Source organism: Macaca nemestrina, chromosome 11 (assembly GCF_043159975.1).
Source record: "Macaca nemestrina isolate mMacNem1 chromosome 11, mMacNem.hap1, whole genome shotgun sequence".
In the NCBI taxonomy this organism is placed as follows: Eukaryota; Metazoa; Chordata; class Mammalia; order Primates; family Cercopithecidae; genus Macaca; species Macaca nemestrina.
Window position 1 is genome coordinate 92,026,993 of NC_092135.1, and position 72,089 is coordinate 92,099,081.

General features: G+C 35.3%; 1 pseudogene; it reads right to left on the reverse strand.

The window, feature by feature from the left end:
- Window positions 1-38,132: 38,132 nt before the first annotated feature.
- Window positions 38,133-39,175, reverse strand: LOC105468292 (glutamine synthetase pseudogene; annotated as a pseudogene).
- Window positions 39,176-72,089: the final 32,914 nt, after the last annotated feature.

Consider the following 72,089-nt stretch of genomic DNA (forward strand, 5'->3'; position numbering starts at 1 on the left):
TTACAGTGATCTGAGATCCTGTTTTGATCAAATATTTTAAACCGTTGACATATTTGACAGGCTTCCCAAAATCAAATTTCAGAATGAAAATTAAGTCTTTTTGACTTCAAAGCAAATTTTGGGATGTTCCAGGGGGCTTCTGAAACATAAAAAAGAGAGATAGTAAACATACTTATCTAACATGTTAAATTATATTAGAAACATTATAAAATTTAAAAATTATCCTTTTTTGAGTTATATTTGTATGGATATGCTGTTAATTTCTGTTTCAAAATTGCATGAAGTTCCTAAAAATTTTGATATGTCTTGGTATATATTATCTGTCATAATTATAGTTATACTGAATTATTGTAGGCCACAGAAATAACCAAATTTTCTTGTCAATTGCATTATTAACCATGGTCATTGTAAGTGTTTTTCTCTACAATTAATTGCTTAATTCTGATGCTTTTTCTGAAATCTCTTTACAAGCAATTATAATCCTAATGTGTTATGTCTTCAAGAAGTTTCAGGGAAAGGGTGGAAATGTCTCTGACAAGTACAGGTTTCTAACAACCTTGATATCATACCACTGGACTGAATAAGAATTCCTAGAAATCTATTAAAGAGAATGACTGGTTTATAAAACTACTAATCCAAGCATTTCAATAATTAATTAAATGCCAAGGAAATACTTTATGAGATTTTCATGCTAAATCAGCCAGTACTAAAATATTCAGATATGCAATTTTAATGATTTCCATAATCCAAGTCAAATTACATATGATAGCCCATTTAATAAACAGTGCTATGCAGCTGAATTGCATGAAAAATAATATTTAAGAGGATATGAATCCAATATTATTTGTGGATTTTTGGGACCCCAAATGGCCACCTGTTCTTCCTGAATTCTTAAAGTGCTTAAAGCTTCTATTATTAAAATCTCTGTACTCCATGACTCATCATGGAAATGAAAAAATAATCCCAATTATTTTTTTAAAAAGTGGTGTGGAGACTGTTCTAAAATTGCTAAAATTGTTTATAACCAATATTTGGTTTGTCAAACCCATAATCCTCAAAAGAAAATAAAAACTTCTGGTAGATATATGCTATCTGATGGGCCATTTAAACATTTACAGAGGAATTTCATTCAATTGCCACTGCCAATGCATATTTTCAGGTTATATAGAAGCTGTCTTATGCAAGAATGCAGGGGTCTGTCCCACAGACCCTGACCCAAGGACGGATGAATAAAGTACACTGACACACAGATATTCTGCCTTGGCAGTTTGGCAGAGCTTCCAAGTCGCTTACAGACTACAAGCAGAATGCTGTAAACAGTTGTGACTATGGCCTCCACCAGCTAGTAAACATTAATTGACAAAGGCTTGAGTCAACACCACTAGAGGGTAATTGACACTGTGGACTTCCTGAGTAGAAAGCAATTAAGTGCCCCAGTAAATCAAAGGTCAGTCTTAGGACCACATGAGTAAACAAGCTAGTTAGATAAACTCAGCACATCCCTTTTTTTCTCTAATTTATTTAACTAAGGGGACAAGGCTGCCTTCAGCCAAGTTTATTATTGGAGCTTATGCAAACCCGCCAGGCCTTCCAAGAAGGTTTGCATCTTATCATTTTCCCAACCATCCTGACTGAACCCCCACACAAGAAGGCTGAGGCTAAAATAGCTGAAAGTTAGTAGAAAGTGAGCCTGCCTCATTGCACATTCCTGGAGAAATCTCAAGCTATAGAGGTACTTGTTTCACTGAACAACTTGTAAAACAGTTAAGTTATTATAGCTGTAATAACATTAGACAAAGCAATCTGCATCAACTGGATTCCATTGGTTGAAGGTATTACAGATTTACGACAGTCAACTCCGTTTCCAGTGAAAAACATAAGTTTACCACTTTTGGAATAATCACGGCAATATATATGCTGCTAATATTGGAACTTCAGGTATCTCCTGCTCTCCTAAACTGATATGACTAAGTGCTACAAGGCTTTAATGCATCATGCCAAATTGTGTTTTCACCAGATGAAGAAAGATTTTAATGATTCACTAACTGAGGACAATCAAACTCTTCATGATCTAGAACCCAAAATTTGGGTCTTCTGGAAATGCCATCAGAAAAAGACATCCCCCTGCCACTCACACTTCAGCAACACTTTCATACTTCAAACCTTGAATCCGCATCTCAAACTCAAAAGGGCCTCTCCAGGTGTTCGGAACTGCACACCTATCGGAGACCTTAAGCTAAATCTAACCAGGGAAATTCCTCCCTACAAGCAGATGACATCCTAGATATGGGCAGCTCTATCAAAATGATAGATCAAGACTTCTCTGGTATTAACACTAACCTCTCTTAATTTTTCATTACTTATCCTTGGTGGGATAATCCCATAATTATAATTTCACAATCACTAGTTACTGTGATTAGCTGAATGTGGCGTTCCATCTGTCATGCCAAACTCATATCTTTACATTTTCTATGGGATCTTTTAGTTCACCCAATGGATAACTTTAGCAATATCTCTAAAGTAACCATTGTTCAAATTCTGTTTGTGGTAAGATTTATAAACCCACTTATTCTCACTCCTGTTTGAATTTAACCCTGTAATGGAACACAAAAAACAGGGCCAAAAAGAACATAATAAAAAAAAGTTTTCACCAAAAGCCCATACAGAGTTTCTTGTGAATTATTTTATATGTCATGCTACTGTAGTGTTCTTTAAACCTATAATAACTCCACATTAGATGCTTGGTTAGAAACTGCTAATTTTAACATCCTAAATAATGTATAAACAGTAGAACTGGAAAAGGGGCCTTGTGTATACCCATGGGGTATACATTTTGTTGTTGTTGTTTTGAGACGGAGTCTCGCTCTGTCGCCCAGACTGGAGTGCAGTGGCTCCATCTTGGCTCATGCAACCTCTGCCTCCTGGGTTCAAGCAATTCTTCTGCCTAGCTGGGACTACAGGCATGTGCCACCACACCCAGCTAATTTTTGTATTTTTAGTAGAGACAGGATTTCACAATATTGGCCAGGCTGGTCTTGAACTCCAGACCTCGTGATCCACATTCATGGAGGATTTTGTATTCTACGTTATACATGGGAAAACTTATGCATTGATGGGTGGAAGATGAAGGGCCAATATGGGCTAGGAATTTTAATGGTGACTGTGTTGTTCCATTATCAATGAAAAACAGAAAACTAGTCCCCTCCTTTTCACCTACATATTGGTTAAGAAGAGGCCTTCACTCTTTTGGATTGGCATTATTTGCTAGGTCTCTTTGTTCAATGGTTTGGAGTAAATGTAAACGAGACGATGATTAGAAATGTGTACCTAATAATAGGCTCTATAGTAGATTCTACTGCAAAGGCTATGTTTGCACAACAAATTTATTTAAATTATCTTGCTCAAGTTAGATAATACAATTGCTCTAGGTTACTAACTCCATGAAAAAGAAAGAATCTGTGTAGTTGCTGATACTTCTGGTTGCACACAGATGACTACATTGGCTATTATAAGTGTGATAGGGAATTAGTTCCAGAGAGTTAATGAATGGGTTGTTTGTTTAAAATATATAGACTTTTAATCTGGCTCATTCTTTGATGTGTTTTAGTTGGTTTAGTTCATGGGGACCTTGGTTAAGGAGCATACTTAAAATACTTGGTATTACCCTCCTAATATAGGAGTACTCTGTTTTCTCTCAGAAACAGAGAGAATGTTTAAATGTTTGCATGAAGCCATCTTTAGAATATTGAATGGTCTCTGTCTGATTGATAAAACAAAAACTTAAATAAGTAATTATGAGGACACTGTAACCTATGAGTGACGTGTTGAGACTGGAAACACAAAAGGATGATGATTGAGTAGCACAAATGCTCTAAGTTTTGGTTACATTATCACTTTAGTGAGACTCTAACCAAAAAAGAGGAACTGTTTAACAAAATAATGGCAGACCATTGTTTTAGAGTTAGGTACTCTGCTAGGCCCCCAACAGATGAGACCAAACCAAAATGGAATAATTCATACTAAGTTTCATAATCAACCTGAAACTTTAAGGAGGCAGATAGATCCTAAACAGATCAGATAATTTTGTTCCTCCTGAAAACAGAAGATTCTAACATAATGAGGGAGTCTCCTTTATTTTGCGCCTTACCAAAAAAAAAAAAAAAAAAAAAAAAAAAATCTGAAGCAACCCGATGTTAGTCAATCAGCAATCAGGTTTTTGTTTTTTTTTGTTGTTCTTTTTTCTTGTTCCCACCTTTCAAAACACACTGTTCTGCTGTGTTATAGTGGGATTTGAGACCAAGTGAGTCCATTTAAAATGATGGCAGAGTGATGTCAATGTGTAAATTTTTGGTCAACCTCAAAAAGGATACTATTGTTAAATTAAGTTTGCCCTGAAGCTGCCTCCCATTTTAAGGTTAAGCTAACGATTTCTCTATAAATAATGAACTGTGACCCAACTTGATGTGTAAATAGACTGTAAATTACTGATGTGGTCTGACTGTGACCTGACCCAAATCTAATCTTGAATTCCCAAGTGTTGTGGGAGGGGCCTGGTAGGAGGTAATTGAATCATGGAGGCAAATCTTTCCCACAGTGTTTTTGTGATAGTGAATAAGTCTCACAAGATCTGATGGCTTTAAAAAGGGGAGTTTCCTTGCACAAGCTCTCTCTTTGCCTGCCGCTATCCACGTAAGATGTTACTTGCTCCTCCTTGCCTTCCACCATGATTGTGAAGCCTCTCCAGCTATGTGGAACTGTGAGTCCATTAAACCTTTTTCTTTTGTGAATTGCCCAATCTTGGGTATGTCTTTATCAGCAGCGTGGAAACAGACTGATACACCTACTCTTGTATTATAACAAGTAGCTGAGTCTCAAACAATCACAGCGGTAGAACTTTAGTCAACCACAGGCAGCCAACTGTTCAAAACAGGTTCAAAGAAGGCAAATGTCCAGCAGTAACCAAGCCAGCTGTTTGTATACTTCACTGCCATTTTTTGTAAGTCACTTTCGTCTTCTATCTGTAAATGTTATCCAACCATGTGGTAGTCCTGGAGTCATTCTGAATCTGTTCAGGTTGTAGGGCCTGCCTAATTCACAAATTATTCTTTGCTCAATTAAACTCTGTTAAATTTAATTCATCTAAAATTTCTATTTTAATAGAACTAATATATGGTATATATTTGAGAGTTAATATATAGTATTATTTGGGGAGATCTTACACCATCTTTAAGAATTTTATTACTACTCATAAGAGGGAAAATATTTAATGTCCAGAAAATGTTCTGCAGGCCTTGAAAGAATTTAACTGTAGATTTAATTAGGTATTCTTGTTTTATGCTTTAACAATGACTTCAACATCTCCTTTATAGATGTGTTACCTTTTTAATTATTGGTTTAATATTTACCAATTATTTAAAATTTAATATTTAAGATATATAGTAAGAATCATTTCTTCTCTATGTTTTATTTCTAATGGCCCAATGAGTTTTGTATATATTTAATTCCATTTTACAGTGAAGAAATTCAGACACAACACATTTTGCAATTTTCTCGAATTCCTGTAGCTTGGTGAATGACAGTCAAGATTCAAACAAAAGCAGTTTGAATTCTTAATCATAATGCATACTGTCTCAATGAGGTCAGGGATTATATGTATTTTTCTTACTTTCTCTATGTGTATTTTGTCTAGAACAGTGCCTAAAGTAATAGCCATTGATGATTAAATGACTGATGTTCTTTAAAGTGATCCAAAATATAGTTCAGATACAAAGAAATGTCATAAGCTATTTTCTTGTTAATAGCTTTGTTAATGCCAATTTTAATATATATTTACCCTTTTAATCAAAACTAATTTATTGAAATTTAATTTCTTAAATAGCTTTTAGACCTATAGAACAACAAAGTTTTTTGTTAAATCCTGGGAAATACATAGCGACACAGAAGAATTTGTCCCTGAGAAACAAAAAGAGACACAGAAGAATTTCAAGTTCAGTCTCACTTTTAGCAGAGCAGTGCAAGTCTATGTGCCAGAGTAAAGATATGTTGTACAAAGGGTCTGTTTTAAGGCCACCTGAATCTTTGAAGGGAAATGTTAATTTTGAAAAAGTAAGCAGCATTATCAAGAGAACTCAGACAAAACTGCAGTTTTACAAATAAACTTGTTTTCTTTACTTTGTATCTCTTTGTTTTTTGCAGCTAGGGTAATTGTAGGCACAATAATCTAGTCAAGAGCACCGATGTCAATTTCGGGAAGTCCAAGTTCCCCATGACTCACTCATTCATAATTTAGAAGTGAGATTTTAGGCGAATTGAGTTAAAAACACTGGGTCAAAGTTCATTGAGATTGATAACCTGCTCCCTAACTGAAATTTTTCCCTTCTCTGAACAAGTTTTTCTTGGATAATCACAACTAAATAAGAAATATATAAACACATATCTCTCTAAGGACCATAATAATAAAGAGCTCACCTGTAGGCCAAAATTTACATGGCTAAGAATCATAATGTTTTCTTAAAAAATGAACAAACAAACAAAAAACTGGATTAGACTGATACTTTCTCTACATTTAGATATTCTTTTCTATGTTATTTTACTCTTTACACCAATTATATTTATAGAAACTTTACTCAAAATTACAAAACTTTACTCAAAATTATTACAATAATTTACAATTATTTTTTATTTTATTTTTTATTTTTGACCCAGAGTCTTGCTCAGTCACCCAGACTGGAGTGCAGTGGTGCGATCTTGGCTCACTGCAACCTCCACTTCCCAGGCTCAATCCATTCTCCAGCCTCAACTTCCCGAGTAGCTAGGATTACACATGCCCACCACCATGCCCAGCTAATTTTTGTATTTTTAGTAGAGACAGGGTTTCAACATGTTGACCAGGCTGGTCTTGAATTCCTGACTTCAGGTGATCTGCTTACCTTGGCCTTCCAAAGTGCTGGGATTACAGGTGTGAACCACCATGCCTGGCCAAATTACACTAATATTTCATGTTCCCTGTGGAGCGGGCTATTTTGAGCAAAATGAGAAAGCTCAATATCAGACAGTATTTCAAATGAATCTACCTACTGCCAGCTTTCAGTAAAGCCTATGAGAGTGTTTTTCTGTCAGTCCTAGTGGTTGGCTATGGCTTTGTTGATAGGCTTTGAGTAATGTCAGAAAAGGTTACCATTTCCCACAAATTATTTTTCAAAACTGCTCTCTGACTCCTGAAATCCATACTATATATTTGGATACATAACTAGCATACAAATCTAGTGGTTAGTCATTAAGTGTTAAGTTAATAAATCAGGCAAATATTGTATAACAGGTGATGCATTACTGTGGTGTTGGTTATTAACCCTTAATTCATGAAACTTTAACAGATACCTCTGTAAATATATTACACACTAGACTATTATGTTCTTCCTCCTGGAAAGAGGCAAATAGAATAAAAAGAATGAAACACTAGAGTAATGGACGTCTAACAGGAGGTCTTTTCAAACCTAAAACATGTGTAAAAAGAGTTTGTTGGCATTTAGAACAAAATATGACACCTTGGCAGACTGAGTACTTTAAGCTGAGGGAAGCTGAGAAATCACAATGTAAGAAGGCCTCTGTCCGAATTTCCCCCTCCCTTTTCTCCTGAAGACCTTCATTTGGTAGGTATCTTGCCCTACACCCTAATGGAAAGAATGTCACAGGGAACACCCAGAAGAATCTAAATGAATGGGCTTCACAATATTTTCTCCATTTTATGATTCTAAACTGGATCATACCCATCTGTTTTTCAATCATATTTCTGCATGACTGTCCATAAAAATACAGTTTATCCTGGGTCTTTGGATCTTCATTGATGAAGTCTCCCATGCATGTCACATAAAATTTATGTGAAATAATTTTTATGCTCTTGTTAATCTGTCTTTGTTGTGGAATGTCAGCCATGAACCTTATGATGGGAGAAGAAATTACTCTTTTTTTTAATCCAACAGCTTAAAATGTTCTAAAGTAAATGAAAAAGTTTAAAAGCAAATAGATCAATACCAAGATACATTTAGGTACTTTACAATTTGAATTTAGAATGAAATTTACCACTCACGAATGTTTGAATATCAATAAAAAAATAGTTCTAAAAATATCTAACCCAGTGCAAAGTGATAGGAAAATTCATAGGTAGAAGTCATTTAGTGGATTCCAAAAATAGAGAACTTTAGCAGAACCATTCAATCCAAGGCCCTGAACATATTCCATCTAAACAGAATCTGCTCTGGAATTTGTCTTCCTGGGCATCTTTAAGGTAAGAAATCTGCCCACGCGGAGTCCATACTTCATGGACATTTTGTACGCTTCTTAAGGTTGTATGAAGAACCTTCTCCAAAGCCACCCATGGAAGATTTTAGAGGTAATCTACTGGCCTTACCACTTCACAGCATTGTAAATGGCAATAAAAATAAAATAATATAAATATTAGTTATCTATTGCTCTGTAACAAATTAGCTCCAAATTTAGCAACTGAAAAAAAATAAATATTTATTATATTACAGTTTCTGTAAGTCAGGAACTCTCACATGGCATGGACTAGCTGGGGTGCTCCTGGTTTAAGAACTCTTATGAACCTATGGTCAAGCTGTCAGCTGGGGCAGGTCTCAAGTCCTATTGTCTGTTGTCTGTAGACATTTGGTTTTTGCCCAGTGGATCTCTTTAAAGGACTGTACATAACATGCAGCTTGTTTCTCCAAGAGAGAGGAATTAAAGAAACACAGGAAGAAAGCCTCCAAGGCAGAAGCCACAGTCTTTTGGTAACCTAATTAGATAATTAACATCTCACAACTTCTGACATTATTTATTCATTAAAAATTAGTTACTAAACCCAAAACCAACCCACACTCCTGAGGAGGGGATAACACAAAAGACATAAACACAAGGTGTAAATATTGAGGAATGTCTCACAGTTAACCTGCCATACTCAGAGGCAACACAAAATGAAATACTGGGCTATTATTTAAATCATACCTTTGTTATGTGGGCTTTTATGCTTTAAATACTTAAGAAGATGAATGTTATAGATAGATTTTGAAAACTACTTTTGGGGCGTACAAATATCTTCACCTTTTTTTTTTTTCCTGTTCATTTTTAGGCTTCCTTGGAAAAACTTCCATGTGTAAAGAGCTTGGCATACAGCAATCAGAGCATTTTATCATGATTTTCCTAAAGAAATTACCTCTAAATTATGCAAATTGTCTTAATCAACTGGATAAATATGAGCATGAACAAAACGCAAAGTGTTGTTGAAAATTCATTGATATGCATGTCATCATACTCATCATTCTTATTGTTAGTGAATGGCTTGTGAGAGTCCTAGGAAAACATGGGTTCTCTGTTTCAGTTTCTGTTCTCTGTTATTTATCTATGCTTTGTTGTTGTTGTTGTTGTCAATTTGACAACAATATGCATAAAGCCATGAAAAAATAAGTGGGTGCAATGTGGTTTGTTGACTGATAATTATATTATATAGTTTTGTAGTTTTACTGAAAAGAGATTGACCTAATTTTCTGTTTCTTTCTATTATAACTAGAAGCACACATATATATGTACCTAGACAAAAAGGAAAATAAAAGAAAAATACTCTGAAAGAGCAACCTCAATACTCATAAAAAGCTACTTTTAAAATCAGGAAAAAATATAGTGACAAGACAAAAACAGGGAAAATATTATTTTGGCCTTATAAACTGTATACAAATAATCATTGAAACTAAAAAATACGTATGTGTAGTTTTATTTATTATCCCCAAATCAACAAGAATGTGAAATTCTTGAGAGCAGTGTTCAAAAATGTTATTTGTGTAATGTTCCCTCTCTCATCTTAGTGTTTTATCCAAAAATAAGCCATCAAATGATGATTAATTCTAGCATTTATTTTTAAATGCCCTCTCTTATGCATCTAAATATATTTCTGAGAGCAGAAGATAATTTCATCGCTACTTATATTTCCCCAGTGCTTACAGAAACCTCTGAATGTCTGTTTTCATTCACTTTTAAAGATTTCATTATTATCTACACACTATGGAAATCTATATCTATTATGACTTTATGACTTTTTTCTGAAAATAGTTTATTTCTGATATTTTTATTTTAAACATTTTTTTTTTTTTTTTTTTTTTTGAGACGGAGTCTTGCTCTGTCACCCAGGCTGGAGTGCAGTGGCCGGATCTCAGCTCACTGCAAGCTCCGCCTCCCGGGTTTATGCCATTCTTCTGCCTCAGCCTCCCGAGTAGCTGGGACTACAGGCGCCCGCCACCTCGCCCGGCTAGGTTTTTGTATTTTTTTAGTAGAGACGAAGTTTCACCGTGTTAGCCAGGATGGTCTCGATATCCTGACCTCGTGATCCGCCCGTCTCGGCCTCCCAAAGTGCTGGGATTACAGGCTTGAGCCAACGCCCCTGGCCTTAAACAATATTTTTATACCAAGACTTTTACTTTATATAAAAAATATTTTTTACAAAACAAACCCAAAATGTTCCCAAATATGTACTTTCTCACAAAACACAAAATTTCCAAATATGTAGTCATTTTTCATGGAGGCTATTTCACAACTTGTTCTTATCTTTCTATAATTCCTATCTAATTACTTCACAGCATAACATTAAGATTAACATGTTCTGAATAGCCACAGAGAAACAGATCTCAATAAGGACTTTGATGTTTTAAAAGTTTGCATGCATTTCTGGTTCTGAAAGAGAGTTTTAACTGCATACAGAATTCTAATAGCTGTAACCTCATATAATATTACCTGACAACAATATTCCTACATAAGGTAGCCATGACAGAAATGAATAAATACAAGTTTAAGTGGTAAAACTTGGAACAAAGAGAGGGGAAGATTGAGGCTAGAGAGGATTTATTAATCGCTCTGAGGTTTCTATATGGCTAGCTTAAAAATCATGTTCCTTCTACCAGGGTCATGCACTTACATAACAAAATCATTTCTCTTTTTGGCAAAGCTTTCACATGGGTCTTTCATGAAGTAGTCATCATGTGACACTATTTGTATTTTATGTATTACACAGACTGACAGTATATTCAGGAATACGGCCCTTGTTCAGCAAATTTTGGTCAGATCTCAGCACTGTGTAAATTACCTGTGCATCTGAAAATTATAGCATTGGTTCTTTCTTCTTGGGAGTGTGTTTTTTATATGGATTTTGACAAAGTATTTGCCCTTAGAAAAATCTGTTCATTCCTAGTCTGAGGATTATATTGAGTATTTCAATTACTAAAATACTGAAGCAAATAACAAAGGTAATGAAATTTTAAGTCAAATTTGTATATACATAATTTTACATAATTATAGCCATATACATAATTGTTTTTTCTCACTCTGAAACTGTATTGAACAATGCAATAATTTATAAAGTGAGAAAATGGCAATGCAAGGTGAAAATAATAGCAGTAAACTTATGGAGAAGAATTTATGAAATACTGCATGCTTTGAAATGATTCATGAGTACATATTTTCTGTGAAACATCAATTTGGATTTTTAAAAAAATTAAAAAATGAATCTGAAGAGACGTGATAAAAACAGTTATCGACTCATTTGTTCATCAATTTGCAGTTATCCAACAGGATTTATCCAGTGTTTCCTATTTTTGCTGGGTTGTGCTAAGCTGGCTAGAGAAAAAAGAGTGTTCTTAAGCTTGTGAGATAAAGAGCCAATCAATATTGTTTTTATCTTAGAACAATTCCCAACCTTATAGACAAGTAACGTGGTACCTTTAGCAACTGGAGGTTGTCTTAGATTCTAAGACCTCACCCCACTTGGGGCTTGGTCTTAAGCACAGAAATGGAAACTAGGATTTTAACAAATTTCACAGTGGTCATGGGGTCATGGAAACGGTGATGCCTAATCATTGCAGCATATTCTTGCCCAACTCTTATGCACCCCACCAACCACTCAGCTAAAAAAATAGAAATTAAACAACCCAAATATTCAAGCTCCAAAGCAGTGACTTAGTACCAGGGATGCAGCAGATCAAGCAGAGGGCATTAGCACTAACCACCTGTAGCAACCCAGGAACAAGGACCATGCTGATCTCAAGATGGCACTGACAGTTTTGGCATCCTCTCCGAGGGCTCAGATGGCTGGCTGAAGTTGCGATGGGAGGGACAGTTCTGAATTTATGGTCAGGCTTTTCTTGGGCCTTTAAATCCAGTAGATTCTTTGAAGAAGAATGCAAAGACTTGAATGGGGTCTCATAGCATCATTTGAACAAGAAGGATGTGATTGTGGCATCATGTCTTGATAGCCTTTCCAGCCTCCCTGCCACAGAAATGGCTTTCATTCCACTTACCACTGAGGTCAGGGCAAGTTTTCTACATCAGAACCAGGGACCCACATTTGACAGATGTTTTTAAATATAGACCTAACTCACTTTAAGTGGGGAACTGTTTTGGATCAACGACTGCTTTATATTGCTTTGCTAACACCAAACAAAAGCTGAACACTGATAATGAGCTTTTTAAAATCAATTTTCTTAACTCAATGTATTAAAAATAAATATTTCTAAATTTCTCATGATCGCACTTGCTTGAGGCTGCTACAGCTTTGTTGCTTTGAAGTATGCCTGGCCTGAATTCTAAGTAATGACTCCACAAGACAAATTGCTTAGTCTGGCATATTTTCACCTTTATTTGGAGTTAATTTCTTATATGGATTATGTAAGAGTTAAATAAAATGATGTACATAAAGTGCTTAGCACAATGGCCTGCATATAGTAAATGATCATCACATGTTTCATAAATGATATTTGAAAGAGATGATTTAGGAAATATCTCTGGACATACACTGTTATAAATTTTAATATGTTTGTGCAGAAAAACCCTACACCTGGTACTTTCACTCTAAAATGTTCTCTCTGCAAGTTGGAGAAAGTAGTTACCAGTTTTTGCTACAGAAAGCTGGCAATCCTGAGAGTGTATTTGGTCAAATGTGGTGCCTGATTGTCTGTGCCCTCTGTGAGTGAAGGCACACTGAAGAGCATTTTTCACTTCTCCAAACCTCAGAAAGTCCTGACTGGGCTGTCGAAATGGTCTTTAATAAAAAGGGCAGGATTGTGTACATGTAGCCTAATAGAGCGTTTTATCTTACAGCACTCAAAGTGTTTCACAATAAATCCTTTCTCAACATGTAACAACAAGCCTATATAGCTCCCTGTAGTTCAACAAAAAGAAGCCAAATAACAGGCTTCATTTTTAAAAGTATAGGTTGTATCTGGTAGGATTTTCAGCCTATAGGAAACTCATATTTGATTTGCTGAGTCAGACTTGCTTGGAAATATTTTGAGATTTTCTCACGCAGTTATCTGAATAAATTATCTCTTATTAATGCCATTGACTTTAGGACAAAACAACTTTATATACTGTTAAAACTTTACACAATACATATAATTGGCATATGCTCTTTAAAAGTTTTATTCCTAGAGCTAAGATTTACAAAACTACAACCTTGGTTAGAAGCAAACTTGTTTTGTTTTTGTTTTGTTTTAGACTATGAACAGTATAACTATTTGGGGTACATTAATTATAAATATATAATATTAAAAGATAAATTATGAGATAGTAGGCAAATAACAAAATACAGCAAAGCTAAGATTAAGAGGTAAAAATTGTCATTTTCTTATTGAAAAACAAGAAATGCAAAGGAGTTACACGCTAGGACAAAACAGTTTTATCTGCTTCTCTTTCATTTCCTCTTTTTTGTTTCTATCCATATTTAAATACATTAAAAATAAAGGTGAGAAGATTCACTTTTAGAATAATTTAGCTAGTAGCACCAATAATATTAACCTAGAGCTGGGAACAGTGACTCGTGCCCGTAATCCCAATGCTTTGGCGGGCCAAGGCAGGAGGAGTGCTTGAGCCCAGGAATTTGAGGCAACAGTGAGCTATGACCATACCACTTCCAGCCTGGGTGAAAGAGTGAGACCCTGTCTCTAAAAAAAAAATTAAAAAATATATTAATCTAATATATTCCCTTTAATTATGCACTTCATGTAAGATACTATTTTTCAATTGAAAACTGGAGGTCCTATAAAAAATATTTACATATCGAGAACATCAGGCACACCTATCACAGTCAGAATTTGGTTAGATAGCCAGCAGCCAGTTATACATTCAGCAGCTACTATTTTGCTTTCGGCTTTCATTTTTATTGGCATTATCATGTATCTGATATGATGTCCTTATCTTTTTCTCTGGCTATATTTTCACACAACCTTCTCAAGCCTCTCTAGTTATCAACATTTTCTTTTCTTTCTTTCTTTCTTTTTTTTGAGTTAGAGTCTCACTCTGTCTCCCAGGCTAGAGTGCAGTGGCACAATCTCGGGCTCACTGCAACCTCCGCCTCCCGGGTCCAAGCGATTCTCCTGCCTCAATGTCCCAAGCAGCCGGGGTTAGAGGTGCGCGCCACCACGCCCGGCTAATTTTTTTTTTTTTTTTTGTATTTTTAGTAGAGATGGGCTTTCACAGTGTTAGCCAGGATGGTCTCGATCTTCTGACCTCATGATCTGCCCGCTTAGGCCTCCCAAAGTGCTAGGATTACAGGCGTAAACCAACGCGCCGGCCTCTATCATTCTTAAATAATTACTTACACTAATTGTCACAATTTGGCAACTTGGTGTTCACTATTTAATGATGCAAGGTTAATTCAGTTTCACTAACTAGTGTTGTAGCCACTGAGATTTTCCAGAATTTCACATTTGATAATGAACTACTCCCATCCTTGAAAATTATTTTTACCATGCTTCTCATTTTCCTTGTACCTCTGATTCGATTTTTTGTCTTAAATGAGTATCAGAGTTCTATCTTCCTTTCATTGTTTAAATATATATATATATTTTAATATGTGTGTGTGTATATATGATATATACACACACATACATACATACATATATATACACTCCCAGATGCCAAAGCTTGAATACAGAATGATGAAGTTCAGAGTTAGTCTCTGACATACGTTTCAGGGGAGGATACATTAGATAAATGCTTTAAAGCTCAAAGACCTGGGACTACCTGGAATGCTGTTGGTTAGCTGTTGATTCCTGGGTTTACCTGTTGATTAAACGTTGCGCTGATTGGGGGTAGTCAGCTGTGCACATTAGGTGTGTGTTTTGAGACTATGGCATTGAGATGCTTCTGCTAAGTATGTGATGTCCCTGCCTTGGAATTAGGTTGCTTAGTCATGTCTGCACTAGCGTCAGCAGGTTGTAGCAGTATTTTGTCACACTAAATCATTCCTCACAGGTAATTTTATCTATTCCTGTGAGTTTGATAACACATCGTTTTGAATCTATCCAAATCTATGAATGACAGATTATCAGTTTCTATGAAGTACAGATCAGAAGTTCTTACTCCCACCAGGACACTTCTATCAGAAATTCCCAGAAGATAAAAGATAACACATCAAAAATCGAGCTAATATTTTGTGCTTTTAACTTACTTTCTTTTTTTAAGCTATAATGGCTAAATCTCATAATTATTTCTGTAAAAAATACCTTTATTGAGTCATAATTTATATAGGATATATAAAGGCCTATTTTACATCTATCAGTTTTGACAAGATATATAATGGTGTAACTGCTACTACACATAAAGTATGAAATTTTTTATCACTCTAAAATGTTTCCTTAGCCACCTGTACATACAGCCCCACTCTCCTCAGATCCCAGGCAAACAGTGATCTTCTTTTTCACTATATATTAGTTTCCTTCATTTAAAACTTCATACAAATGGAATCATAAAGTATGTACTATTTTGCACCTATCATCTTTTGAAACCTATGTTGTGGTAGGTATCAGCAGCTTTTCCATTTAATGTTGAGTAATTTCATTGTACAGATGCACTAAAATGTGTTTATTCATTGACCTATTAAATGGAAAAATAGCCAATTATAAATAAAGCTGTTGTGAAGGTTCCTGTACGAGCCTTAGTGTAGATACCTGTATGTTTTCATTTATTTTGGATCAATGCCTAGGAGTGGATTGGTGAATCAATTCTGCTCAAAGCTATGTTTAACTTTATAAAAACTGACAAACTATTTTCCAAAGAGGTCTTACCACTTAACTTGCTGCCAGCAATTTGTGAGAATGTCAATTACTCCACATCTTACCCCATACGTGGTGTTATCAATCTTTTAAATTTTAGCCTTTCTAGTTGGTACATAATAGTATCTTATTGTGGCTTTAATTTGTATTTCACCGATGACTAATAATGGTGAGTTTGTTTTAATTGCTATATGCTCACACATCACTGTTGTAGATTGTCTTTTCAATGATTTTTGCCCAATTTTATTGAATTGTTTGTCATTCTATTATTAAGATATAAAATCACAGTATGTTTAGATATAATTATTTATCTTTTCATAGATTCTTTTTTTTAAACTTACTGAATTTTATCATTTTGAAAATGATGGACTGTGCTTTTGTGTCAAGTCTAAACACTCTGTATGCTTTTTTAAAAATTTATGGTGACTAAAACTTTGAGTGCAGCGTTGAAGAGGTACAGTAGCAAAAGACAAATCTGCCTTGCTTCTGATCTTAGTGGGAAAGCATTTTTTTAACATTAATTATGTTTACTATAGAGATTTGGAAGTTTCTTTTTTTATTATTGACTTGAGGAAGTTCCCCTCTATTTTTAGTTTACTGAAAGTTTTGTCATGAATCAGTGTTGGATTTGATCACATGATTTTTTTTCATCAATTGTTACTATCATATGTTTTCTTCTTTAGCACGTTTATGATGATTGGTTTTGAACATTAAATCAGAGTTGCATAACCAGAACAAATTTCACTTGGTCTACTCTGTAATTCTCATTATTTATTACTGGACTCTATTTACTAATATTTTGTTAAGGATATTTGCATCTATGTTAATGAGAGATATTGGTCTGGTTTTTTTTTTTCTTACCATGATTTAATCTGATTTTAGTATTAGGGTAATTCTGTCTCTATAAAATGAATTAGGAAGTGTTTCCTCTATTTCCAGAACTATTTTTTTTCTTTGGGAAACATTAAGTAGTTATCAAAACCTATAGAACTTTATGAAGAATGAACTTTAAAATATGCAACTTAAAAAAAATTAAATATATCTGAGGATCACAGGAAAGAAGGCAGACCATGATAAGAGATTCTGTTTTAAAAATGTATAAAAAATCTCAAGGAATTTAGGGAGGGGGAAAGTATGCTGAATTAAGTAACTTTATAAATGAATAGAGTCTGTTAAGACTAAAATCAAAAGAACCACGCATAAGTAGTGTGTACTTAGGTTTCCCACAGGGTTTAATGATAAATCTGACACTGCTATACATGTATACTGGAATTGAATAATTAAATGCATAGTGAATTTCAGACCCCAGTATTTCAATGTTGGCGTGGAAATTCAAAGATCATAAAGGTGAGGAGGCTAGAATGACCTATGTGGCAATAGAGTCAGAACAGGTGTTAAGAACTCATGTTTAACTTAATATAGATACATATGGCTACATACACTAATAGTTTTATATATATATATGTATATATGTATGCACACACACACACACACACACACACACCCCAAAGCTACTATATATATATCTCTGTTTTTTCTGTCAGCTGAAGAGCCCTAAAAAATGACACCCCAGTGGCAAGAAGAGCACCTAAAATGCATATCTTCCTTTCTAATACCAACCTCCAATAAAATGAATCAGGGCTTTTTGGAGAAATGAATGTTTCTAGAATTGTGGCAGGAAATATATTAGATGAACCTGAAACATCTTATACCACTATGAAATAAGGATGTACTTAAAAACAACCACAATAACAAGATAAACCAAATGTGCAAAAACAACATCAAAAAAATTCCATTCTGGGATAGAGATGTTGAAGGGGGCATACTAACCAATTAAATGAGTTTTTCCAGTGCCAAATCTGTGACAATTTGAGCAATACCATAAATAATAGTACTGTCAGGCTGTAACTCAAAGTATAAAATAAATGTTAATGAATGCATATATACATAAATAAATGATCAACAAAATTAATAAATGGGGTGGAGAAGGCAAATCTCTCATGCAGAAGAATTCCAAATAAACTATGGAATTTTATTCATGCTGAAGAAGGCCACACAACTCTGCACTTGTTAAGTGTGGGATATACCTAGTGATGTTCTCCTAAAGAGTACAGTAGGGAAAGGAGAAAGAAACAAGAGTAACTTTAAACTGGAAAAATCTGAGAAATACTACTTAACTTAGATATTTAAGACTAGCATTAACAATCATGTTAATGTTGAATCCTGTTGATAATATGTATCCTTGAAATTACGGAATAAAAATGGCATTTTAATGCTGTCATTTCCTCCCCTAAACCTATAATTCCAGTTTATTCATTAAAAAAATCAGGCAAATTCCAACCTGACCAATATTCCCTAAAACTGTCAAATACACCATAAACAAGGGAGAGCCTGGGAAATGGACTCAGCCAAGAGGAACATAAAATCACATGACAACTAAATATAATGTGCTAATCTAGGTGAGATTGTGGAACATCAAAAGGACAAAACTAAGGTAATGTGAATAGACTATATAAACTTTAGTTAATAATAATATATCAATATTGCTTCATCACATGACAAATGTTTCATATTAATATAATATGTTAATAATAGAAGAAACTGATTACAGGGGTATATATAAGAATTATCTGTACTATCTTCTTAATTTTTCTATTTAATAATAGAAAATAACATGAGATTTCTTGACTGTTTTTAAGCCAAATCCAACCAGCATGAAGCAACATAGTAGTATACAATAGTGAATTATACTTGTATAGCAGTGAGTATAATAGTGAATAGTGAATAATACATGTTAAATGTTATAAAGACATTTATTGCTTATTACCAACAGGGTTAATTCTTAACGCATCCGTATATGATTTCTGCATCTACTCTCATTTTCCCCTCAAGCCTACAGTATTACCGGACTAAAACTTTAATAAGTGCCTCGGGTAAGTTCAGCATACAGAATTGTTTCTGCAAGTTAATTAAAAAGAAATTAAAAATAAAGTTTTATTTAACATTTTATTAAAATCAGTCACTATCTGTAATCAAAATATGACTTGCTGAAATAATTAAAAATTGAGGCTTTAAAGAGCTACAAATAAATCTGTCCTTTTAGGTGTAATGCAAATCCTTTTTTTGAAGGTATAAATATGTCATGATTTTATTATTTCATTTACATATAAACCTATAGACTACATTCCTTCTAAAAATCACCATAGAACCCTGAATATATTTTTATGAGTGATCAGGCCACTTTTGGAATAGTTACGGGCACTTTGCAATTAGTAGACTATTTTTCATAGAGACAAGTAAAAGCTAAATTTTAATTCTCAAAATTCAAGTAATTCATTTAAAAGTACACATTTTCACTTATAATTGTAGATACTGCATAAGACAGAAAAAAGTTTAATTAATTTTTTAATTTATTGTTATTGTATTGTATTAGCTTATAAGGGCTGCCATATACAATACCACGAACTGGGTAGCTTAAACAACAGATATTTATCTTCTCAAAGCTCTGGAGGAGATTCATGGCCTCTCTCCTTGGCTAACACATAGCCAGCTTCTCTCTGTGTCCTCACTTGGCCTTTTGTCTGTGGACACATCCCTCATGGCTCTTTCTCTTCTTATAGGGATACCAGTAACATTAAATTAGGGCCCGCCATTATGCATTCATTTCAACATTATTACATAACTGTTTAAAGACCTTATCTTCAAAGAGAGTCATGTTGGGGGTTTGGATTTCAACATACAAATTTGGGTGTGGGGGACACACATCGTAACAATTCACAAAAATAAAAGTATTATCATATTATAAATTATATTTAATTTTAATAATTTGTTTTAGAAAGGAATTAGTGATTTAAATTTTATTTTTATGTTAAGATTTTAGATTTCCTTTTGTTTCAAGTGTTCAATCACAGACATACCCGAGACGGGCGGATCACGAGGTCAGGAGATCGAGAGACGATCCCGGCTAACACGGTGAAGCCCCGTCTCTACTAAAAAATACAAAAAAATAGCCGGGCGAGGTGGCGGGCGCCTGTAGTCCCAGCTACTCGGGAGGCTGAGGCAGGAGAATGGCGTAAACCCGGGAGGCGGAGCTTGCAGTGAGCTGAGATCCGGCCACTGCACTCCAGCCTGGGTGACAGAGCAAGACTCAGTCTCAAAAAAAAAAAAAAAAAAAAAAAAATCACAGACATACTGTTTTATAGGCAAAGCAAAGTGTTTTTTATTCATTAAACCCTATTACTTCTCTAGTGCCTTTCTAAGCTTTGTTTAACCTATTTTCCTCTTATTCTAAAATATATAAGGTTTAAGACAAAAACACAGATATTTTACCAGTTCTATACATTTTGTTTTAGTTAGGGAATACTTTGTTTTTAAAAACATGCTAAGGAGTACTAAAGGAAACCATAGTGTTGGATTCAAAATTGAAATAGGTCAGTTAGTCAACTTTGCTTTTATAATCACAGACAATGGAGTCTAACATCATCAACAACAACATGCTCTCTGCCTCTTATTTCTGCACTTTTGGCTACATATACTTTGAGTGTATCTGCATATGTCAACAATTTTGTAATATTATTTTTAAAACAGAGGCTAGAAAATAATACATATTTCTTCTAGTGCAATTGAAATTTGTTTGTAAATAATTATTATTTATACTTTAGAAAAGTTTTTTTTAACTTTAAAACTCATTATCATAAATCTTAAGCAACTTGTCAAGATTGTGGTAAAATTTTAAAAAACCTTTATTGTTATTTTTCATAACAGCACTCCGTGCATTTCAAAACTTTTGGCATAGTAACTTAAAGGCTTTTGGCATTGGCAACTCTCTTTAATCCTTAAATTAAGTTTGTTCTTGAATTTTCATTACAGGATGAACTACTATGATTTTATATTATGCTCATGGAGGTTAGTAACTTGGATCAAATCACTAAGAAACAAATACTTTCCAATGCTCACATATAATACAATTTTTATGAAAATATATCTCTTGCCTTTAGCAAATGATTGCTTTTGGTATGATATAAAAGTTACTTTATTATAATTTACTTCCAAAAGTCAAAATGATTCTTATTTATGTTATTGTTAATTTTATCACTTCATTTCATATTTTTCATTACATTTTACTTATTTGTTGTCAGTTCTTTAATAAATAAATGTGAAAGTGAATGAGTAGGCTACCATTCATATAAATACAAGTCAGAATTCTTCAATGTCTTTCATTTTATTGAAATAGGCTAAATGTCTTGCCAAATTGCTCTTAAATTTTTTTGAACTTAGAGTCTTGAATGTTTTGCATTTCATTTAAATTTAAGTTTCTCATCCAATCTTTAAAAATGTAGCTTAGAGTCTTTAAAATGTTGCTTCATGCATATTGTAAGAGTTGGAGAACTTTATAACATGCAAACTATATCATTACATTTACTCATTAAAAAATCAACTTCAAGTGTGTTTAAAATACTCCATCTATCACTGAACTGAAAATAACACATAATTATTTCAAAATACCAAAGTAGTCAACAACTTAAGAAGCTGTGCATTTTTTTCAACAAGATTAAAGAAATGAGCTGTGCACAGCACATATTATGCATAAATAAGGTTTTGAAAGCACATCAGCTCTTCTATAAGACCTTTAAAAACAGCTTTGTTGTCATGTGACTGACAGTGAATATTGTTCAAAAGCAGGTTACAGTAATTGAGAACTTATTTAACTTAGTGAAATCAAATCACATAATTTTTCTCTAATAAAAATTTTAGAGTGGTTTCTTATAATAGGTCACAGTAGTTGTCAACTAATTAGTATTTTGCATAAAGAGGCATTTTGTTTATTTTATTTGTTACGTCAATTTGTTTTTTTGAGCATTTTGCCATTATTTTGATTAACTCTTTAGTACATTTGGGATGCATGAATCACTTTTTGAAAAATATTTAACAGTTTTGCAAATGCTCACCACAATACATCAGATCTAGCATTTACAGGCAGTTCAGTCCCAGACCACCACAATAAAAGAAGCACCACAATAAAGCAAGTCACACATGTTTTAGTTTACTAGTACATATAAAATGTATATACACGTATATAACTTACAGTCATATATACTGTACTATAGCTTATTAAGTATGCAATTGCATTATGTCTAAAATAAGTATACATCTTAATTTAAAAATCTGTTATTGCTAAAAAGTGCTAATGATCATCTGAGCCTTCATTGGGTTGTAATCTTTTTGTTGGTGGAGGGTTTTGCCTCTGTGTTGATGGCTGCTGACCAGGGTGGTGGTTGCAGAAGCCAGAGATGGCTGTGGGAATTGCTTAAAATAAGATGATAATGAAGTTTGCCACACCAACTGATTCTTTCATTAAAGCTTTCTGTGTAGGATGTGATGCTTTTTGGTAGCATTACACCCACAGTAGTGTTCCTTCCAAAACTGGAGTCAATCTTGTCAAACCCTGCTATTGCTTTATTAGCTAAGCTTATGAAATGTTCTAAATGTTTTGTCATTATTTCAAGAATATTCACAGCATCTTCACTTGGAGTAGATTTCACCTGAAGAAACCACTTTATTTGCTCATCCAAAAGAAGCAATTCCTTATTCAATCAGCTTTTCTCCTGAGATTGTAGAAATTACTTACATCTTCAGGCTCCACTTCTAATTCTAGTTCTCTTGCTATTTCTACCCCATCTGCAATCCCTTCTTCCACTAAAGTGTTGAACCCTCTCAACGTCATCCATAAAGGCTAGAACTGACATCTTCCAAACTCTGTTGATGTTGCTATTTTGACCTCTTCCTGTGTGTAGCAGGACTTTACGCACTAAGTCTGATTTGGGGGTCAGATCATACTTGTCCTTTTTAGCTATTTTAAAGACATTGAGGTGCCGTTGGAAATTTTGAGCAAAGAAGCAACATGTTCTGACTTACACTTTAAAAGTATAATTGTGGCCTATTAGGATGAAATTAAACTGTTGAGGAATTTAAAACAATTTATTTATATGCCAGAAAAGAAAAAAAAAAAAACTCTCTAAAGAAACATGACAAAATTCAGTGACTAAAACTACAAAAATTCCAATGTCCAGCTTTCAATAAAAAATTATTAGATACACAAAGAAGCAGAAAAACATAAGACATTTTGGAAATGTTTTGTAAAATTAAATATACACTTTCCATAAAATCCAGCAATGTCACCTCTATGTACTTTCTTAAAAGAAATTTAAATGTTATGTATACACAAATTCTGTGTTCAAACATTTATGTTAAATTTCTTTATTATCTCCAAAAACTGGGGGTATAAAAACCTCTGACCTGTTTTTTAAGACCACTTCTGGCACCAAATGTGTATGTGTGTGTGTGTTTTCCATACCAAACAATTCTCTAATATTAGCTGGGTGTTTTACAATTAAATTTAATTTGGACACTATCTACTTGGAGTTTGTCTCAGATTCCAGAAGTTATGGACTCAGTCCCACTACAATGTCCCCACTTCAGGTGTTAATCACAGTACTTGCGTCTCCAGTACTTCTGACTAGCTACAAATCTAAAGTTTCCATTAGCCCCTCCTCTGCTTCAATAATTTTCTAGTATGGCTCACTGAACTCAGAAAAAAAAAAAAAGAAAACAACTTTACCTATGCTTACTGTTTTTTTTTGTTTTTTTTTTTTTTTTTTACTTAAAAGAGTACAACTCAAGAACAGCCAAATGGAAGAGATGCATACAGTAGGGCATAAGGGAAAGGAGTGCACAGAGCTTCCACACTCTCTTTGGACACTTCAGCTCCTAAATATGTTCACCAACTCAGATGCTTTCTAAATCTCTTCATTTAGGGTTTCTGTCTTTTTTTTTTTTTTTTTTTTTTTTTAGTGAAGCTCTCATTACATAAGAATAATTGATTGAATAACTGGTCATTAGTGAATAACTCAATATTCAGTCCTCTTCTCTGGCCACAAGTCCAGGGATGGGGCTGAAAGTTTCAATCCTGTAATCCCACGGTCTGTTCTCCTGGCAAACAGCCTCCATTCTGAAGCTATCAAGGTACCACCAAGAGTCATTTTATTAGCATAAACTGAGGTATGATTGAAAAGAACTTATCACAAGTAAAAAAAGATGATTCTCTCACTTTCATTTCTAAGAGAACTAGAAAGGTTTTGGGAGCTTTGCGCCGGGAAACCAGAACAAAGACGAAACATATATTTTCTTATTATATCAAAATAGCACAATGATGTTTATCTTATGAATAAATAATGACATTGTTATAATGATATTCAGCAATAGATACAATGAAATCCAGATGCACACAACAATGTACATTAATCTCAGAGCAATTATTAAGTGGTAGTAAACTCAAATGGCTAGATATATACATATATGATTTTGAGATAGGTAATAACATAGGGACGGAAAACAAATAGATAATTGCCAGATCCTGGAGTAAAAGTAATTGACTACAGCCTGTAATGAAGGAACAGTCTAAAAGGGATACAGCTGTTATACATCTTGATTTGGGTGGTAATTATGCAACTTCACTGTTCTGTCCAAAATGTTAACTACAATAATAAAAGAGAGTATTACTTGATGTAATGTACACCTCAAAACTTATAAAGAGGCAACATTGTGTAAAACTTTAGATAAGTCCTTCAATAAAATGAGCAAGATCCTTCAAAAACTACAAATTATCAAGGCTAACCCAACAAGAGACAACATAAAGAACTTTATATCTACTATAGAAACTGTACCTATATGAAGAAAATTTAAAACTAAAATAGGAAAACCTAATAAATAAAGAATTGTACTATGCCTATAGATTAAAAATTGAACCATAAAGAATAAAATTATCCTGCTGATCTATCTATCAATCGATCATCTACATAGTAATTGTAATAAACTTCCAACATTGCTTTTTATGGAACCTGATAAAATAATTATAAAAGGAAAAACAAGCAGCAAGAATAAGAACTATGCTCATTAAAAATACAAGAAGGCACTTTCTCTTTCACTTAATTCCTATATAAAAGATGTGTAATTGTTCATGAATAGAAAAATGAAACAGAATAGAGAACAAAATGCAGACAAGTAGAGATATATGCAAATTTGACATATAAAAAATGGAGATAGAACTCTGGATAGATGAGTTTTTACACTGCTGTAAGGAAATACCGGAGACTGGCTAATTTATAAAGGAAAAAGGCTTAATTGACTCACAGTTCCGTATGGCTGGGGAAGCCTCAGGCAACTTAACAATCGTGGCAGAAGGGGAAGCAAGGCAGCAGGAGAGAGAAGTGCAAACAGAGGAATGCCAGACACTTATAAAATCATCAGATCTCACGAGAACTCACTTACTGTCATGAGAACAGTATGGAGAAAACCAACCCCATGTCCAACCACTCCCCTCTCTAAAGACGTGGGGATTACAGGTCCCTCCTTTGATGCATGGGGATTGTAATTCAAGATGAGATTTTTGGTGGAGACACAGAACCAAACCATATTAGGAGTGTTAATAAATTTATAAATATTTTTATTTTCATAATATTTTAAAGTAGCAATTAGTCACTATTTCACACACTACACAAAAATATTCTCTTGTTGAAATGAAGGCTTGAATATTAACAGCAAAACTTCAGGATAATAAAGAATGTTTTAAACAAGATACAAAACACATAAATTAAAAATAAATAAATTTGACACAAACTAAATTCAAAATGCCAGTTTATCAACAATTCCCAAAAGAAAATGAGCAGACAATCCATAACCTGGACACACAAGTATAGAATAAAAATAAAGTCGATTAATGGTTAATACCCTGAATTTGTAAAGAAGTCCTGAAATTAATTTAAAAATATAGAAGTGCATGAATATAATGATCAAATGCATGTCCAAGAATTTCTGAGAAAGAAGAAAGGTTGGACAATAAATATAAACAACAACAAAAAAAAAGGTGAACCATGTTAGTGATCACTGAAGTAAAAAATGAAAACATGAGAAAATATTATTTAATCTTAACCAATTGGTCAAAATTTTGAATGTCATAATTCCGAATTTTGATGAGGATATAAAACAAAAAGGTTTGTTATAGAAGATTGAATCTCATTCCTAGGTATTTACCTTAGAAAACTCTTACACGAACTCAATGAATAATTTTACCTATTCATAGCAGCATTGACTATAAGAGTAAAAACCATAGAAATTCCCTAATTGAATACAATATCTTATTATAGGATAATCATACAATAAAATACTCTGCATATGTGAAATTTAAAAACTACAACTACATGGAGTGACATAAATGAATTCCACAATATATGTATTGTACCACAAAAGAAAGGCACAGAAAAATGCAAAAATATAATGTAATTTACACACATTTGAAAATTTCTAAAACAAAAATTAAGTGTGAAATTCTTTATAATAAAGCCACAAATGTTTTGAAAGCAAAGTATTACAGTAGTGGAAAGTAACATTTAACTGTAAAATTGAAAAACATTTCAATGTATTTTATTAAGCTAGTTTTTAGATATTTGTTTATTATGAACTTTATAACTTTGTATCTTAAATCTATAATTTTACATGAATTAAATATTTTAAATAATACATTTTAAAATTAACTTACATATTTGTAAATAAATAATATATAATGTTTTGCTCAATAATAATTATTTAGCTCTATAGACAACAGTCAAGATTGTTTACTTGACTTAATACTTTAGAAAGCAGAGTAGAACTTAGAATGTATAAATATAGGTAAATATGTTAAAGTAATCAAACAAATCATGAGCATTCATTTAATCACATAACAAAACTATTTTGTTATTTGACAGTGGTTTTCATTAGTGTTAACTTGAGAATGCTGCAGAAGTCACACATCTGTTCTTTGCAAATGAATTTGCTATCAAACCAAGAAAAACATGTCACTTTATAAAACTCAATGAAATCTTATATATAAATATAGATATACACTTTTCTATTATTTTTAGCCTAAAATTTAGATTCTCTCAATTCTTTGCAATTTAATGTTCCAGTTCAAGGTAGTTTTATTCAAAAAGTACTTTGAAATTTAATAAAATTTAGAGTTTGAAGTTAAAGTATTATGACACATTTATTGAACATAAAATAAGGAACACATAAGTATGCATCACTTTTTAGAAGAAAGTTACTATGTAGATCCCACAATCAAAAGGAGGGGACTTTACAAAAGCAAAAACACTAGGAAGAATAAATGTTGAATGGTACAGATGATCTGTTTAATTGGTAAGTTTTTATGTATTTCAAACCATTAAATTTAACAACTTAGAAATAAGCACAAAATCCTTGAAAACTTCCAAATACTTTATATATGTTAAAAAAAATTAAATTTGTGGAACAGGTGCATTGGTTCATGCCTATAATCTCAGGACTTTGCAAGATTGAGGCAGGAGGGTCATCTGAGGCCAGGAGTTTGAGACCAGGTCAACACAGTGAGACGTTATCTCTATAAAACATTTACAAAATTTAGCTGGGTTCTAGCTAGTCAGGAGGATCACTTGATCCCGGAGTCTTAGCTCCTCAGAAGGCTGAGGCAGGAGGATGCTTGAGTTCAGGAGTTTGAGGCTGCAATGAGCTTTTATTGCACTACTGTACTCCAGACAGGGTGAGAGTGAGACCCTATCTCTAAAAAAAGAAAAGAAAAAAATTGCAATTCAAAATTTTTCCCAAAGGATATTCTAGTCTTAGATGACTTCATTGGTGAATTTTATCAAACATTCAAAGATGAAATAATATAAACCCTGTGCAAATTATTTTCATCTAGTTGGAGGCCAGCATTATCTATAATATCATGACTGTACGCAACATTACAAGGAAAGAAAAAGAGAAACATTTTTTATTAACAGTGTTTCAAAATTTCTTAAGAGAATCATGACAAATTAAATCAATAGTATATTGTACAAGTTTTAGTTTTCTCTTAGAAGGATTGATAATTGAGTATGCAGAAATAAACTGGCAGGAGACAAATTAACAGGAGACAGGGTATACCAAGTGTATTAATGTTCAAGTGCACAGGAGTCATGCAACGTATAAAACTCAAAGAAGGGCCAGATGGTTGAAGCTTAAATACCCTATTCTTAGGGGAGAGGGAAATGAGGGATGTATGCAATTTTAGCGGAAGAGTAAATTATTCTTAGGGAAGATGAATGAGAAAAGAACAGAGAATACCCTGGGATTAAGTTCCTCTGGGGTCTAGGTGTGGTGTTAACTCTAGTATTCTATCCTGTAAATTAATCTTCTCTGTTTGACGAAATTATAGGGAGGTGGCCTAGGACAATTGCATTCCTTCTGGATGAATGTCCCTTATTTGCAAAGGGATGGGAGAGTTGTGCATTGGGAGCAATGGAGGGTGTTTGGTTCTTCCTTAGTTAAAATCACTCAGCATACCAAAGCACTACATTTTGTAGCGTTCTTTTCTGAGTCCTGACAATATCATTAAATATTATTTATCCCACTAACACAAGGTTGCTTCGATATGTTTAAAAAATCAGTCAATAGAGGAAGAGATAGATCTTCCTTATGGAAGAATTCTGAACAATTCGTGAGGCTCCTAGTCCCCAAGGAGGTAGAACATAACCCTCACAACTTCAGTATGAGCTGCACAGAATGTCTTCTTTCTAAAGTGTGAAATGTGTAAAGCGGAGCAAATAGGTAACTTTTCAGTTGAGAAATATGGCTAGACTATCTTAGCCAGACAATCATGGTCAACATTTCAACATCCACACTGCTGATTATGTTGGTGGTATGTACTCTTGAAATTACAGGATGAAAAGGGTACCTAACCTATGTGGTATTCCTTCTCAAAATTCATACTCTGTCCAAAACAGGAGAAAAACATTGGTACATTCCAATTAGGGTGATTTTACAAAATGTCTGTTGAGTATATCTCAAAACTGTCAACATCATTATAAACAAGAGAAGTCTGATGAACTGTTCCAGCAAAAACGAGCTGAAGGAGACATGACAACTAAATGCAATGTGGTATTCTAGACAGGCTCCGGCAACATAAAATCATATTAAAAGTGTGCTTATGATGTCACCAAAATGATGGAGTAGAAACAATCTGGCATCAGTCTCCCTAACAGAAAACCAAAACAGTATCAAGATTATAACCAGAAATATCCCAGAATTAAAATTTGACACTGAGAAAATCTGAGGGGCCACAAAGAAGTGAGAAAACACCAGCAAAAGGTAAGAGAAATGGACCTCCCTAATCAGAACAACCCTCCCCAAGTCTGCCAGGTCCAGTGGAGGAAAGTTCCCCCAGACTTATGATTTCTACACTGGAAAAAGTAAGATCAAGGTGGAAAGTCAGGTTTCCCATCATCTTGGGTTCCTTCACAGGAAAACCATCTCTGACTTACCACATGGGAAAGTCAAGTGTTTGTAGTGTATGTAGGTGAAAACTTCTGAGGGCAGTGGAAGGGAGGCTAGAATCAGCCAGTGTGTAAAACTTGGTGAGCTGCTTTTCATCTCAAGTAAAGGAAATGCCAAATCAGAGTGACTGTTCTGCAGCACACTATAGGAAGTGTGCTTCATGGGTCCTCTGGGCACAAAGCCCTGGCCAGCCTTTCCACACAACTGGAATATTTCCTTTGGGATTTCCCCATCCCATCTGGGACAACAACATTCCAAACTTAATTTAGGGTTGTGTCAACTCTGCACTAAGGATGTCATCTAGCAACAAGAAGGAAAAACAGGGAAGTATCACCTCCCCAAATGGACAAAACAAAAGCCAGTGAGTGACCCTGATGAAACGGGTCAGAACAATAATTCAAAATAGCCTTTTGAGAAAACTCAGCAAATTGCAAGATAACAAAATAAATCAATCTAGAAATTTCTCAGAAAAATTTAACCAAAAGATTAAAAAATAAAAGTAATCAAACACAAATCCTGGAGTTGAGAAATGCAATAGCCAAACTGAAAAGTGCATTGGCAGGATGGCTCTCAACAGCAGAAGAAAAGAATCTGTGAGTTTGAAGACTGATTACTTAAAAATATAAACTTGTGGAAGAAAAAAGAAAAAGAATGAAAATGAACAAAGAATGCTTACAAGATCTAGAGTATAGCCTCAAAAAGCAAATACATACTATTGACTTTCAAGAGAGAGTTGAAAAAATTCAAGGAGTAAAAAGGTTATTCAAGCAAATAATAACAGAAAGCATTCCAAATACAGAAAAGTATCTAAATATCCAGGTACAGAAGGTTAAAGATCATCAAAGAAATTCATTTAAAGTAAGACGTCTCAAAGGCATAAAATAACCAAACTCTCAAAGGTTAAGAACAAGCAAAAGATCCTAAAAGCAGCAAGAGAAAGGAAGTAAATAAAATATAAAGGAGATTCAATTCATTTGGCAACAGACTTCATGAAAACTACACAAGCCATGAGGGAGTAGAGATAACATATTTAAAGTGCTGAAGAAGAAAAAAAATTTGCTAGCCTAGAATATTGTGCTCAGCAAAGCTATTCTTCAAACATGATGTAGAGATACTTTCCAAACAAACAAACACTAGACTTTTCTTACAAGTAATACAAAAAAGAGTTATTTACTGTGACACAAAAGGATGCTAGTTTGCAACAAGAAAATATCTGAATGTATAAAATTCACTAGTAAAAGTAAGTACAGACAAATTTAGAATACTTTAATAGTATATTTATGGTATACAAACCACTTATATATTTAATATGGATAATAAAAAACTAACAAAAATCATAATGACAGCAATTTGTTATGAGATAGGATATACAAAAAAGAATGAATTGGGAGAGCAAAATGTCAAAATTAGGAGCAGAAAAAATTAAAGCATAGAGTTTTTTACTTTTCTATTTGTTGTTTCTTTTCTTTTAATGATCAAAGTTAAACTGTCATAAGTTTAAAAAATCTTGCTATAATATTAAGATTTTTTTCTAAGCCTCATGGTAACCAGAAAGCAAAAAGTTAAAATAGATACACTAAAAATAAAAATAAGATTTAAAACATACTGGTAGAGAAAATTACTTAACCACAAAGGAAGACATGTAATGAAACGACAAATAAGTAGACTAAGTTCTCCAAAAGAAGAAATTATGTCTTAATGGATTAAAAACAAGACCCCAAGTATATGGGTCTTTTCTTGTTTTTCATCCATTCAGAGTTTCCTACAAGAAACACTTCTCCTATAAAGATATACATAGACTAAAAATAGGCTGGAAAAAGATGTTCCATGCAAATAGAAACCAAAAAAGATCAAAATGAGCAATACATATATCAGATAAAACAGACTTCAGGCCGGGTGCAGTGGCTCATGCCTCAAATCCCAGCACTTTGGGAGGCCAAGGCAGGCAGATCATGAGGTCAGGAGATCGAGACCATCCTGGCTAACACCGTGAAACCCCATCTCTACTAAAAATACAACAATAACAACAACAAAAATTAACTGGGCGTGGTGGCACATGCTTGTAGTCATAACTACTCGGGAGGCTGAGGCAGGAGAATCATTTGAACCTGGGAGGTGGAGGTTGCAGTGAGCCGAGATCGCACCACTGCATTCCAGCCTGCATGACAGAGTGAGGTTCCATCTCAAAAAAACCCAAACAACCAAAACAACAACAACAACAACAACAAAATAAAACAAACTTCAAGTCAAATCTGTAAAAAGAGGAAAAAAACCTGTTGTTGTATAGTGATAAAGGGGTCAATTCAGCAAGAAGACATAACAATTGTTATAAATATGTATACATACATACACACATATATAAAGCAAATATTAAAAGATGTGAAGGGAGAGATAGAATGCAATACAATAATAGTAGAGGACCTAAACACTCCACTGTCATCAATGGGCAAATCATCAGACAGAAAATCAACAAATAAATGTTGGAGTTTAACTGCACTCTAGACCCAATGGATCTAACTGACAGTTACAAAATTCTTTATTTAATTGCTATAGAATATAGATTCTTCTCATCAGCATATGGAACATTCTCCAAGATGGAATATATGTTAGTCTACAAAACAATTTTCAGCAAATTTCAAAAAATCAAATCATATTAAATATCTTTTATTTCCACAATGAAATAAAAGTACAATTCAGTAATGAGATCAACTTTGTAAACTATGAAAATACATGGAAATTAAACAAGGTGCTCCTGAACAATCAATGGGTCAATGAAGAAATTAAGAGGGAAATTTGAAAAGTTTTCAAAACATGTAAAAATGAACATACCACATACCCCAAAGCAATGCTAACAGGAAAGATTATAGCAATAAACACTTACATCAAAAAAGTAGAAAGACTTCAAATAGACTACCCAACAATGCACCTCAAAAAACTAGAAATCCAAAAAAAAGAAACCCAAATTAGTAGGAGTAAAGAAATAATAAAGATCAGACCAGAAATATAGAAGGTAGAGACTAAAACATAACAAAAGATCAACAAAATCAAAAGTTAGTTTTTTGAAAAGATAGATAAAAATTGACAAACCTTTAGATAGTCTAAGAAAAAAGAGAGAAGGCCCAAATAAATAACATCACAGATGAAAAAGGAGACATTACATGGAGTACTACAGAAATACAAATAATCAGTGGAGAATACTATGAGCAACTATACATCAACAAATAGGAAAACCCAGAAGAAAGGAATAAATTCCTGAACACACACAGCCTACCAAGACTGAACCAAGAAGAAAGAGAAAGTCTAAACAGGCCTGATAACAGGAAATGAGATGAAAGCAGTAATAAGTCTCTCACCAGTGAAAAGCCTGGGAGCTTTCAGCTTCACTGCTGAAATTTAAGAAGAACTAATAACAGTTCTACTACAACAACTTCAAAAAAAAAAAAAAAAAAGAAAGGAAAGGAAAACTTCTAAACTTATTAATAAAGCCAGCATTATCATTATACAAAAACCAGACAACAATATAATTAAAAAAGAAAACTCCAGACCAATAGTTGGTGAATTTATTTTGGTGAAAATTAATGCAGAAATCTTCAAAAAGGAAAATACTAGCAAACCAAATTCAACAGCACATCAAGAAGACAATACATGACAGTCATGTATGATTTATCCCGGGAAGGCAAGGATGATTCGATATAAGCAAATAAATAAACACGATACATCACATTAACAAAATGAAAGACAAAAACCATATGACCATATCAGTACATGCTCAAACAGCATTCTATAAAATTCAACATCTCTTCAGGAGAAAAACTCTCAACAAACTAGGTGTAAAAGGAACATACCTCATAACAAGTCCATATAAGGCAAACCCTCAGCCAGTACCATACTAAATAGAGAAAAACAGTCTTTCCTTTACAACCTGGAAGAAGACAAGGATGCCCATTTTCACTACTGTTATTTAACGTTGTATCAAAAGCCCAAGCAAGATAAATTAGGCAAGAGAAAAAAAAATTAAAGGCATTTAAATTGGAAAGAAATAAGTCAAATTGATGTTGTTTGCAGATGACATCTTTTTTTTTTGTTTGACATTTATTTTAAGTTCAAGGTACATGTTCAGATTTGTTATATAGGTAAACTTGTGTCATGGAGGTTTGTTGTAAAGATTATTTTGTCACCCAGGTATTAAACCTAGTACCCATTAGTTATTTTTCCTAATCCTCTCCCTCCACCCACCCTTCGCCCTATGATAAGCCCCAGTATGTGGATATTATATTACATTTAGAAAAACTTAAAGCCTCGACCAAAAAGGTGTCAGAACAGAAAAACTAAGTCACTAAACTTGCAGGATACAAAATCAACATACAAATATTACTGCTACTTCTATAGATTATCAGTGAATAATCTGACGGGAAATAAAGGAACAATATCATTTATGTTAATTACAAAAAAATTTAAAAGACTTTGGAATAAATGTAACCAAAGAAGTAAAAGCCCTCGACAATAAAAACTGTAAATGCTGATAAAAGAAAGTGAAGAGGGCATGAAACATGGAAAGATATCTCATGTTCATGGATTGGAATAATTAATGTTGTTAAAATGTCCATTCTTAACCTAATGCAATCTACAGGTTCGACAAAATCTCTATCAAAATACCAATGACATTCTTCACAGAAATAGAAAAAAGCAATCCTAAAATTTGTATGGAGCCACAAAAGACCCTGAATAGCCAAAGCAATCCAGAGCAAAAAGAACATAGCTGGGGCATCATGCAAACTGATTTCAAAGTACAGTTGACCCTTTAATACACGAGTTTGAACTGTTCAGGTCCACTTACATCTGAATTTTCTGTTTTAAAATTTATTTGTTTTTTATTTATATTATTATAGTTTTAAGTTCTAAAGTACATGTGCATAACGTGCAGGTTTGTTACATATGTATACATATGTCATGTTGGTTTGCTGCACCCATTAACACATCATTTTCATTAGGTATTTCTCCTAATGCTATCCCTCCCCACTCCTCCCACCCCAAGACATGCCCTGGTGTGTGATGTTCCCCTTGGACACCCTGTGTCCAAGTGTTCTCATTGTTCAATTCCCACCTGTTTATATCTGAATTTTCTTCTGCTGCTGCCACCTATAAGACAGCAAGACCAACTGCTCCTATGTTTCTTCCTTCTCTGCTTACTCAGTGTGAATACAAGAAGAATACTTTTATGATGATCCACTTAAACTTAAGGAATAGTAACTATATTTTCTCTTCCTTGTGACTCTTAATAACATTTTCTTTCTTTAGATTAGCTTGTTGTAAAAATGCAACATATAACATATATGCTAATACATTATTTATGTTATTAATAAGGCTTCTGGTCAATAGTAGGCTATTACTAGTTAAGTTTTTGGGAAGTTAAAAATATAATAATTTTCAAATGTGTGGGAGTTGGCACTTCTAACCCCCTGTGTTGTTCAAGATTCAACTGTAACTACAAAGGTATAGTAGACAAAACAGTATGGCACTGACATGAAAATAGATACATAAATCAAAGAAACAGAGAAGAGAACTTATAAATAGATCTGTACATTTACAGCTGTAGTAGCCAAAATGGTATGGCACTGACATGAAAATAGATACATAGACCAAAGAAACAGAAGAGAGAACTTAGAAATAGATCTGCACATTTACAGCCAACTCATTTTTGACAAAGACAACAATAACATATATTTGGGAAGGTACAGTCTCCTTAATGGTATTGGGAAAACTAGATATCCTTATGGAGAAAAATTAAACTAGACTCTTATCTTTCTCTGTGCACAAAAATCAAATGAATAGATTTAAGACTTAAATGTAAGACCCAAAATTATGAAACTACTAGAAGAAATCAGTAGAATAATAAACTACTAGAAGAAAACACTTCAGGACATTGATTGGTCTGAGCAAAGATTTTTGTGGTAAGACCTCAAAAGCACAGGCAACAAAAGTGAAAGTAGACAAAGGAGATTATACTAAGCTAATCAAACTTCTGCAAAGCAAAGGAAACAATCAAGAGAATGAAGAAACATCCTACAGAAGAGGAGAAAATATTTGCAAATTATCTGACAGGAAATCAATAACCAGAATACATAAGGACCTCAAACAACTCAATAGCGACCCCCCAAAACCAATCTGATTCAAAAATGAGCAAATGATCTGAACAGACATCTCTCAAAAGAAGGCACACGATTGGTGAACAGGTATTTCTATTTATGTAATCAATTGGAGAATCAGAAGTAGATTTGCACACATGATAAAAAAATTTAGGCCGGGTGCGGTGGCTCAAGCCTGTAATCCCAGCACTTTGGGAGGCCGAGACGGGCGGATCACGAGGTCAGGAGATCGAGACCATCCTGGCTAACCCAGTGAAACCCCGTCTCTACTAAAAAATACAAAAAACTAGCCGGGCGAGGTGGCGGGTGCCTGTAGTCCCAGCTACTCGGGAGGCTGAGGCAGGAGAATGGCGTAAACCTGGGAGGCGGAGCTTGCAGTGAGCTGAGATCCGGCCACTGCACTCCAGCCTGGGCGACAGAGCGAGACTCCGTCTCAAAAAAAAAAAAAAAAAAAAAAAAAAAAATTTAGATAAAAGTATCAAAACAGCTTGATAAGACGAGGAAACATTTTCTAACAAATGTTGCTGGAAATAGTGGGTAAATCTATGAATCAAAAATGAATTTCAATCCCTTACACCATTATAATTTGAGATGGAAAATAGACCAAGTGGTAATAGTTATAATCATATAACTTCTAGCATAAACACAGGAAACTATAATTGCAATCCTGGGAAAAGGAAATATTTCTTAAGACTAAATAAGTGATGTGATAGACAAAATAATGTCCCATGAAGACATATATGCCCTAATTCCTTGAAACTATGAGCATGTTACTTTACATGGAAAGAAGACTTTGCAGATGTGATTAAGAATACTGAGATTGGAAGATTATGCCGGATTATCAGGCTGGAACCAATATAATCAAAAGTTTCTAATATGAGGGATAGAAGAGGGGTAGACTCAGAATAGATGTGACAAAGGAAGAAAGGTTAGGGTAATTCAAGGAAGAGACATGAGTTACAGAATGCAGACAACCTTTTCACATTGGAAAAGGAAATACAATGGATTTTCTTACAGAGTCTCCAGAAGGAAAGCAGTCCAGCAAACATATTTTCATTATTCTGACTTCCAGTAAAGTAAAATAATAAATTACTGTTACTTTAAGCTACAAAATTTATGGTAATTGGTTATAGCAGCAATAGGAAACTAATGAAAGCCTATGAAATAATAAAAATGGATATATTTCATGTAAAAAAATCACTTATGCTCCTCCAAAGACTTATGCCCCTCCTCCAATAAAAAAGCAAATAGGTAAATCTCAGACGGGGAATATATAATCACCCCCCAACACACACACACACAGAGAGAGAGAGAAAGAGGGAGATATGGAGGGTCAATAGTACTTACAGCAACACACAGGAATGAAATGCTAACACATAACACAACATGGATTCATCTCAAAGTTATTGTATGAGTGAAAGGAATCAGACACAAGTAGTATATAGTTGAGATTTTCACTAATAAATTTTAAGAACAGAGGCAGAAGTAATTAATGTGTGTCTGTATGTGGGGGTGTATGTATAAAATCAGACAACTCTCAATTCAGAACATAAAATAACTCCTATAATCCAACAATAAAAAACAATAAAAATAAATACTATATAGAAGAAGATGTAATAATGGGCTATATATATGATAATGTTTTCAGCATTATTCATAAACAGAAAAATACAACTTTAAAACTATAATGTCATACAAAGTTGATCTATCACCACGAACTCACAAGGATGACTAAAGTAAAAAACTGATACTACCAAATGTTGATGAAATTGTGGAGCTACTGGAACTATAATTAATTGCTGGTGCAAGTATAAAAGATACAACCAAAGGAGACCCAGGATGAGCAGCTCCTAGTTGCCCTCAGGTCATCTTGTTGTCTGCCTGAGTCTAGCTGTGTCTAGGGCTTTTATGGGCTTCAGAGTGGAGAAAGTGCATGCTGATTGGTTCCATGGGTGGCCATGCGCAGCTGAAAAAGCACCATAAGTTCTCATTCCGGTCTGCAGAACTAGCAGCCCGGCCCCCATGCTTCAGGCCTTCTCTGGCTTGAAGGTGGGGCTTCACCAGGGAACCAACCCTTCCCCTCCAGAAGCCTGTCTGCCTCCTACCACCATCAACCTGCCATGCAAGGCACCCACGGCATCCAGGCTGTTTGTGCCGAGGGGTGCCTGCAGGCCCAAGTGGAGCTTCCTTCATGCCTCTTGGCCTCCCTCCTAAGTTCACAGGTGCCCATAGTCCAGAGGGGCCCAAGGCTGCAGGAGCCTGGCATGTCAGCACTGCCCCAAGTGTGCACACACCCAGTCAGGGCGCAACTGTGCCTGCGCTCAGCATCAACTTTGCTCCAAAATCGGAGTGGGCACCAGGAGCCAGGAGAGGCCAGGTAGCACAAGCAGGCACTTCTGAGTCTTGGGGAAAGGGGGCTTTCCAGGTTCCCGAGAGTACAATGATGCCTGGGTCTGCAGTCATGGCTGAGAGGATACAGCTGCACCTGGAAGAGTGGAGCTCCCACCCCTCCAACTCAGGAGGGGGCAGAGATCCCACCTGTTTTTGGCTCCTGCCTGCTCCATGGAGCACAGAGCCCAGGTGGTGCCTCCCCAACTGCAGCCAGCATCATGGCAGCAGCTGCTCCAGATGGGCCGCTTCTGCCATCAGTTTCATGGAATCCAGTTAGGAAACAGACATTTTCCAGGCGCCTCTTGAAATCATAGGCACGGATGTGGTACTGGTGCCACTTGCTTATTTTCTTGATGGCCTCCTCAATGTACTTTATACCTTTCTCCTCCCACTTGGCCTTGGTGCTGAAGTTAGTGTGGCAGCCTGCACCATTCCAGTTCCCAGGAATAGGCTTCGGATGAAAGGTTGCTGCTATCACTCCAAAGTCTTCACATACATGATGCAAGATGAAACGGGAGATGATCTCCCATGCTGATTCCTTCATGGGATCCGATTTGGAATTCCCACTGGACAGGCATGACCTCAACATTTGTCCCTGCGATCTTAATTCCAGCGTACAAGCAGGCTTGGTAATAAGACTCCAAGACATTCCTCTTATAGGCTTTGTCTGCTCCCACAGCACAGTGATATGGACTGTGTGGCCCAAAAAAGCAATTGGAAGGCCAACCGAAGGCTGCCCATCTGTCCCCATGAGGGTATATTTCTGCTCTATGCCAAACCAGAGGTGCTGATTGCTCACCATGTCCATTATCCATTTACAGATGTACCTCAAATTGGTCTCTGCAGACTTTCGATTGTACTTGAAAACTTCACAGAACACCAGTTTGTTAGGGTCCTTGTGGAAGGGGTCCTAAAACATGGCAGCAGGCACAAGACACATGTCACTGTTGGAGATTTCAGACTGGAAAGTACTAGAGCTATCAAAATTCCACTCAGGCAACTCTTCCACACACTTGGGCTCACCGTCCAGGGTATGGGTCTTGCAGTGCAGTCATTCTCCAGTCACAATGATCCAGATACACATGGCCTGAACTTTCTCACCCTGAGGCAGGGACATGTACATCTGCTTGATGCTTTGTTTCAGCAGGAACTTGCTGAGGGAGTCATGGTGGAAAGGTATTCTGTGAGCTGAGCAGACCGGTAAAGGTGGGGAGAGAAAAGAGGGGGCCGCTGTGATGCTCAGACCTCCACTCATCTCCCATTCTTGACTCTGCCCCCATAGATTGAAAGTCATCTCTAGATTACTTATGATATCTAAAACAATGTAAATGTTATGTAAACACTTGTTATATTGCTTTGTTTAGCGAATAATGACAAGAAAAATAATCTGTACATGTTCAGTAGAGACACATTTTTTTTCCCAAATATTTTTTACTCTTGGTTGGTTAAATCCAAGGACGCCAAACCCATGGTCCGGAAGACTGGATGGTATTTACAGCAATCCACAGCATTACAAAGTTATGAAATGCTAACACATGTGGCAATCTTGATTAAACTCAAAAGCATTATGTAAGTGAAAGGAATCAGATATAAATGGTACTGGTTCGTAGTTTAGGTAATCATTCATAAATTTTAAGAAAAGAGGCAGAAGTAACATGGCATGATAGAAATCAGAGCACTGTTTGCCTCTGGAGTGTGGAAAATTGATCCTACAGGAACATAAGGAAATTTTTTAAGGTTGATGAAAATGTTCTCTGAGGAGTGGGCTTAAGGGGTGTGTTCCTTAATCAAAACACACCCAAGTGAACTTATAATTCATGCATTCACCTTAATTATTTAAAAACAGAAAATAGTATTTACTTCTTAGAAAATTGTTTCTGGATTTTGTTAGGTTAAAAGAGAGAAGTAATGCATTTCATTATGAAGCTTGTATTACTCTTTTAAAATATCTACTATTTTTAATTTTAAAAACTAAGAAATGTATTAAGTGTGATAGTAAATTAAGCAAAAAGAATAATTTTTCAATGGTAGATATGGTGAGCTTTTAAATAAGCTTTTAACGGAAGTGACTGATATTAAAATTATAATGTCTTACCATTTCGATTTCCTGAGTACTGGCCATTGCTCTGGCTTACCCTACTTTCTCTACTTAAAGGAATATTAAAATGTGTTGCAGATGGAATGCAAAAAGAAATACATAAGCAATATATATTTTTTGACATTCAAATCAGATTATACATGAAACAATAGCTTTGAATGTCTGGCTGTTGTCTTAAGAATGGATTTCCCAAATTCTTTATTCTCCTTTACCATATCAATAAATGTACTTTAGAGGACTCCAGTAATTCAGGTTTCCTGTAGCAGGAGAGGCATCAGGATTCACCTGTTTCTGCAAAGCAAAAAGAATAAAGGAGTGGAAGCAAAGTCAGTTGATTTCCCAGCTTGAAGGTATTAGGGGGAAAGGAAGAGAGATAAGTATTCTATGTGAGTCCTGATTTCTCACTTTTTGGAAAAGAGAATGATGCGTTAGATAAATAAAATAACTTTTGGGGGCGAAAAGAGGAGTCATTGGCCCTGCTGTCCATTTAGGACCTGAAAAGAGAACCCTCCCTTTACAACCAAGAGAAGTCTGCGGTTCGGTAACAGCAATTTTATAGCACAGCATGATCAGGCAAAGGAAGGCTGTGAAGTTTAACTCGCTGAACTGCCTATGATTCTTTTGTAGCATAGGGATCGCAGCTCTTGATAAAGAGAATCAGAAAGGGTCAACAGCAAAGTACCAAGGTAAGACTAACTTAGCAGGTGAAGGGAAAACTATCCAAATAATTAAGGATTTTGATCCCAATGAGAGAATGTTTGAGAACATAGCCATTATTAAATTATTATATTAAAGAACTGGATGACCCAACATTGTTTTACTCTTTGTTAACTAGTGGATGGATGAGGGTGCAGAAAGAAGATGAAATAAGTTATAAAAAAACTTTTGATCCTAATAACAGTCTTCCAAACATTGGTATTTTAGTGGAGGTAAATTTTGCACACCTAATACCCCCATTTAGCCTCATTTTCCACTGTCTGATATTTAAAATATATAACATCTTTTTTAACTTTTTAGTTTGTTTATATTTCTTTTGCTCTTTATTCTTTTCTTCTCTGGTAATCTGACTTTGTTCATTTGCTCCTCTCCAGAGTCTCCTAACATATTATCAAGAATAAAAGAGGCTAAGTTAATGTTTTCAATATTGGCAAAGAAAGAACTTGATAGTAATAACTTAAATGTGATTTTATTTTCTCTTTTATGTACTACTTGTGGATTAAAATTGGAATAACATTTCAAGGCATTAAGTCACAGTTTAACTGTAATATTAAAATATTTTTAAACTCCTCTGCTTGTCTCTTCATAGTAGAGGGACAGAGTGAGCAAAATGCAGAGGCCCAAACAGCTAGAGAGACATTTTTGAAAGTATTTTATCTATCTTATTGCCAAACACTGGGCTCCCAAGGCATCACCCAATCTGTTGATGAATAGGTTATCATTCTGTAATTCTGTGTAGGGAGCATCCCAGAGAAGAAAGGGCAATGTTGGGATATTTACTGAGATTTTGAAGTCTGATTTAAGGTGGTTCAAATGTAGGGGGATTGATCAGAATTAGGTGATAATAATTATTTAATAATTTAGGACTGATGGCAGAATAAGGTGAGAATTTTGAGGTGAGAGAATTAAAGCATCTGTTAAGGTAAACTGTCACTTTAATGGTTTATGTGAAAGAGTAGTTAAGTCTCATGAAATTACTAGAATTAACAACAAAGTTTTATTTGCAACTTTTAATCTTCTTGGTTAAGAGTCTCCTGAAAGAGTAAAGTTTTTTTTGTTTGTTTTTGTTTTTTAATAAAAACAATGTACTAGCCTCTTAATATAGCTAATGAGTTATATAGATAATTTTGATTCTCACTATGAGAATTAGCAAAATCTGGCATATCTGTAAACAATATGATTCATGTTAAACCTTGAATAAGATGTAATCAAATATTTAAAGTATAGTCATATAGATGATATTATTGTTTAAAACTTTCAAATAAGGAAGTTGGCTAAAGGTATGGAAATTAGAAAGTGGAGAATATCAGTTAACAAAGTAGAATATCCTTTAGAGTTATTTAAAATATCATGATATTTCTCATGAGGTAAGAGTTTCCCCAAACAACTGTTGAAAGCATCCAATCAGAATCTTTATGATTGTATATCATCTTAGACTAACTCATGTTGTAGTAACAAAGAGTCACTACACATTTCTGTTGCTTACAACAGAAAATGTGTGTTCCCCTCCCTGTACCTCACCTAGCAGTCCCTTGAGTAGCATGCTGATTGAACAATATACCCATCATGGATGAACTGCCATTCTGTTTCATGTTATTTTTATTCTTTGACCTGGCGAATGGAGAAACCTCCTTCTGGGGCATTGCTTTTCCAATACAAAAAAAAAAAAAAAAAAAGCAAGAAAAAAGACTCTGGAAGCTCTTGTTTTGAAGTGGCACATGGTATTCCCAATCAGAATTCACTGGCCAAAGCAATTCACTGGCAAAGCTTGAGATCAATGTGCGTGAGAAAGGACAAAGCTGAAGATGAGAGGATGTCTTTCCCACAGGAAAGACAGTAAACATTTTTTAAATATTGCAGATTTCCACAGTGACCAACTATTAGATGTTACTATGTAGGATAGAATTAGAAGATGTCTAATGTATCTTCCATCATTATTGCTTTAAAGAAGCTTGATTTCTTCATATATGAAATGGTAATAAATTACCATATTATTTTATATTTCTGATGATTAAATAAAATAAATCTTGTAAATGTAGTTGTTGACACTAGATTATGATTTCCTAGCATGATAGAGCTAAATAACTGAAAGTTTATTACACTCTTAGATAAACATGACATTGAAGTAGCATTTTGTTTTGAAATTTACAGTTATAATTTTACTACACATTTATTATGGTTTTAATATAGTGTCTATCAAAACATTCAGAACATAGGATGATAAAATATTTAACAATAATGAAAGACATATGAGTTTATTAAAATGATCTAAACATCTATTAGAAAGTCTAATAAAATCTCAAAAGTTTTGAGTTTGTGAACTATTCCTCAGAATTTTAGTTTGAAGTGGGTCAGTATTATTATTCACGTTAAATATGAACAAAGAAAAATATAAGCAATTTAAACAGCTGAAAACCGTATGTCATGCCAAAGATCGGGAGTCTCAAAGCAGTTTTACGCAGTGAATTTAATTTTTAGTTTTTATATTTGGATTTAATTGAATTGGCTTAAGAATAACCACATTCATCATTAGATGAAAGATGCAGTATCCAAAAGCAATTGGTAGATTTTCGAAATGTAACACTATTTGACTACTGGCTGGATATTTTTGCCTTAGATTTTTTGTTGTTTCCTGTTTCCATGTCCTGTGGCGCTTTAAATTTGGAGAGAAATGTAGATACATTTATTTAGAATTTTTAAAAGAAACCTATATTGGGTAAATTATATGTTCATAATATATTTCTAGGGAGGGTATTTAGCTACATTAATGGTCATAATCCAACTTAAATTACAAAATTACAAATTATAAACTTAATAAAAAATAAGAAAATATGTAATTATATATGTCTAAAATGTAAAGAAAATGGACATTTCTATGTGAATAAACTGGATGCAAGTCACTCTAATTGATACTAGAAAAATGAAACATTTCAATATTATTGGAAATTCTGTTGTCATTTCAGAAGAGAGTCAAGAGGCATGCTTTACTTACCTAAGTAGTTGTTTCAATTTTCTACTTTTTTATGTTGACTACATAAAATACCCCAGAACAACTTGAAACAGTTTTTAGTAATTATAAAATAGATGTTCTATAAGTGTATCCATTGAAATCCAGTAACCGAAGTAAGTAGTCTTCTTTAAGTGAGTAATGATGAATTCTACTTTCCCAATACTCCCTAAGGTAAAACCCTAAACTTATTCTATAGCCCTTGAAAAAAATATTGAAAAGGAATAATGTTAAATAAAAGTAGCTTAATTCATAAACTTATTTTTCCATCATACAGTCCTTGTGAATTTATTTTTAAGTCCAATCATCAAATGTATACATGACTAGAAATACACAAACACTAACAAAAAAGCCACAAAACACCTCTACTTAGTCATAGAAAGTTAGCACTGGTATTTTTGGTTTTTTAACCAAGTGAATATAAATTCAATTTATGTTGACCAATTTATCAGCTTAGACTTTAAAAAAACAAAATCTTTTTAAAAGAGCATGAATAACAAGAATGTCCAAATTGCAATTAGTTTTCTCACCTCCTCCTAAACACAGCCCCTAATGTCCATTTCTCTACAGGTTTTATTTGTGTATGTATGTGTGTTGCGGGCGGGGGGGGGGTGTAATCCCCAGAAATCAGTCATTTTAGTCTTTTTTTTGGGTGGGGGGTTGGGGGGACGGAGTCTCGCTCTGTCACCCAGGCTGGAGTGCAGTGGCTGGATCTCAGCTCACTGCAAGCTCCGCCTCCCGGGTTCACGCCATTCTCCTGCCTCAGCCTCCCGAGTAGCTGGGACTATAGGCGCCCGCCACCTCGAATTTAGTCATTTTTAATAACCAGTCCAGCATGGTTTTTTTTTTTTTCTCTTTCTGGCTATCACATGTTAATATCCCCTGTTCATGAGTCTCCTTCCAGAACCTTGTAACCACTACAAACTTTCAAAAGTCACTATCATGAGAAAGTAAAGTCCATTCAAAAATTACAATCCAGATGTTCATACAGTCTTCTGGGTGTCATTAAAGAACTAGAGTATATAAAGAGTCAGGCAAGCTAGTCACCTTCCTTACTATGGACACATATTATCACCCAGGAACCTTCTTATTACTAGCTTCAAGATGTCACTGGGCTTCCAGACCTTGATTCTTCAGAAGTAAAAAAAAAAATTGGAAGAAGAACCAATGCTGGTCTACTCTATTAACCTCTTGCTCTTCAGTTTTGGTCCATCTATCTCAAGTGTACACTAATTTACTGAAATAAGACTTGCCATGTCTTCACACTGTGTGCCTCATACTTGTGTGTGTTCATGTGTTCATGTGTCTGAATACATGCATGCGTGTGCTTTTGTGTGGTATTGGTGATAATTTTGGTTTTGTTTGTTTTCTTCATCACTAAAGCAGTAATTTATATAACTGTACAGTGTTCTGAAACATTTCCATTTCTGTTTGCTTTGTTTTTGTATATCTAGAAAGCCTAATGATTGTTTTTCAAGGCATCAGTTTCCCCAAATTAAAAAAAAATTCAATCATTAATAAAGTAGAGAACTGTTAGATACATTAAACTTTTTTTGTCTCTGTATCACTCTGCCAACTCCAATGCCAAAGGTCTCTGACTAAAGTTTGGCCAAAGATCAAGGGATGTGTGCTCATTTCATCTTCAGTAATCTCTGGAAGAAGTGAATAATTGCTCCTAAGACTATAGCACTTAAAGGATGGCTATGAAATATCCATATTTATTTTTAACATCTAAGTTAAGCAACCGCAGTCTTTTTTTTTTTTTTTTTTTTGTATTTCACAAGATATGGATAAATACAGACTTTTTCTTTGGTTTAGTAACATTTCTTTAGATGCTATTTTCTACTATCCCACTTAATGTACTTTTCAAAAATAAGTATTATTTGGAAAAGTTTTATGTTCACAGCCAATGTGACAGAAGAATTTCTATCTACTGTCTGTCCCCATCACCACACAGCCTCCTCCACTATCAACATCCCATACAAGAGTGGTACATTTGTTCTAATCATTGAGCCTACATGCACGTCATTATCACCCAAGTCCATAGATTACATTAGGGTTCTGTCTTGCTATTGTACTTTCTTTGTGTTTTGACAAATGTATAATAGCATGTATCCACTATTACAGTGGCATGCAGAATTGTTTCACATTCTAAAAAATCTTCTGTGCTCTCATCCCTCCCTGCCCACTAATGCTGGCAACCACTGATATCTTTACTGTCTCCACGGTTTTAGTTTTTCCAGAATATCATATAGTTGAAATTAAACAATATGTAGCCCTTTTAGATTGGCTTCTTTTCACCTAGAATTAATAATATGCATTTAAGTTTCCTCTATGCCTTTTCTGTTCCTGAAAGTTCATTTCATTTTAGCACAGAAAAAAAATGTTTCTTTGCCTGGATATGCCAGTTTATTTATTATTTCACCTACTAAAGGACATCTTGTCTTGATTCATTCCAAGTTTTGACAATTGTGAATAAAGCTGCTATGAATATCTCTGTGAAGGTTTTCTGTCTATACACATTTTTAACTCATTTGGGTGAATATCAAGATATGATATTGCTGGATCAAATGATATGAGTATGTTTAGTTTTCAGAAAATTCCAACTTCTAAAGTGGAAATTTTCACTTCTAAAGAGGCTGTATTATTTTGCATTCCCATAAGCAATGACTGAGAGTTCCTGTTGCTTCTCATCTTTGTCAGAATTTGATGGTATCAATATTTTAGATTTTTGCCTTTCTAATACATGTGTAATGATATTTCATTTTTATTTCAACATGAAATTCCTTAAGGACATGATGTGGAGCATCTTTTAATATGCTAATTTGCCATCCGTATATCTTCTTTAGTGAGGTGACTCTTCAGATCTTTTGCTCAATATCCTTTTCATAAGTAGTCACACAACAAAGCTCAGCCAGCATTTATTATCAGGAGAAAAGTTGTTATCCCAGAAGTTTATACTAGCATGAATGTTATCACTTTATGACAAATATATTTATTGTGAATGAAAAAATGTCTTTTTAAAAGAAAATTTACAGCTGTCTTGTTCTTGGCATATTAAAATAGAGCAATAAACTCTTTGGAGTGAATATGATAATTTATGAGGAGGCAAAGATCAAGCATCTTAAGTGATAAAAAATGAATAGTTCTTATCTTTTCTGTATTATGTTCACAAAGGCAAATGTGAAGCAGAGTCAGTTTCACACTGAATTTCTTTAATAGATAAAATTTTTGGTGCAGCATTAGAAAAAAATAAAAATTAAGTTTGGGGAAAAAATATAGATTCATGCAGACAATAAACTCATAAATAGTCAGTACTGCAGTTTTCCTATGGTGTGTAGAGATCATTGTTCAGTTTAATGCCAAAGCATAACCTTTTAAAATAATGCTTTAGCTTTAATTAATGTCATTTCAATAAATGCCTAAAAAAGGCAATAATTACCTGGGTTCTGTACTGTAAGATAATGAACAGAAATGAGATAGTGCTGTTTGAATTGGGACAAAAAGAGAAAATGGTGAACAGAGCAGCCAAAAGTAGGGAAGGACTTCATGGGAATTTCTAAGGTTATAATATGGAATCATATGGCACAATTTAGTTGATAGAACTTACTCAAAAGCTAAAATATGCATTTTATTTGAAGTGTAAGTGTAAGCTACCATTTTTTCTCCAAATGCTTAGCTCTATCAAATTTCCAGCTGAATTACAAAACCAGATATTTACCTTCAATATTTGATACACTTAGCTTCATCTTATCTGTGATTTTTTAAAATTTGATATTTTAATGTACTCATATATGTCAAATTATATATAGCATTTTATAACAAAATAGCTATGTACCTTAAAATATAATGCCATAATATTCCATTTCAACTTTCTTCTTTGTAAGACTATAATGAGAGATAGATAAAACGCTATGTTGTGTTATTTGAAAAATATTTTGGCTCTAGCTATTCTACCTTATTTTCTTATTTTAACTATGACTGTGAAGGAAATAAAAATATTTTTCCTCAAAATATATTTCATTGACATATTTTGAGATGACTGTTCAAGAACCAGCAAACAGATATAGCCCTGTAAAGCTGTTTTTTGTGGGGGAGATTTACAAATGTAGAAAATCTACATTGATGCAGCCAAGCCTTCCCTTGTTCAGATTTGGAAAAGATTCATTGAGATTCTGATACCTCTAAAAGTCTAGTGAAAATATTTATTGTTGTTCTCTCTAAAAGTACTACCTGTGAGGCTTCCCATTCATAACAAAACCACTTTTACAAGCCAAGCCTCTTCTCTTTCACCCATAACACGTCTTGCCATTATAACCTGATTTTGGTCATACTCTGAGCTCCTATTATTTCTGTAACTTCAAGACAGCATACAAGCTTCCACACACCATGAGGGGAGAAGTAAATTGCTCTGTGATTCCTCCCCTTTACACATTAATAATTGTTATGCTTTTTCTCCAGTAGATATTCCTTTTTCTGCCATAAATATGGGTCCTGTGAGTTAATTTTTCAACAAAACTTAAGAGAACAAAATAAAATGTTTCTCTTGGAATCTACAATGGGTCAAGTAAAAATTTTTGTCAAAAGTAAAATCTCTTGTTTAGGCATACTTCAGAGACATTCCTGTTTTACTTCCAGACCACAGGAATAAAGCAAATATTGAAATACAGTGAGTCACACTAATTTTTTTGGTTTCTCGGTGTATGTAAAAGTTATGTTTATACTATACTTTATTCTAAGTAATAACACTGTGTCTAAATAATGTACATACCTTAGAGAAAAAGTACTTTATTGCTAAAACATGCTAACAATCATCTGAGTCTTCACCGGGTTGTAAAGTTTGCTGGTAGAGAGTCTTGCCTCAATTTTGATGGCTGCAGACAAATCAGGGTGGTGGTTGTTGAAGACTGAGGTAGACTTGGCAATTTCTTAAAATAAAACAATAAAGTTTGCTACATCATTGATTCCTCCTTTCACGAATGAATTCTCTGTAGTGTTGGATGCTGTTTGATAGCATTTTGCTTATAGTGGACCTTTTTTAAAAAATTAAAATTGGAGTCAATTCTCTCAAAACCTGCTATCGCTTTATTAACTGTTTATAAAATTTTCTAAATATTTTGTTGTAATTTCAATAATATTTACAGCATCTACGTTGATTTTGTATCCTGAAACTTTGCTGAAGTTCTTTATCAGTTCTAGGAGTTTTTGGGTTAAGATTATGGGGTTTTCTAGGTATAAAATTATATACTCTGTGAGGAGAGATAGTTTGACTTCCTCTCTTCCTGGTGGATGCCTTTTATTTCTTTCTCTTTCCTGTTTAACCTGGCGAAGACTTCCAGCACTATGTTGAATAGAAGCAGTGAGAAAGAGCATTCTCATCTTTTTCAGTTCTCAAGGGGAATGTTTCTATATTTGCCCATTCAGTGTGATGTTGACTGTGTGTTTGTCATAAATGTCTCTTATTTTTATGTATGTTTCTTCGATGTCTAGTTGATTGGGGGTTGTAAACATGAGTGAATGTAGAATTTTATCAAAAAATTTTTTGTGTCTATTGAGATGACTGTGGTTTTTGTTTTTAGTTATGTATTTATGATTAATCACATTTATTGATTGCATATGTTGAACCATCCTTACATCCCAGGAATTAGGCCTACTTGGGTTGTGGTGAATTAGCTTTTTGATGTGCTGATGGATTGAGTTAGCTTGTATTTTATTGAGAATTTTTGAATGTATGTTCATGAGGAAAACTGGCCTGAGGTATTCTTTTTGTTGTGTATCTTCCAAGTTTTAGTATCAGAATAACGCTGACTTCATAGATTGAGTTAGGGAGGAGTCCTTCTGCCTCAATGTTTTGGAATAGTTTCAGTGGTAATGGTGTTCTCTTTTCTTTATATGTCTGATAGAATTTGGTTGGTCCAGAGCTTTTTCTGGCTAGTAGGTTTTTTACTACTGATTCAATTTTGGAACTCATTATTGGTACGTTCAGGGTTGAATTTTCTTCTTGATTCAATTTCTGTTGTATGTTCCATGATTTTTCCATTTCTTCTAGTTTTTCCAGTTTGTGTGCATTCAGGTGTTCATAACAGTCTCTGACGGTTTTGTATGTCTGTAGGGTGGGTGATAATGTCCCCTTTGTCATTTCTGATTGCGTTCATTTGGATATTCTTTCCTTTTTTCTCTTAGTGTAGCTAGTGGTCTTTTTTTTTTAAATTTGACCAACTCCTGGATTTGTTGATCATATGCAGGTCCTATCGTGCCTCAATTTCATTCAGTTCAGCTCTGATTTGGGTTCTTTTCTCTTGCTAGCTTTGGGGTTGGTTTGCTCTTATTTTTTCAGTTCCTCTGGGTGGGATGTTAAATCATTAATTTGAGATTTTTCTAACTTTTTGTTGTGTTATGTGGTGTCTTAGTTTTCATTAATTTCAAACTATTTCTTGATTTCTGCCTTAATTTTGAATTTCTTCATTTTTGCCTTAATTTCATTGTTCACCCAGAAGTCATTCTGGAGCTGGTTGTTTGATTTACATGTAATTGTATGGTTTTGAGATAACGTCTTGGTATTGATTTCCTTTTTTATTGTTCTGTGATTTGAGAGTATGCCTGGTATGATTTTTTTTTTTCTTTTTGAACTTGCTGAGGACTGTTTTTATGGCAAAATTTGTGGTTGACTTTAGAGATGTGCCATGTGCAGATGAGAATAATATATATTCTGTTGTTTTGGGGCAGAGAGGTCTGTAGATGTCTATTAGAACCATTTGGTCTAGTGTCGAGTTCAGGTTCCAGACATCTTTGTCAGTTTCCTGACTCGATGATCTGCCTAATACTGACAGTGATGTGTGTAAGTCTCTCACTATTATCGTGTGAAAATCTAAGTCTCCTTGTAGGTGTTTAAAAACTTCCTTTATGAATCTGGGTGCTTCTTTGTTGGTTGCATATATATTTAGAATAGTTAGGTCTTCTTGTTGAGTTTAACCCTTTACCCTTATGTAATGCCCTTCTTTGTCTTTTTTGATTATAGTTGGTTTAAAGTCTGTTTTGTCTGACATTAGAATAGCAACCCCTGATTTTTTTTTTCCTTATTCTGTTTGCTTGGCATATTTTCTCCATCTCTTTACTTGGAGACTATACGTGTCACTGCATGTGAGATAAGTCTTTTGAAGATTGCATACAGTGGATCTTGAGTATTTATTCAATTTGCCATTTTGTGCCATTTAAGTGGGAGCGTTTAACCTGTTTACATTTAAGGTTAATATTGATATGTATTGATTCGATTCTGTCATCATGTTGTTATCTGTTTGCTATGAAGACTTGATTTTGTAATTGTCTTACAGTGTCAATGTTCTATGTAATTAAATTTATTTTTGTGGTGACCAGTAATGGTCTTTTGTTACCATGCTCAACACTCCCTTAAGGACCTCTTGTAAGGCAGATTTGGTGGTAATAAATTCCCTTAGCATTTGCTTTTTTGAAATTTATTTCTCCTTCCCTTTTGAAGCTTAGTTTTGCTAAAGATGAAATTCTTGTTTGGAATTTAAGAATGCTGAAAATAGGTCCCCAGTCTCTTCTTGTTTGTAGGGTTCTGCTGAAAGGTCCACTCTCAGCCTAATGGGATTTCCTTTGTAGGTGACCTGCCCCTTCTCTTTTGCTGACCTTAATAATTTTTCTTTCATGTTGACATTGGAGAATCTGATGACAATATATCTTGGGGATGGTCATCTCGTATGGTGTCTTAGAGGGTTTCTCTGTATTTCCGATATTTGAATGAAGATCTCTAGTAAGATTGGGAAAATTTTTTTGAATAATATCCTCAATTATGTTTTCCAAGCTGCTTACTTTCTTTCCCTCTCTTTCAGGGATGTCAATAAATTGTAGATTTAGTCTCTTTACATAATCCCATGTTTCTCAGAGGTCTTCATTTGTAATTCTTTTTTCTTAATATTTATGGGACTGAGTTAATTTGAATAACTGGTCTTTGAGCTCTGAGATTCTTTCCTCAGCTTAGTCTATTCCATTGTTAATACTTCTGATTGTATTTTAAAATTCGTGTGGTGAGTTTTTCATCTACCTTAGTTCAGTTGGTTCTGTCTTAGCATGGCTATTTTGTCTCTCAGCTCTTGTATTGTTTTATTGAATTCCTTAGATTCCCTGGATTGCATTTCAACTGTCTCCTGAATCTTAATGATCTTCATTCCTATCCAGATTCTAATTTACAAGTCTGTCATTTCAGCCATTTCACCCTGTTTATGTACCATTGCTGGGACACTAGTGCAGCTGTTTGGAGGTAAGATGACAGCCTGGCTTTTTGAGTTGCCAGAGTTCTTACACTGAATCTTTCTCACTTATATGGGTTGATGCTCCTTTAATTTGTGAAGTTTCTGTCACTTTGATCATTTTTTAAAAATATATTTTATATTATTTGATGCCCTTAAGGGTTTGAGTGTGATATAACGTGCGTTCAGCTGACTCACTTCGTTTCTGAAAGATTTCAGGGGCCAAAGTGTGTCCGGAATTGGTGGGTTCTTGGTCTCACTGACTTCAAGAATGAAGCCGCAGACCCTCCCGGCGAGTGTTACAGTTCTTAAAGATGGTGTGTCTGGAGTTTGTTCCGCCTTCCCGGTGGGTTCCTGGTCTCGCTGGCTTCAAGAATGAAACTGCAGACCTTTGCAGTGAGTGTTACAGCTCATAAAGGCAGCATTGACCCAAAGAGTGAGCAGCAGCAAGATTTACTGCAAAGAGCAAAGAACAAAGCTTCCACACTGGGAAGGAGATCCGCATGGCTTACCACAGACTGGCTGGGGCAGCCTGCTTTTATTTCTTTATCTGATCCCACCCACATCCTGCTGATTGGTCCATTTTACAGAGAGCTGATTGGTCTATTTTACAGAGAGCTGATTGGTCCATTTTGGACAGAGTGCTGATTGGTGCATTTACAATCCTTGAGCTAGACACAGAGTGCTGATTGGTGCATTTACAATCCTTGAGCTAGACACAGAGTGCTAGACAGAAAAGTTCTCCAAGTCCCCACTAGGTTAGCTAGATACAGAGTGTTGATTGGTGCACATACAATCCTCCGACTAGATATAAAAGTTCTCCAAGTCCCCATCTGGCTCAGGAGCCCAACTGGCTTCACCTAGTGGATCCTGAGTGGGGCAGCAGGCAGAGCTGCCCGCCCCTCCTGAGCCTTGCCTGCACTCCTCAGCCTTCCAGGGTCAATGGGACCCCACGCCACGGAGCAGGGGGTGGTGCCCACTGCAGCCGGGGAGCTCAGACATGGCGGGTAGCAGGTCCTGAGCCCTGCCCTGCGGGAAGGCAGCTAAACCTAGCGTGAATTTGAGTGCAGTCCAGTGGGCAGGCACTGCTGGGGGACCCAGGCAACCACAGATGCTGGCCCAGGTGCTAAGCCCCTCACTGCCCTGGGCCGGCAGCGCAGGCGGTCCACTCAGTGTGCAGCCCTCCGAGCCCGAGCCTAGGCCCATGCCTGCCAGAACTGGCACTGGCCTGCAGCCAGCAGCCAGGTTCCAGCCGGTGCCTCTCCCTCCACACCTCCCCGCAAGCAGAGGGAGGTGGCTCCGGTCTCAGCCAGCCCAGAGAGGGGCTCCCACGGTGCTGCGGTGGGCTGAAGGCTCCTCAAGCGCCGCCAGAGTGGATGCCGAGGTCAAGGAAGTGCTGAGAATGAGGGCTGCTAGCATGTTGTCACCTCCCAAAAGGCTCAGTTCAGAACTTCTGGCCTGGTGCTCTAATCCTGGGGGGTTGGTACCTGGCTCACTGCTTTTTTTTATGGCCCTTCTAGGTTAAGCAGCTGCTCTGCTGGAGGGGCCTAGATGTTCCAAATCTACTGGCTACAGCACTCTTACAGGAGTTCCTGGCCAATGTGCTGATGTGGTGGCAGTGGGGTCTGCACTTACAAAAGGTGCAAGCAGCAGCAGCGGCACAGCAGAGTACATGTGGGGCAGTGGGCCAGGGTGTCAGTGGAGGCAGAATGGGGTGTTCATGCATGCCTGCTGGCAAAAGCAGCAGCACTGTGAGGTGTATGCATGTGTCAGTGTGGGTGGGGTATTGGTATTCCTGCAAGGGCAGGTTGCTGATGGGGCTGGGGGGTCAGCAGGATACACGTGTGCTGATAAAACAATGGAGGGCTGCAGGCAAGTGCACATCAGCAAAGCAGTGGGGGGAGGCTGCAATTAGGGATGCTGTGGGTGGATGTGCACACTTGATGGGGGAATCACCTGCTGGAACTCTCTGACGATATGACATGGTCTGCCAGCAAAGGATCTATGGCAGCAGCTGCCAGAAGCATCCTGTTTGGGCATCCAAGGCTACACTGAAAGTAGGCCTGGTCAGGCAAGGACCGCAGGAGAGTCTAGCAAACAAGGGGGCATTTATATAAGATTGACTGTGTACCATGGGCAAGATAGCCCTGCTCTGTTCAGATGCAACAGTAAACAAAGTCTAATACCATCTAGAGGAGCATGATGAGCCCTAGGGGATGGGTGTTCCTGGCCATGCTCACATGACAGCCATTTCTGTGCCATATCCTCTGGGCTCTAAACAGGCTACAGACCATTCCCTGTGACCTCTTCAAAAATCACTCCCTGTCAGTTTAAATGTCTGTGGGTGTTGTGAGGCCTCCTCTAGCCAAGATTTCAGAGGCCAGTGGCAAGGATTGGCCACTCCTGGACTATTTATCTCACTCCTTCCCAGCTTCCCCTGTCTTCAGCCCAGAGTCTGCATCCTTCCTCTGTCCACTGTCGATGCCTTTCTTTCAAAGATCTGTTCAGAGTGTGCCAGTCTTCTTTGATCTGGTCTCTTGGTAGGTGATGGACTTCCTGGCTGCATCTAGTCAGCTATCTCAGCTCCCAATATCAGGCTGTTTCATCTTCAATGAAAATTTGTTATTTTGTTTAGCCTCTTTAATCAGTGATTTTAGTTAAATCTTCTAGATAACTTGCTACGGCTTCTACATCAGTACTTGCAGCTTCACATTGCACTTCTTTATTATGGATATGGCTTTTTTCCTTAAATGTCATGAACCAAGCTCTGCTAGCTTCGAACTTTTCTTCTGTGGTTTCTTTACTTTTCAGCCTTCATAGAATTAAAGAGAGTTAGGATCTTACTTTGGTTTAGGTTTTGACTTAAGGGAATGTTGTGATTTTAACTTTCTCCATGTCAGCAATAAGACTGCTTCACTTTCTTATCATTTGTGTGTTCACTGCAGTGGCACTTTTAATTTCCTTTAATAACTTCTCCTTTGCATACACAACTTGACTAAGTGGTGCAAGAGGCTTACCCTTCAATCTATTTTGGCTTTTAACATGTCTTTCTACTAAGTTTTGCCATATGTATCTTTTGATTTGAAGTGAGAGACATATGACTCTTCACTTGAATAATTAGTGGCCATTTTATGGTTATTAATTGGCCTAATTTTAATATTGTTGTGTCTCAGGGAATAAGAAAGCCTGAGGAAAGGGAGAGAGACAGGAATATGACTGGTCCATGAAACAGTCAACACACACACACAACATTTATTAATATAGTTTGCTTTCAAATATATGGGCATAATTCATAGTACCCCAAAAACAACTGCAATAGTAACATCAAAGATCACTAACCACGGATCACCATAACAGATAATGTTGCACCTCCTTACTCCTTAGTTCAGCTAGGTTTGAGTTCTTGTCCCTCAACCAAGAAGAATAAGGTACAGGGACACTGGAGAGTGAGAAATGAGAGTAGGGTTTATTAAGCAACAGAAAAACTTTCAGCAGTGAGAGGGGGAGCCATAGAGGGTTGCCAGATATGGGGCTGAGTTCTGAGTCTTTTATGTGGCAAAGTCAAGGAAGTCTTCTGTGGGTTCTACCCTAAGGAGGGGGATAACATTCCCCACCATGGGTGTTGCATATGCACATGCCTGGGGTTGGCTATAGCTACTTCTTGGTTATTACCCTTGAGTGCCTAAGTGAAACCCATGTCAGTGTGGGGGTGGTGGCTAAAACCACAATGCTAATATCATGTTAATGATATTATAATGATCTGGGTTAAGTCAGGGACATTTAAGTTGATTTATTGCACCTGTGCCTAGGTTGGGACAGTCCCTTCTGAGCAAACATTCTGGCATTAGAGGAATTTCTTAATCACATTTATTACAACTAACTGCAGGGCAGTGAGGGTGTGGTCCCATGGGTGTTTTTCCTCTCCCAAGACTCTCTCTATCTGCCTAGCCATCCTCTAACTACCTCCTCTCTCAATAATAATAATAATAATACAATTTGAAATGTTATGAGTATTACTAAAATATGACACAGAGACATGAAATGAGCATATGCTGTTGGAAAATGACACTGATAGACTTATTGGCTTCAGAGTTTCCACAAATGCACTTTATAAAAAGCACTTAGCTGTAAAGCACAATTATGTGAAGCACAACAAAATGAGTTATGCCTCTACATAAAAGCTTTTTCTCTAATTTTTAATTTTAAGATTTTTGTTATATAATCATTCACACATATATAAGTGTTTCATATTAGAGAAGAATGCTGATTCTCATGTAATGTCTTTGTGGGTAATTTTATCCAAATTTTTTTCTTTAAAGAATTAAGAAAAAGTACCATACAAAATAACCTCTCAGAAATAATTAACATACAATTACATACATGAGCCAATACAAATGAATTGACTAGGTGAATTTCTCAATTAAAAAAACAAAGAAACTTAATATTATAATTAAGAAGAACTATAATGTGTTTATAATAATATTGTGCATAATGGAAAGAAAACTGGTACAGTGTTACATTTTATCTACATTGTTATGGAAAATATAGGAAATAACATTAACATGTTCCTCTATATTTTATCAGGATATAATAGACTTTTGTAATAATGTACATTTTCCTTTATAAACCTTGCATATATTTGATTATTCCTTATCTCATTCAATCAGTCATCAAGTTTACTTGATTCTACTAGTAATACATTTTTCCCTACTTCTTTTGCCCAAGCTGCAGTCCTTACTATATGTTATCACTGGTGTAACTGCTGAAAGTGGGGTGGTAATGTACCCAATTATTATTGGAATCTATCTGTCCCTTTAGTTCTAATAGTATTTATATATTTGTGTACTTGGTTGTTGAGTGCATGTGTATTTACAATTGTTTAATCATTTGCTGAATTGACTCTTGGCTCTGTAAATTTTTAACATATGACTTAATCACCTGGGTTATAGATACCTAACAACCTAAAACATATTAATAGACTAGTACTTGATTATGGCTCCCTTAAGAGACAGAGGAGATGAACACAGCTAATAGGAAAGTTACTTTGGAGGGAGTCTATAACCTTAGGTAAAATTGATAAAAATGCCATTAATGTTTAATATTAATGGTTCTTAAAAGATTATGGCAATATATAAAACTGGCTCTTCAAGATTTATTTGGTTTTGCCTGTGAAGTATCTTAGGTAAACTTTATTAACTCAATATGTAAGGAACAGACAGGGATTATCTGATATATTTTATTAAAATATATCATACATTAAAATATATGCATACTGCATGTAGTCACTTGGAAAATTGTCATTGTATTGAATTATATCTGTTTTTCAACTGCACCAGTACTGTTTTTGAAGTGTACTACATGAATAAAAGGATGCTATTTAAAATGCATGGTTGTGGTCTCTCATAGTACAGTTTTTGTTGTTTTTTGTTTTGTTTTGTTTGTTTTTGTAAATAGATGAGGAAGAAAATATGATTGGACGTCTTTCTAATTAGTCACATGAAAAACATTAGGAAAAAACTCAATCTTAAATGTAGAGAAATTTAACGTGTTAACTGCCACACTGCTCCTTAGAAAAACATAAGAATTGGTGGATGCAATGGCTCATGCCTGCAGTCCCAGTACTTGGGGAGGCTGGGGTGGGCAGATCACCTGAGGTCAGGAGTTCAAGACAAGTCTGGCCAACATGATGAAATCCCGTCTCTACTAAAAATACAAAAATTAATCAGGTGTGGTGGTGTGTGCCTGTAGTCTCAGCTACTCGGGAGGCTGAGACAGAAGAATCACTTGAACCGGCAGGCGGAAGCTTCAGTGAGCTGAGACCTCACCATTCCGGCCTGGGAGACATAATGAGACTCTGTCTCAAAAAAAAAAAAAAAAAAAGAAAGAAAGAAAAGAAAAGAAAAAATAAAATAAAATAAAATCAAGAAAGAAAGAAAAATATAAGAATTAGATTTAAAAAAATATATTTTCAAAGGGTTTCTAAATACTATCATTCAAACCCGTGCATGACTTTACCACATGCGTTTAAGATATGACTTAGATATTTTAAAGTTTTGGTGAAGAATCAGAGCATATTGCTTATTTCACAAAACTCCAAATTCTAGGGTAAAGTGATTGACCAGATAAGATGAAGATTCATTCCGTTTTTTACCCTCGGGGGAAGTATCTAGCCACTGAGAGACAAGAATCCTCGGAGGGCTAAAATGAGAAAGTTTTCTACATTTTTATACACGTTTAAAATTGTAAAATAAGTATGAATGAATGACAAATAAAAATTTTTATTTAATCAGTATTAATTTAAATCTATAATTTAAATTTAATTTCATTAAATCTAATTTGTTTAGGTCAAGTTTAATAAAATTGTCATTGTTTTTATTTAATTACTATTAATCCTTAGTGATTTTTTTTTAAACCATATATTCGAAAATTTGGGGAGTTATATCTAGTTTGGTAGGAATAAAAAGCCCCCTATTACCCACCTATCTAGATGCCCATGTACAGGCTATGCCTTGAGTTACCATATCCGCTGGTCACATTTTTCTGCCATATTACACTGCTTTTGTAAAGAGTTTATCATTATTATATTGAAAAAATTTTAAAAGCAAGAGTCCAACACACAATATTACAAAAAAGTTAGTGTGGCTACCACCCTGAAGTAACAAATGTTAACCTGAAGTAATTTTTGCACAAGAACATATTATAAAGCAAAATAGAATTACAGATAAATTGAGATTTATTTGTTTTTTTTCCCACAGTACAACTTCCTTTTCATAGGAAACCTCCAAAATTGACATATATTTTTCTATTTTAATTTTTATAGTCTCTCTCTCTCTCTCACACACACACACACACAGATATTTGTAGTTGTTTATGCATATATACATAGTTTATGGAGACATATAAATGTATGTGACATGCATTGACAAATATATGTTTGCTAGGTACATTTATGCATATGTTCTATGAATATACATATGTATATCTGCAACCATAAATAATTGTCAGACTTTATTTTTTAAAATTATATAAATTATATCAAACTGTGTACATCATTTCTCAACTTACCTTTTGTTTTGGAAATCTATGTAGGTTTATACATAAAGATCTAGCTAATTGTTTTTAATTGTCACATAATATTTTGCCACATTATTTTTCAATAATTTATTTTTTAATTCCTTATTAATGGAGATTTACATTAGTCAAAATTTTTTAATTCTTATAGACAATAATTCAGGTTTTTGCATATGTTTCCTGAAAAAGAGCATACATTTCTGTTTCATAGTCTTCAATTTCTTCAGTACATTTTATAAATTATTCCATAAATTATAAATCCAGCTCACCCATTATGATACTTTTGAGCTTCTTTCCTTGTTAGACCCTTGGAATGCTGTTATGCAGAAAGAGGTAGGAGATTTGTAAAATTTCTCTAAGTCTTACTAGCCCGAGATAAAGGAATTAAGAGAATAGTACAATTTTTGTTTTTCCAATTTAATGACCAAGTTATATCATTTTCTCTGATGGTAAGTGTGAGAAACACATTGACCTATCTGAACCCAAAGAATGGACTTGGAGACATGAAAAACGGTGGAAGTGAGACTTTTAATGGTGGTCTTGTAAGACTGGGTGTCTGGTAGGCATGCACACTTGGGGCAGTTACAACAGGTAATTTATCTCCTACATGCAAGTCCCTCCCCCCGTTCCTTATTGGTTTAGTGTATGGGGTTACAATCTTCCCCGACATCACCTAAGTTTTATTATCCCCCTTATAAGGTTATACCCTAGTCCCTTTCCCCCCTTAAGTTTTTATTTCCCAATAACAAAACTTACTTCCCTTTTATGGGCTGACCCCTCCCCTACATTATGTTCACCTTTCATAACTTTCTAGATGCACAAGCCATGCAATTTGTCACATCTGCAGGCTAGATGCCAGCACTTAGATTTATCATACTTTGAAAATGGACTATTTAAAATGTTTTCTTACAAATTCCCTCCTCTTTTCTATTTACTTCCTTTGGTCTAATTTTCATCTAAACCCTTTTGGTCTTTGAATTGCTCTCGAAGTATTTTACTTTCTTTTTCATAGAAGAGTGAATTTAATTAGGTTTCTAATAGCAGCAGGTTATTTTGCTGGTAAATTATGGGCATTTTTTAATTAATAGCTGTTTCAATTAATCTCTGTGCTAGCCACCTCACACAAGGGATAATACCACATCCCCGTGATGTTATGACTCCTGCCACCATTATGAGGGATATAAGGATTGAAGCTATTATGTCTTTTCATTTTGCAAACCAACCTTTTAGCCAAACCGTAAATGGGTCATCAATTCCAGCATTTTCTGCCAGTTCGTTGGCTAGAGTTGTCAGTCCTTGTAATGCTTTTGTGATGGTCCCATCTGAAGCAGTATAGCTGGGAGTGAAAGTACACCATTTTCCACCCAGCATAACACATATGCCCCCTTTTTCTGCTAGTATTATGTCTGGCACAAGCCTGTTTTCCCAGGCCATTTGGCTGGTGGCATCTAACTGACTAGCCACCTTTTCCAGGGAATCCTGAGTATAATTGATGAATCTCTGTTAATTATAATAGATATAGTAAATGCAATCCACATGCTATTAATAGCTAACCACCAGAAGCGTGCTGACTCAAACCCAGCAGCTGTTTGGTTGCAGGCCTTAAATTAATTAGGCACTCCCCTAGGAACTCCTATTGAGTCAACATATATATTGGAATCAAAAGAATTTGTCAAATCTCTTTGGTTTTTATGTCCATGTCTATTTTCATGTATCTTATGGAATGTCAGGGTGAAGGGAATGGCCAATTGGAGTAAAGCCCAAGTCCCAGTCCAGTTGAATGGCAATAAGTTATGAAGTTTCTTTTCCCACAGTACCACCAGATATCAGCCTGGGGTATATGGAGAGCAGAGTAATTGCCATTGTCTGACTCACCAGTGATGTTTAGGATGTGGGTACAAGTCAAGAGTTCTCCCACTGGCTTACTGAACTCTGCCCCCTGCTTAGAGAGGCAAGAGGAGTGGTTCATATTCCCTATGGAGAACAAGGGCATTGCTCTGTGATCTGACCTCTGCAATGCAGGAAAGAGCAATGACAGACTCTTACAAGTCTCATTTCCCCATGAATCCTTGTCCTGGTATAGAGCCAATATGTAAGGCATTCTTCAGGATTGATATCCCATCCTAGGGGAAATGAAACCATCTGTGCCAAGGTTGTCCCCAGCACACATGTAACAGTTACTCTTGCTGGGGGCTTGTACCAAAAATTTGACCCATTCAACCCAGGCACTCACATCTCTGTACCCTTTCTCAATTTCTAAGGGTTGCCTTAAATCCTTTACCTCAATTGTTTCTACTCTTTAAGGGTCATTATTTGGTGGACTAAAGCATTTTTTAGGGTGTGGAGTTAGAGTAGTCCCAGGAAAATGGGAGGTTGAGTTCTTGATTCTTTGAGAACAAATTACCCTGGGGGCAAGTGGAGGGGTCTTTCCCTGTGATATCTGCCCCTAAGCCATATACTTTTGGTTCTTGGTCTAGAATGGCTAGATAGTCAATGGCAATGAGTATAGGACTCCATTCTAAATTCTAGCAGTTATTTGGTGGGGACCCCTTGGACAGATGTAGTGTATTCTTCAAGGATCTCCAGCTTGGAGTTACCCACCCCATGTTTACTGTCCAACCCTGAAGTTGGGTAGTCCACCATACATCATCCCAGCTGGGGCAGGGTGATGCCCTACTGTAACTTGTATCTGATTCAGAGCAAAGATACTTATCTACCTGTGAGAGCTGCCTTTGATTTTCTAAATTCTCACAAGGTAAGACCTGGTAAGCATCACATCTTATAATCTGGGCTGCTACCATCTTGGTTACATTAATTACCAACCTGATTGGTTAGGGAGGAGACCCTGCCAGTTTCCATTTTGACCTTCTGTTCTTCGTATGGTAGCCCATCCTAGCCATATTAACTTCCGGAAGTGGGACCAGCCCATGTTTTCTTTTTAGATTTTTCTCAGAATTAACGTTAAGAGTTCCTTAGGTGACTCGTGCACTTTCCATTGGTCTTTTTCCCTCCCTCCTGGGGTCTCTTTTATCTGTCTCTTGACTCTAATACAGTGAATCCATCCCTGTTCAGCTATTTGGATGGCCATCTCAGTGGTGGAGCTTGGGTGGAGCTCATCCTCTTTCTAAGTCTTAATCAGCACCAAGTCACCAGGCTGGAAATGGTGAACTGTGAATTGAAGAGGCAGAGTTTGAGTCAGAAGTCTTTTAAATCTAATGGATAATAGGGTCGAGGACATGACAAGTATATAGTTTCTTAAGAAATGATCCTTCGTTTCCATAGTAAGGAGGTTTGTAGCTCTGCCCAAATATGAGAGCCCACATAATAACTCATAGGGGGACAATCCCAAGTCTTTTCTTAAGGCTGCCCTTGTCCAAAGGGGTGCTATTGGGAGAAATTTGGCCCAAGGCATTTTAGTTTCTAAGATTAGTTTGGTGATGTGCTTTTTGAAAATGATTCATTCTTTCTATGTTTCCAGAGGAAGGAGGATTACAAAGCGTGTGATAATAGCGTCTAATTTGTAAATCTTCCATAATTCCCCTTAACACCCTTGAGATAAAGTGGCTCCCATTATCTGAGTCAATATTTTCCACCAGGTCAAATCTAGGTACATTCTGTTTTAATATTATTTTGACCACCTTCCCAGTGGTGGCTCTTGGAAGGGGAAAGGCTTCTACCCAGTCAGAGAGGTGATCTATGATCACCAGTAAATACTTAGTCTCCCTCCTTTGGGCATTTCTGTGAAATCCACTTGAATACTTTGAAATGGTCTTAGTCTGGGAGGTTTTCCTCCTGTGTCCTGTTTTCTAATCACCTTTTTGTTTATCCTTTGACAAGTTGCACAACTTCCACATACTTGTTTAGCAAGGGCATAAATCCCTGTACAACCATAATTCCTAAGTATTGCATCACACAGAGTCTGGGATCCCCAGTGACTTCCTTTGTGTAATATAGAAATTAGTTCTCTCATCAGGGGTTTACATATCATTTCTCTCCCATCAGGTAGTACCCATTTCCCATCTTCAGTTTGAGTGACCCCTATCCTGTCTAATTCTTCCTTCTCCTCGCTGGTAAACTGGGGCCTTAATACTACCTTAGAGATGTCTGGGATCAGGCTAAATAGTATAATTTCTTCCTGCAGGGAGGCTTGCTTAGCAGTTTCATCTGCAAGTCTGTTTCCTACAGCTTCTATAGTATTCCCTTTCTTATGACCATTTACATAAACTATGGCTACCTCGGCTGGAAGCAGGAGGCTTTCTAAAAGCAGTTCCTTGTGTACCAATTATTTCCCCCTGCTATTTATTAGGCCCTGCTCTGTTCCAATTTTTCCAAAAGTATGTACCAGCCCATAGGCATATTTAGAATCAGTACATATTATACCTTCCTGGCCTTGAAGGAGTTTTAGGGCCTGGTTAAGAGCATATAATTCACAGGTCTGGACCTACCAGCCATTAGGTAATCTACCTTTCTCACATAAGGATTGTTTATTTCCATAAATGACAGCATAATAATTATGCCTCTTGCCGTGTATCACTCAGGATGACCCATCTACAAACAGCCTTATCCTATCATGGAGTGGAGTTTTCTTAAGGTTGTTCTAACTTTGGTTTGATATTCTATGACATCCAAGCAGTTATGATCTAATGTCTCTTTGTTCTCCTCTCCTTTCCATAGGAAATTGGCTGGATTCAGGCAAGTATTTGCTGTTAGGACCAAACCATCTTTTTCCAGTAATGTGGCTTAATATTTTGGAATCCAATAATCCATTAACCATCTCCCAGTTTTTTGATTTAATATATTCCTGACTTGGTGTGGGGTGCTTACTATTAGGGCCCCACCAAAGGTTAGCTTTCAACTCTCCTGTACCAGCAGGGTTGTGGCAGCTACTGCTTGCACACATTCAGGTCATCCTTGAGAGACAGGATCAAAAAGCTTGGAGACAAAAGCAACAGGTTGTCTCTTCCCTCCCCAGGTTTGAGTGAGCACCCCAAGGACCACACCCTGGTCTACTGTTACAAACAGATGGAATGGTTTCCCCTGTTAAAGGTGGAAGGGATGGGATCCCGGTGGGGTCCCAGGTTTGTGAGAAATACATTCACCCTTCGAAACACAAAGAATGGACTTGGAGACACAAAGAACAGCAGAAGCGAGACTTTTAATGGCGGTCTTGCAAGATCAGGTGTCTGGTAGGCACTCACACCCAGGGCAGTTATAGCAGGTAATTGTCTCCTAGCACACATGTCCCTCCCCGAGTTCCTCACTGGTCAAGTACTATGAGGTTACAATCTCCTTGGACGTTGGCTAAGTTTTATTATCCCCCTTATAAGGTTATACCCTGGTCCCCTTCCCCTACTTAAGTTTTGATTTCTCAATAATGAAACTTTCTTCCCTTCAGTGGGCTAACCCCTCTTCTACATTCTGTTTGCTTATCATAACTTTCTAGGTGCATGAGCCATGGGTTTTGTTGCATCCTCAGGCTGGCTGTCAGTACTTAGAATATCATGCCTTGAAAATGGACCATTTAAAATATTTTCTCACAGTCAGCAGCTAACAACCACATGTATGCACAGCACCTAAAATCGTTATTTTAGTATCACACTCTTATGTATGCATGGAGAGCTCAAGATTGTCAATGAACTTTTAATGAAGGCTTCAAACTAATATTAAAAAGACACAAAAAGAAGGAAGAAAGGTAGGAAAACAGGAAGGAAGGGAGGAAAAAAGGAAGAAAGAAAGCGGGAACAGGAGAGGCAGATGGGAGGGAAAGAGAGATGTGGGCAAAACAGAGAGGGAGAGAGAGAGAAGATAAAAAAGTACATTTGGATAAAATAGACAAAGCAGAGAAGAGTAAACTTTTGAAAATATTTGATTGATATCTTTAAAAATCTAAAAATGAAGATAAGCTTTATGAAAGAAATATAAAGCCTTCAAAGGAAAAAGACCCTGTGGAAATTAATTCTATAATGAAATAAATAAATTTTTAATATAAACATTGAACTATTAGGTGAAGAAATTTCTCAGGAATTTGGGGGGAAAAGACATAGCAACAAAAACTCAAGGGAAACTAGAGCATTGGAAGGTTAATAGGGGAGGTGCCATATAATAATAAATTTCAAGAAAGAGAGAGAGAGACTGTAGCCCTGGAATTATTAAAGAGACTTCTAGGCACATTCTCCAGTACCAAAGACCTCAAGTACCAAAACAGTGGCTAAAAAAATGTCCTACAGCAAAAGACCTACACACGTCCTGAAATAACAGAACATGGAAATACGACATGATCCTAAAGTTTCTGCAAAGTAAATATTCAGTTAAATGAAGAATTAGAAGATAGAATGCCATTTTATTTCTAATAGCATCATTAAAAATTAGAAATAGTGGAGAATACTTTCGAAATACTAAATACGCAGTAAAACTTATATGAAAAATAAAATTATTTACTGATGCAAACTCCCAATTGAAAACGTGATTTCAACACAGACATTTTCAGACATGCATGTTCTGAGGGAGAAAATAAACAAACTAATCACCTTTTGTTCACCCTTTCCAGGGATGTTAGAATGTTCTATGGCCAAATAAGGAAACAAAGCTCATTTGAGTGCTCTATAAACACACACACACACACACACACACACACACACACACACACACACACAGATCAGAAGTTGCCTATGACTTCTCCTCAGTGTTTGAGAAACTCTAAGCCCTTTTTTTGTATTACACATTTTAAAGTACTTAGAATCCTCAAACTAATTCCAATTTATAAACCTTTATCCATGTGTCACCTTCCAAGAACTGACCAACATGTAGGTAAATTAATAGAGGTTTCATTGATATATAACATAACTTAATTATTCAATAAATTTCTGCTAATCTTCTTTAGGTTTTGGGAAGTCCTGAACTCTACCAATTCTTCCATGAACTTAGTCATGCCTCTGGGAACTCAAGTTCTTCTTTTGAGTGAATTGAGGGACAGTTCTTCCCAGTAATATCTGTGGTTGGGGTGTGTGTTGGAGTTGTAAGGAGACAAAAAATAGATAAATTAAACCTCAAAGGGATCTTTCAGAGAAACACTCATTTTATTGGCTTAGTTAATATATATTTTAAAGAGGTCAAATTTGATTCAGTGTTTTTCTTGAAGATCTCAGCATAACAATAAGAGAAAGCAGCAGATCATTGAATGTTTTATTATTTTCCCTTTATTTTCTAAGGCTATTTTATTAGTTAGGGTTATTCAGAAAAACAGAATTTATGAGAGAGAAAGAAAGGTATTTAAGGAATTGGTTAAGTCCAACATCCATAGAGCAATGTTGTCCTGACTCCACAGTCAAGACACAGCTCAACATAAAATTTCTTAAAATATCATATATACTTTCAATTTGTTCCAATCATGGGGCATTTACTATTGCATCCCTCGTGGATTTTTCTATTTCTAATCTTTAAATTCTCTGAAGAGTAAAAATTTTGATTCAGAAACATATTTCTTTTGTTTGTGTTGTTTTTGCCTTCTCACCTCTTTTGATGTAAAATCTGTTGGCACCTATTTGCTGGTCCTTTGTAGCAATATATCCATTTTTGTGCCTTTCTGGACTGAATTCAGAAAAATTTTCAGGCAGGGATGTTCAAATACAAAATTAAAAATACATCAAACAAAAGACCATGTCAGCGCATCCACTAAACACGATGCATTTATATTATGATAATATCTCCATTAATGGTACTTAAGGACATTCGATGAAAGTTCTTTCGAATAATATCAATATAAGGTGAACAATATTGCTCTCTCAATGGTAGATTAATGTCTCACAAACCTTCACTGGGCAACTGTGGGACTAAGACAAAAGATTAATATATGAAACAATAATTTCGAGCCACGTAAAAATCCTCAATCAAAATAATTTAATTGCGTAGAAGCATTGCGTCCGGAGAGAAAGAAAAATGAGTTATATAGTTTATATATTTTTAAATCATAATAAATTCATCAAAAGATGGCCTGCATTTTATCATCATTTCATTCTGATTATGGGTCAACAATTCTAAACAATGTCAGTCATACAACACTTCTCTAAAATATATTTCATGTTTCTAAATTCTAAACAATCTTTGTGGCTGCTGTTATTTTTTGTGAATACATGCACAAGTGCCAAATTGGTACATTTCATGATGGAATTTCACATATATTTTATTCTACATGAAACTTAATTCTAAGAACTCTCAATTATATAGCTTACCACAGCACATACAAACTCAGCTATATATATATATATATATATATGTATGTGTGTGTGTGTGTGTGTGTGTGTGTTTTGATATTAAACTCAAAGTGGTTGATAATTTGTAAGCATATGGTGTCCAAGACCCTGTGCCTCTTCAAATTCCTGAAATTAAGCAGTAATTTCAGAATAAATAATGAAAGGTCTGATTATAAATATGAAGCAACAGAGCATGAGTTTCGAAAATGCTGTCATAGTATGTGGTCAATTGAAGTTTTTGTGTTTAAAATTTGAGAGTGTGAAATAGAGCATCAACTGTAAAGTTAGTTTTTTGGTATGTGTAAATTTTAGTCTGTACATGAATATTAAATCATGATTTTAAAAGTGAACTCTATTATTCTTTAATAATGGCTTTTAAAATAATGATTAAAAATGTTTGTTACCTATTACTATAGGATTTTTCTGAAAATAATTTTGTTGTCTAGAGATAGAGGAGAGTTAATAACATCTGTGTTTAATATTCTATATATGCCACTGAAAGGGACACATACAACACAACACACACATGCACAGACACACACATACACAGAAACACACCTTATCTACTTAGTACATTTTAAGTTTCTTGACCTGAAAACCTGTGGACCACACGTAGACCACAGTAACTTCTACAAAAGAAAAATTAGTATGTAGGATACATTGGCATATAAGCAACTGACTCCCTTTGGCAGCTGCCTAAATTCATCACGTTCCTTCATAATCCACTGAACCATTATGACCTAAAATTAGAAGACAATTATTGAGCTCTTACATTGTGAAACATAAATTAAAATTTCCAAAGAAACATACGTTGAACCATACATTAATTTTAAAAATTCATTTATCTAGGATGACTATAGCTAACAGTAAAGTAGTGATTATTACAAATAGTTAAAAGAATGTCCCCAGAAAGAAATGATAAATGTATGAGGTGATGGATTGCTAACCATCCTTATTGGATAATTTATATATATATATATATATATAAAAATAAAAAATATATATATATATGCTGAGACCAGCTAGGTCGGGGACACCCTAACCCAGTGGTGCTAGAGGAATTAAAGACACACACACAGAAATATAAAGGTGTGTAGTGGGAAATCAGGGGTCTCACAGCCTTCAGAGCTGAGAGCCGGGAACAGAGATTTACCCAGGTATTCATTAACAGCAAACGAGTCATTAGCATTGTTTCTATGGATATTAAATTAACTAAAAGTATCCCTTATGGTAAATGAAGGGATGAGCCAAATTAAAGGAATAGATTGGGCTAGTTAACTACAGCAGGAGCATGTCCTTAAGGCACAGATCGCTCATGCTATTGTTTGTGGCTTAAGAATGCCTTTAAGCGGTTTTCTGCCCTGGGCGGGCCAGGTGTTCCTTGTCCCCATTCCAGTAAACCCACAACCTTCCAGCGTGGGCGTTAGCACCATTATGAAGATGTTACAATGCTGCAGAGATTTTGTTTATGGCCAGTTTTGGGGCCAGTTTGTTAAACTAACAAAAAGGAAAGGTTTACTAGAGATTTTGCTTCTCTCACTGTTCATGTATACCAAGGAAGTGCCATGTGAGTACATAGCCAGAAGGCAGCCATCTGCAAGCCAGGAAGAGAGCCCTTATCAAAATCAACCATACTGGCACCTTGATCTTGGATTTTCAGGCTCCAAAACTCTGAAAAATGTAGTACAATTGTTTAACTTACTCAGTCTATGGTAGTTTGTTATAGTAGCCTGAGTTGGCTAAGACGTATATTTTACCACAATAACAATTATTTTTAAAAATCATGAAAATAACACGCACATGATTTTAAATGTAAACTAGCAGCAAAAATATAATTAAAAAAGAATGTATTGATCTAATTGGTAGAGAAATAAATTACACATATGTTACATATGTATATATAATATGTGATGTATTCATGTATATGCACATACATATGCCTGTTCATATATGTGTGTATATGTGTGTTAACTTATGTTTATCTGGAAATTTTAATTTACATTTTATAAGAGCTCAATAAATGTCTTCTAATTTTAGGTCACAATGGTTTGGTGCATTATAAAGGAACATGTGTGCACATATATATATCTATATACACACAAACACACTTAGAGATCAGAAAACGTATTTATTATTTTCTGCTGTGTTAGATGAATTTACGAAGATAAGATAGAAGTTGACTTTCTTCATTAGGTTTTGTGGAATTAAAAACTAGAAAATTTTTGACATGAAATAACCCATTCCATGTTATATTATTTATTTTTTAATGGTTGTATGCCTTATCTCTTCAGTTAAAAAATATTCAAAGCCTAGGGACTTTGTTTTAAGCTTTGTATTCTCCACAGCATTTAAATAGTTTTAAATAATATTTACTAAGGATTAAAGTAATGCATTGCACAACAGTTGCTAGTTTTTATTATCATTATCAAGAGAGATGCAGAATAATTATTCAGATAAAGCTACTTCAATGTCAACTATAATGCAGGCCTTTGATTCAGAAGTCCTAGGTGTTTTCTTGCTATTAATCATAGGCTCTCTAGACCTTACATAATCTCACCAGGTACAGGGAATATTTGCTATTTAGCATAGCACCTCAGGCTGTGCTGTGGCATACATATACTACCATTTCCATACATTTTCTAGATTATTTAATTATTGTGATTTTTCAGAAGAAATAAATACAAGTGTAGGCTCAATTCTCTTGAGGGTGATTATCCTTAGACAATAGCTACTGGAAATTCATTGTGTTGAGAAGATAAGAGATACATTTACATTCAAATATGTTTGCTATCAGCCTATATTAGTTTTCTTGATCTTTCTATTAAAATATTGAAGATTTTATGTGATTTACCTAACTACACTTCTTAATGACAGCTTAGCCACTTCTGCCATTGTATACATTTGGTATTCAATAAGCAGGTTGTTTTGTTCCTAAAATATTTTTTTAAATATATTTATTTTGGCCGGGCGCGGTGGCTCACGCCTGTAATCCCAGCACTTTGGGAGGCCGAGGGGGGCAGATCACGAGGTCAGGAGATCGAGACCATCCTGGCTAACACAGTAAAACCCTGTCTCTACTAAAAATACAAAAAATTAGCAGGGCATGGTGGCGGGAGCCTGTCCCAGCAACTTGCGAGGCTGAGGCAGGAGAAAGGCGTGAACCCAAGAGGCAGAGCTTGCAGTGAGCCGAGATTGCGCCACTGCACTCCAGCCTGGGCGACAGAGCGAGACAACATCTAAAAATATATTTTAATTTGGATATATTTTGACAGGTTTTTAAAAAGTTATTTTATAACTAAACCTTAGTAGAGTTCACCTAGTTTTTGGTTTGGGTAAAAGTTCTTTTCACCAGGTCATACAAACAGGTTATCTTCAATTTCATTATTAATGCTTTTTCTGTCAACACTGTTTCTGAGAGCATACACACACATATATATCACACTCCATCACCCACTGCAAAATGAACTACTTTTTAAATATTTTAGTTCTATTTTAACTATCTATACTTTTCAATTAATGGTTGTTTTTCAATTTTTGGTTTTATCAAGTTTTCATAAGCTCTAACCAAAGAGGGATTTAAGGTTCCCCTCAGCTGACTAAACTTTAAACAGCTTTCTTTCACTTTAGACTTCAATCTCCATTTTCTTAGAGTAGTTATTTTAGTAAACTTGAAATTGTGAATTCCTTCTCTGCAGCTTTCAGATATAAATCTTCTCCAAGTCTCTTTCTAGTTTTACAATCCAGGAATGTTTTTCTTAGAAACTTAGGAGCCATGCTTTTGAAATATAATCATCAAGAAGGATAGTGTTACTTTATTTCAGTCTCTGTCAGATGGAAGGAGCATCACTTTAACAAGCAATGATTAGCAAATAGATGTATGGCCTGATCACACTGACCAGCCTGCCCTCTAAGATCTTTCATTCATTTTTCATTATTTCACCCCACTGTTAAAATCATCCCACCCATTGTTCTAGCAGAGTTGTGCTCAGTATCTCTCCCCTAACACAATGTTCTTGAGTAAAGTTTTTATTGCCTGTTTAGCTCATTCTGTGAAAGTTTACTTTGACACTCACATAATCCTTATTTTGATAATTGAATAATGACCTCCTACAGAAGACCAGAATCCTCTCCTCCAAATATAGATCTTTCTGTCATCATTTGAGTTAATCTTTATTGGTTACTTTTGCAGATTTAACATACTATTGCAACATGTTTATGTTTCTGTCAGCATAACTTAATTTTCATTTGATCTCATAACTTTCAAAAGCATTATTAGTATTAGGAATTTACTTAGAATAATACAATTATTAAGATAAAAATAATCTAGGCATAATCCAATCCTGTGGATAGGAAAGACTTTACTGGGACAAATAAAAATATGAATAAATCACAGTTTTAAAATTCACAAAGGCATTTTCCCAATGTCATATAAAAAGTATAGGTGACATCTGGTTCAGCATTTCAGAGACCCGGGTTCGTTTATGGTGAATATAATGATTTACAACACCAAGAGAAATATTGAGATTTTCAAAAAGACTAAGATTGGTGACTGGCTCAGGGAGTTGAGCTGCCACTGTTGAGACCCTGTGGAGCCTGCACACCTTTTCACCTGCTCTGCTACTAGCACCTCTTCTTTCTAATCACAGAGCTTCATGTATGTGAGAATTGT